The sequence below is a fragment of the Ambystoma mexicanum genome, chromosome 6p (assembly GCF_040938575.1).
Source record: "Ambystoma mexicanum isolate Mex_15411 chromosome 6p, UKY_AmexF1_1, whole genome shotgun sequence".
Lineage (NCBI taxonomy): Eukaryota > Metazoa > Chordata > Amphibia > Caudata > Ambystomatidae > Ambystoma > Ambystoma mexicanum.
The window spans coordinates 1,854,343-1,926,431 of record NC_090935.1 but is presented as its reverse complement, the minus strand read 5'-3'; the positions used below and the strand labels follow the sequence as shown (position 1 = coordinate 1,926,431).

Sequence of the window (72,089 nt, the reverse complement as noted above, 5' to 3'; positions counted from 1 at the left end):
GGTGTTCACCTGTATCCAGGATTACCAGAGATCAGAACCAGTATTGGCATGCTTTACACCACCACATCACATAGAGGTAGTGTTCACCTGTATCCAAGATTACCAGAGATCAGAACCAGTGTAGGCATGCTTTCCACCACCGCATGGCACAGAGGTGGTGTTCACCTGTATCCAGGATTACCAGAGATCAGAACCAGTGTAGACATGCTTTCCACCACCGCATGGCACAGAGGTGGTGTTCACCTGTATCCAAGATTACTAGAGATCAGAACCATTGTGGGCATGCCTTCCACCATTGCATGGGATGCAGGTGGTGTTCACATGTATCCAAGATTACCAGAGATCAGAACCAGTGTAGGCATGCTTTCCACCATTGCATTTCACCGAGGTGGTGTTCACCTACATCCAAGATTACCAGAGATCAGAACCAGTGTAGGCATGCTTTCCAGCACCGAATGGCACAGAGGTGGTGTTCACCTGTATCCAAGATTACCAGAGATCAGAACCAGTGTAGGCATGCTTTCCAGTACAGCATGGCACAGAGGTGTTGTTCACCTCTATCCAAGATTACCAGAGATCAGAACCAGTGCAGGCATGCTTTCCACCATTGCATGGTACAGAGGTGGTGCTCAACTGTATCCAAGATTACCAGAGATCAGAACCAGTGTAGGCATGCTTTCAACCATTGCATGGCATAGAGATTGTGTTCACCTGTATCCAGGATTACCAGAGATCAGAACCAGTGTAGGCATGCTTTCAACCATTGCATGGCATAGACGTTGTGTTCACCTGTATCCAAGATTACAAGAGATCAGAACCAGTGTAGGCATGCTTTCCATAATTGCATTGCTCAGAGGTAGTGTTCACCCACCTGTATCCAAGATTACCAGAGATCAAAACCAGTGTAGGCATTCTTTCCACCACTGCATGGAACAAAGGTGGTGTTCATCTGTATCCAAGATTACCAGAGATCAGAACCAGTGTAGGCATGCTTTAGACCATTGCATGGCACAGAGGTGGTGTTCACCTGTATCCAAGATAACCAGAGATCAGAACCAGTGTAGGCATGCTTTCCACCATTGCATGGCTCAGAGGTAGTTTTGACCTGTATCCAAGATTACCAGAGATCAAAACCAGTGTAGGAATGCTTTCCACCACTGCATGGAACAGAGGGGGTGTTCACCTGTATCCAAGATTACCAGAGATCAGAACCAGTGTAGGCATGCTTTCCACCATTGCATGGCACAGAGGTGGTGTTCACCTACATGCAAGATTACCAGAGATCAGAACCAGTGTAGGCATGCTTTCCAGCACCGAATGGCACAGAGGTGGTTTTCACCTGTATGCAAGATTACCAGAGATCAGAACCAGTGTAGGCATGCTTTCCAGCACAGCATGGCACAGAGGTGTTGTTCACCTCTATCCAAGATTACCAGAGATCAGAACCAGGCAGGCATGCTTTCCACCACTGCATGGCACAGAGGTGGTGTTCACCTGTATCCAAGATTACCAGAGATCAGAACCAGTGTAGGCATGCTTTCATCCATTGCATGGTACAGAGGTGGTGTTCACCTGTATCCAAGATTACCAGAGATCAGAACCAGTGTAGTCATGCTTTCCACCACTGCATGGCACAGAGGTGGTGTTCACCTGTATCCAGGATTACCAGAGATCAGAACCAGTGTGGGCATGCTTTCAACCATTGCATGGCATAGAGGTTGTGTTCACCTGTATCCAGGATTACCAGAGATCAGAACCAGTGTAGGCATGCTTTCCACCACCGCATGGCACAGAGTTGGTGTTCACCCGTATCCAAGATAACCAGAGATCAGAACCAGTGTAGGCATGCTTTCCACCACCGCATGGCACAGAGGTAGTGTTCACCTGTATCCAAGATAACCAGAGATCAGAACCAGTGTAGGCATGCTTTCCACCACTGCATGGCACAGAGGTGGTGTTCACCTGTATCCAGGATTACCAGAGATCAGAACCAGTGTAGGCATGCTTTCCACCACCGCATGGCACAGAGTTGGTGTTCACCTGTATCCAAGATAACCAGAGATCAGAACCAGTGTGGGCATGCCTTCCACCATTGCATGGGACGCAGGTGGTGTTCACCTGTATCCAAGATTACCAGAGATCAGAACCAGTGTAGGAATTCTTTCCACCACCGCATGGAACAGAGGTGGTGTTCACCTGTATCCAAGATTACCAGAGATCAGAACCAGTGTAGGCATGCTTTCCACCACTGCATGGCACAGAGGTGGTGTTCACCTGTATCCAAGATTACCAGAGATCAGAACCAGTATAGGCATGCTTTCCACCACCACATCGCATAGAGGTAGTGTTCACCTGTATCCAAGATTACCAGAGATCAGAACCAGCGTAGGCATGCTTTCCACCACCGCATGGCACAGAGGTGGTGTTCACCTGTATCCAAGATTACCAGAGATCAGAACCAGTGTATGCATGCTTTCCACCACTGCATGGCACAGAGGTGGTGTTCACCTGTATCCAGGATTACCAGAGATCAGAACCAGTATAGGCATGCTTTCCACCACCACATCGCATAGAGGTAGTGTTCACCTGTATCCAAGATTACCAGAGATCAGAACCAGCGTAGGCATGCTTTCCACCACCGCATGGCACAGAGGTGGTGTTCACCTGTATCCAAGATTACCAGAGATCAGAACCAGTGTAGTCATGCTTTCCACCACTGCATGGCACAGAGGTGGTGTTCACCTGTATCCAGGATTACCAGAGATCAGAACCAGTGTAGGCATGCTTTCAACCATTGCATGGCATAGAGGTTGTGTTCACCTGTATCCAGGATTACCAGAGATCAGAACCAGTGTAGGCATGCTTTCCACCACCGCATGGCACAGAGTTGGTGTTCACCTGTATCCAAGATAACCAGAGATCAGAACCAGTGTAGGCATGCTTTCCACCACCGCATGGCACAGAGGTAGTGTTCACCTGTATCCAAGATAACCAGAGATCAGAACCAGTGTAGGCATGCTTTCCACCACTGCATGGCACAGAGGTGGTGTTCACCTGTATCCAGGATTATCAGAGATCAGAACCAGTGTAGGCATGCTTTCCACCACCGCATGGCACAGAGTTGGTGTTCACCTGTATCCAAGATAACCAGAGATCAGAACCAGTGTGGGCATGCCTTCCACCATTGCATGGGACGCAGGTGGTGTTCACCTGTATCCAAGATTACCAGAGATCAGAACCAGTGTAGGCATGCTTTAAACCATTGCATGGCACAGAGGTGGTGTTCACCTGTATCCAAGATTACCAGAGATCAGAACCAGTGTAGGCATGCTTTCCACCATTGCATGTCACAGAGGTGGTGTTCACCTACATCCAAGATTACCAGAGATCAGAACCAGTGTAGGCATGCTTTCCAGCACCGAATGGCACAGAGGTGGTGTTCACCTGTATCCAAGATTACCAGAGATCAGAACCAGTGTAGGCATGCTTTCAACCATTGCATGGCATAGAGATTGTGTTCACCTGTATCCAGGATTACCAGAGATCAGAACCAGTGTAGGCATGCTTTCAACCATTGCATGGCATAGACGTTGTGTTCACCTGTATCCAAGATTACCAGAGATCAGAACCAGTGTAGGCATGCTTTCCATCATTGCATGGCTCAGAGGTAGTGTTCACCTGTATCCAAGATTACCAGAGATCAAAACCAGTGTAGGCATTCTTTCCACCACTGCATGGAACAAAGGTGGTGTTCACCTGTATCCAAGATTACCAGAGATCAGAACCAGTGTAGGCATGCTTTAAACCATTGCATGGCACAGAGGTGGTGTTCACCTGTATCCAAGATAACCAGAGATCAGAACCAGTGTAGGCATGCTTTCCACCATTGCATGGATCAGAGGTAGTTTTGACCTGTATCCAGGATTACCAGAGATCAAAACCAGTGTAGGAATGCTTTCCACCACTGCATGGAACAGAGGTGGTGTTCACCTGTATCCAAGATTACCAGAGATCAGAACCAGTGTAGGCATGCTTTCCACCATTGCATGGCACAGAGGTGGTGTTCACCTACATCCAAGATTACCAGAGATCAGAACCAGTGTAGGCATGCTTTCCAGCACCGAATGGCACAGAGGTGGTGTTCACCTGTATGCAAGATTACCAGAGATCAGAACCAGTGTAGGCATGCTTTCCAGCACAGCATGGCACAGAGGTGTTGTTCACCTCTATCCAAGATTTCCACAGATCAGAACCAGTGCAGGCATGCTTTCCACCACTGCATGGCACAGAGGTGGTGTTCACCTGTATCCAAGATTACCAGAGATCAGAACCAGTGTAGGCATGCTTTCATCCATTGCATGGTACAGAGGTGGTGTTCACCTCTATCCAAGATTACCAGAGATCAGAACCAGTGCAGGCATGCTTTCCACCACTGCATGGCACAGAGGTGGTGTTCACCTGTATCCAAGATGACCAGAGATCAGAACCAGTGCAGGCATGCTTTCCACCACTGCATGGCACAGAGGTGGTGTTCACCTGTATCCAAGATTACCAGAGATCAGAACCAGTGTATGCATGCTTTCCACCACTGCATGGCACAGAGGTGGTGTTCACCTGTATCCAGGATTACCAGAGATCAGAACCAGTATAGGCATGCTTTCCACCACCACAACGCATAGAGGTAGTGTTCACCTGTATCCAAGATTACCAGAGATCAGAACCAGTGTAGGCATGCTTTCCACCACCGCATGGCACAGAGGTGGTGTTCACCTGTATCCAGGATTACCAGAGATCAGAACCAGTGTAGACATGCTTTCCACCACCGCATGGCACAGAGGTGGTGTTCACCTGTATCCAAGATTACTAGAGATCAGAACCAGTGTGGGCATGCCTTCCACCATTGCATGGGATGCAGGTGGTGTTCACCTGTATCCAAGATTACCAGAGATCAGAACCAGTGTAGGCATGCTTTCCACCATTGCATGTCACAGAGGTGGTGTTCACCTACATCTAAGATTACCAGAGATCAGAACCAGTGTAGGCATGCTTTCCAGCACCGAATGGCACAGAGGTGGTGTTCACCTGTATCCAAGATTACCAGAGATCAGAACCAGTGTAGGCATGCTTTCCAGTACAGCATGGCACAGAGGTGTTGTTCACCTCTATCCAAGATTACCAGAGATCAGAACCAGTGTAGGCATGCTTTCCACCATTGCATGGTACAGAGGTGGTGCTCAACTGTATCCAAGATTACCAGAGATCAGAACCAGTGTAGGCATGCTTTCAACCATTGCATGGCATAGAGATTGTGTTCACCTGTATCCAGGATTACCAGAGATCAGAACCAGTGTAGGCATGCTTTCAACCATTGCATGGCATAGACGTTGTGTTCACCTGTATCCAAGATTACCAGAGATCAGAACCAGTGTAGGCATGCTTTCCATCATTGCATGGCTCAGAGGTAGTGTTCACCTGTATCCAAGATTACCAGAGATCAAAACCAGTGTAGGCATTCTTTCCACCACTGCATGAAACAAAGGTGGTGTTCATCTGTATCCAAGATTACCAGAGATCAGAACCAGTGTAGGCATGCTTTAAACCATTGCATGGCACAGAGGTGGTGTTCACCTGTATCCAAGATTACCAGAGATCAGAACCAGTGTAGGCATGCTTTCCATCATTGCATGGCTCAGAGGTAGTGTTCACCTGTATCCAAGATTACCAGAGATCAAAACCAGTGTAGGCATTCTTTCCACCACTGCATGAAACAAAGGTGGTGTTCATCTGTATCCAAGATAACCAGAGATCAGAACCAGTGTAGGCATGCTTTCCACCATTGCATGGCTCAGAGGTAGTTTTTACCTGTATCCAAGATTACCAGAGATCAGAACCAGTGTAGGCATGCTTTCCACCATTGCATGGCACAGAGGTGGTGTTCACCTGTATGCAAGATTACCAGATATCAGAACCAGTGTAGGCATGCTTTCCAGCACAGCATGGCACAGAGGTGTTGTTCACCTCTATCCAAGATTACCAGAGATCAGAACCAGTGTAGGCATGCTTTCCACCACTGCATGGCACAGAGCTGGTGTTCACCTGTATCCAGGATTACCAGAGATCAGAACCAGTGTAGGCATGCTTTCCACCACCGCATGGCACAGAGGTGGTGTTCACCTGTATCCAAGATAACCAGAGATCAGAACCAGTGCAGGCATGCTTTCCACCACCGCATGGCACAGAGGTGGTGTTCACCTGTATCCAAGATAACCAAAGATCAGAACCAGTTTAGGCATGCTTTCCACCATTGCATGGCTCAGAGGTAGTGTTGACCTATATCCAAGATTACCAGAGATCAAAACCAGTGTAGGAATGCTTTCCACCACCGCATGGAACAGAGGTGGTGTTCACCTGTATGCAAGATTACCAGAGATCAGAACCAGTGTAGGCATGCTTTAAACCATTGCATGGCACAGAGGTGGTGTTCACCTGTATCCAAGATTACCAGAGATCAGAACCAGTGTAGGCATGCTTTCCACCATTGCATGGCACAGAGATGGTGTTCACCTACATCCAAGATTACCAGAGATCAGAACCAGTGTAGGCATGCTTTCCACCACCGCATGGAACAGAGGTGGTGTTCACCTGTATGCAAGATTACCAGAGATCAGTACCAGTGTAGGCATGCTTTCCAGCACAGCATGGCACAGAGGTGTTGTTCACCTCTATCCAAGATTACCAGAGATCAGAACCAGTGTAGGCATGCTTTCAACCATTGCATGGCATAGAGATTGTGTTCACCTGTATCCAGGATTACCAGAGATCAGAACCAGTGTAGGCATGCTTTCAACCATTGCATGGCATAGACGTTGTGTTCACCTGTATCCAAGATTACCAGAGATCAGAACCAGTGTAGGCATGCTTTCCATCATTGCATGGCTCAGAGGTAGTGTTCACCTGTATCCAAGATTACCAGAGATCAAAACCAGTGTAGGCATTCTTTCCACCACTGCATGAAACAAAGGTGGTGTTCATCTGTATCCAAGATTACCAGAGATCAGAACCAGTGTAGGCATGCTTTAAACCATTGCATGGCACAGAGGTGGTGTTCACCTGTATCCAAGATTACCAGAGATCAGAACCAGTGTAGGCATGCTTTCCATCATTGCATGGCTCAGAGGTAGTGTTCACCTGTATCCAAGATTACCAGAGATCAAAACCAGTGTAGGCATTCTTTCCACCACTGCATGAAACAAAGGTGGTGTTCATCTGTATCCAAGATAACCAGAGATCAGAACCAGTGTAGGCATGCTTTCCACCATTGCATGGCTCAGAGGTAGTTTTTACCTGTATCCAAGATTACCAGAGATCAGAACCAGTGTAGGCATGCTTTCCACCATTGCATGGCACAGAGGTGGTGTTCACCTGTATGCAAGATTACCAGATATCAGAACCAGTGTAGGCATGCTTTCCAGCACAGCATGGCACAGAGGTGTTGTTCACCTCTATCCAAGATTACCAGAGATCAGAACCAGTGTAGGCATGCTTTCCACCACTGCATGGCACAGAGCTGGTGTTCACCTGTATCCAGGATTACCAGAGATCAGAACCAGTGTAGGCATGCTTTCCACCACCGCATGGCACAGAGGTGGTGTTCACCTGTATCCAAGATAACCAGAGATCAGAACCAGTGCAGGCATGCTTTCCACCACCGCATGGCACAGAGGTGGTGTTCACCTGTATCCAAGATAACCAAAGATCAGAACCAGTTTAGGCATGCTTTCCACCATTGCATGGCTCAGAGGTAGTGTTGACCTATATCCAAGATTACCAGAGATCAAAACCAGTGTAGGAATGCTTTCCACCACCGCATGGAACAGAGGTGGTGTTCACCTGTATGCAAGATTACCAGAGATCAGAACCAGTGTAGGCATGCTTTAAACCATTGCATGGCACAGAGGTGGTGTTCACCTGTATCCAAGATTACCAGAGATCAGAACCAGTGTAGGCATGCTTTCCACCATTGCATGGCACAGAGATGGTGTTCACCTACATCCAAGATTACCAGAGATCAGAACCAGTGTAGGCATGCTTTCCACCACCGCATGGAACAGAGGTGGTGTTCACCTGTATGCAAGATTACCAGAGATCAGTACCAGTGTAGGCATGCTTTCCAGCACAGCATGGCACAGAGGTGTTGTTCACCTCTATCCAAGATTACCAGAGATCAGAACCAGTGTAGGCATGCTTTCCACCACTGCATGGCACAGAGCTGGTGTTCACCTGTATCCAGGATTACCAGAGATCAGAACCAGTGTAGGCATGCTTTCCACCACCGCATGGCACGGAGGTGGTGTTCACCTGTATCCAAGATAAACAGAGATCAGAACCAGTGTAGGCATGCTTTCCATCATTGCATGGCTCAGAGGTAGTGTTCACCTGTATCCAAGATTACCAGAGATCAGAACCAGTGCAGGCATGCTTTCCACCACCGCATGGCACAGAGGTGGTGTTCACCTGTATCCAAGATAACCAGAGATCAGAACCAGTGTAGGCATGCTTTCCGCCATTGCATGGCTCAGAGGTATTGTTGACCTGTGTCCAAGATTACCAGAGATCAAACCCAGTGTAGGAATTCTTTCCACCACCGCATGGAACAGAGGTGGTGTTCACCTGTATCCAAGATTACCAGAGATCAGAACCAGTGTAGGCATGCTTTAAACCATTGCATGGCACAGAGGTGGTGTTCACCTGTATTCAAGATTACCAGAGATCAGAACCAGTGAATGCATGCTTTCCACCACTGCATGGCACAGAGGTGGTGTTCACCTGTATCCAGGATTACCAGAGATCAGAACCAGTATAGGCATGCTTTCCACCACCACATCGCATAGAGGTAGTGTTCACCTGTATCCAAGATTACCAGAGATCAGAACCAGTGTAGTCATGCTTTCCACCACCGCATGGCACAGAGGTGGTGTTCACCTGTATCCAGGATTACCAGAGATCAGAACCAGTGTAGGCATGCTTTCAACCATTGCATGGCATAGAGGTTGTGTTCACCTGTATCCAGGATTACCAGAGATCAGAACCAGTGTAGGCATGCTTTCCACCACCGCATGGCACAGAGTTGGTGTTCACCTGTATCCAAGATAACCAGAGATCAGAACCAGTGTAGGCATGCTTTCCACCACCGCATGGCACAGAGGTAGTGTTCACCTGTATCCAAGATTACCAGAGATCAGAACCAGTGTAGGCATGCTTTCCACCATTGCATGGCACAGAGATGGTGTTCACCTACATCCAAGATTACCAGAGATCAGAACCAGTGTAGGCATGCTTTCCACCACCGCATGGAACAGAGGTGGTGTTCACCTGTATGCAAGATTACCAGAGATCAGTACCAGTGTAGGCATGCTTTCCAGCATAGCATGGCACAGAGGTGTTGTTCACCTCTATCCAAGATTACCAGAGATCAGAACCAGTGTAGGCATGCTTTCCACCACTGCATGGCACAGAGCTGGTGTTCACCTGTATCCAGGATTACCAGAGATCAGAACCAGTGTAGGCATGCTTTCCACCACCGCATGGCACGGAGGTGGTGTTCACCTGTATCCAAGATAACCAGAGATCAGAACCAGTGTAGGCATGCTTTCCATCATTGCATGGCTCAGAGGTAGTGTTCACCTGTATCCAAGATTACCAGAGATCAGAACCAGTGCAGGCATGCTTTCCACCACCGCATGGCACAGAGGTGGTGTTCACCTGTATCCAAGATAACCAGAGATCAGAACCAGTGTAGGCATGCTTTCCGCCATTGCATGGCTCAGAGGTATTGTTGACCTGTGTCCAAGATTACCAGAGATCAAACCCAGTGTAGGAATTCTTTCCACCACCGCATGGAACAGAGGTGGTGTTCACCTGTATCCAAGATTACCAGAGATCAGAACCAGTGTAGGCATGCTTTAAACCATTGCATGGCACAGAGGTGGTGTTCACCTGTATTCAAGATTACCAGAGATCAGAACCAGTGTATGCATGCTTTCCACCACTGCATGGCACAGAGGTGGTGTTCACCTGTATCCAGGATTACCAGAGATCAGAACCAGTATAGGCATGCTTTCCACCACCACATCGCATAGAGGTAGTGTTCACCTGTATCCAAGATTACCAGAGATCAGAACCAGCGTAGGCATGCTTTCCACCACCGCATGGCACAGAGGTGGTGATCACCTGTATCCAAGATTACCAGAGATCAGAACCAGTGTAGTCATGCTTTCCACCACTGCATGGCACAGAGGTGGTGTTCACCTGTATCCAGGATTACCAGAGATCAGAACCAGTGTAGGCATGCTTTCAACCATTGCATGGCATAGAGGTTGTGTTCACCTGTATCCAGGATTACCAGAGATCAGAACCAGTGTAGGCATGCTTTCCACCACCGCATGGCACAGAGTTGGTGTTCACCTGTATCCAAGATAACCAGAGATCAGAACCAGTGTAGGCATGCTTTCCACCACCGCATGGCACAGAGGTAGTGTTCACCTGTATCCAAGATAACCAGAGATCAAACCCAGTGTAGGAATTCTTTCCACCACCGCATGGAACAGAGGTGGTGTTCACCTGTATCCAAGATTACCAGAGATCAGAACCAGTGTAGGCATGCTTTAAACCATTGCATGGCACAGAGGTGGTGTTCACCTGTATCCAAGATTACCAGAGATCAGAACCAGTGTATGCATGCTTTCCACCACTGCATGGCACAGAGGTGGTGTTCACCTGTATCCAGGATTACCAGAGATCAGAACCAGTATAGGCATGCTTTCCACCACCACATCACATAGAGGTAGTGTTCACCTGTATCCAAGATTACCAGAGATCAGAACCAGCGTAGGCATGCTTTCCACCACCGCATGGCACAGAGGTGGTGTTCACCTGTATCCAGGATTACCAGAGATCAGAACCAGTGTAGGCATGCTTTCAACCATTGCATGGCATAGAGGTTGTGTTCACCTGTATCCAGGATTACCAGAGATCAGAACCAGTGTAGGCATGCTTTCCACCACCGCATGGCACAGAGTTGGTGTTCACCTGTATCCAAGATAACCAGAGATCAGAACCAGTGTAGGCATGCTTTCCACCACCGCATGGCACAGAGGTAGTGTTCACCTGTATCCAAGATAACCAGAGATCAGAACCAGTGTAGGCATGCTTTCCACCACTGCATGGCACAGAGGTGGTGTTCACCTGTATCCAGGATTATCAGAGATCAGAACCAGTGTAGGCATGCTTTCCACCACCGCATGGCACAGAGTTGGTGTTCACCTGTATCCAAGATAACCAGAGATCAGAACCAGTGTGGGCATGCCTTCCACCATTGCATGGGACGCAGGTGGTGTTCACCTGTATCCAAGATTACCAGAGATCAGAACCAGTGTAGGCATGCTTTAAACCATTGCATGGCACAGAGGTGGTGTTCACCTGTATCCAAGATTACCAGAGATCAGAACCAGTGTAGGCATGCTTTCCACCATTGCATGTCACAGAGGTGGTGTTCACCTACATCCAAGATTACCAGAGATCAGAACCAGTGTAGGCATGCTTTCCAGCACCGAATGGCACAGAGGTGGTGTTCACCTGTATCCAAGATTACCAGAGATCAGAACCAGTGTAGGCATGCTTTCCAGCACAGCATGGCACAGAGGTGTTGTTCACCTCTATCCAAGATTACCAGAGATCAGAACCAGTGTAGGCATGCTTTCCACCATTGCATGGTACAGAGGTGGTGCTTAACTGTATCCAAGATTACCAGAGATCAGAACCAGTGTAGGCATGCTTTCAACCATTGCATGGCATAGAGATTGTGTTCACCTATATCCAGGATTACCAGAGATCAGAACCAGTGTAGGCATGCGTTCAACCATTGCATGGCATAGACGTTGTGTTCACCTGTATCCAAGATTACCAGAGATCAGAACCAGTGTAGGCATGCTTTCCATCATTGCATGGCTCAGAGGTAGTGTTCACCTGTATCCAAGATTACCAGAGATCAAAACCAGTGTAGGCATTCTTTCCACCACTGCATGGAACAAAGGTGGTGTTCACCTGTATCCAAGATTACCACAGATCAGAACCAGTGTAGGCATGCTTTAAACCATTGCATGGCACAGAGGTGGTGTTCACCTGTCTCCAAGATAACCAGAGATCAGAACCAGTGTAGGCATGCTTTCCACCATTGCATGGCTCAGAGGTAGTTTTGACCTGTATCCAAGATTACCAGAGATCAAAACCAGTGTAGGAATGCTTTCCACCACTGCATGGAACAGAGGTGGTGTTCACCTGTATCCAAGATTACCAGAGATCATAACCAGTGTAGGCATGCTTTCCACCATTGCATGGCACAGAGGTGGTGTTCACCTACATCCAAGATTACCAGAGATCAGAACCAGTGTAGGCATGCTTTCCAGCACCGAATGGCACAGAGGTGGTGTTCACCTGTATGCAAGATTACCAGAGATCAGAACCAGTGTAGGCATGCTTTCCAGCACAGCATGGCACAGAGGTGTTGTTCACCTCTATCCAAGATTACCAGAGATCAGAACCGGTGCAGGCATGCTTTCCACCACTGCATGGCACAGAGGTGGTGTTCACCTGTATCCAAGATTACCAGAGATCAGAACCAGTGTAGGCATGCTTTCCACCACCGCATGGCACAGAGGTGGTGTTCACCTGTATCCAAGATAACCAGAGATCAGAACCAGTGCAGGCATGCTTTCCACCACCGCATGGCACAGAGGTGGTGTTCACCTGTATCCAAGATAACCAAAGATCAGAACCAGTGTAGGCATGCTTTCCACCATTGCATGGCTCAGAGGTAGTGTTGACCTATATCCAAGATTACCAGAGATCAAAACCAGTGTAGGAATGCTTTCCACCACCGCATGGAACAGAGGTGGTGTTCACCTGTATCCAAGATTACCAGAGATCAGAACCAATGTAGGCATGCTTTAAACCATTGCATGGCACAGAGGTGGTGTTCACCTGTATCCAAGATTACCAGAGATCAGAACCAGTGTAGGCATGCTTTCCACCATTGCATGGCACAGAGGTGGTGTTCACCTACATCCAAGATTACCAGAGATCAGAACCAGTGTAGGCATGCTTTCCACCACCGCATGGAACAGAGGTGGTGTTCACCTGTATGCAAGATTACCAGTGATCAGAACCAGTGTAGGCATGCTTTCCAGCACAGCATGGCACAGAGGTGTTGTTCACCTCTATCCAAGATTACCAGAGATCAGAACCAGTGTAGGCATGCTTTCCACCACTGCATGGCACAGAGCTGGTGTTCACCTGTATCCAGGATTACCAGAGATCAGAACCAGTGTAGGCATGCTTTCCACCACCGCATGGCACAGAGGTGGTGTTCACCTGTATCCAAGATAACCAGAGATCAGAACCAGTGTAGGCATGCTTTCAAACATTGCATGGCATAGAGGTTGTGTTCCCCTGTATCCAAGATTACCAGAGATCAGAACCAGTGTAGGCATGCTTTCCATCATTGCATGGCTCAGAGGTAGTGTTCACCTGTATCCAAGATTACCAGAGATCAAAACCAGTGTAGGCATGCTTTCCACCACTGCATGGAACAAAGGTGGTGTTCACCTGTATCCAAGATTACCAGAGATCAGAACCAGTGTAGGCATGCTTTAAACCATTGCATGGCACAGAGGCGGTGTTCAACTGTATCCAAGATTACCAGAGATTAGAACCAGTGCAGGCATGCTTTCCACCACTGCATGGCACAGAGGTGGTGTTGACCTGTGTCCAAGATTACCAGAGATCAAAACCAGTGTAGGAATCCTTTCCACCACCGCATGGAACAGAGGTGGTGTTCACCTGTATCCAAGATTACCAGAGATCAGAACCAGTGTAGGCATGCTTTAAACCATTGCATGGCACAGAGGTGGTGTTCACCTGTATCCAAGATTACCAGAGATCAGAACCAGTGTATGCATGCTTTCCACCACTGCATGGCACAGAGGTGGTGTTCACCTGTATCCAGGATTACCAGAGATCAGAACCAGTATAGGCATGCTTTCCACCACCACATCGCATAGAGGTAGTGTTCACCTGTATCCAAGATTACCAGAGATCAGAACCAGCGTAGGCATGCTTTCCACCACCGCATGGCACAGAGGTGGTGTTCACCTGTATCCAAGATTACCAGAGATCAGAACCAGTGTAGTCATGCTTTCCACCACTGCATGGCACAGAGGTGGTGTTCACCTGTATCCAGGATTACCAGAGATCAGAACCAGTGTAGGCATGCTTTCAACCATTGCATGGCATAGAGGTTGTGTTCACCTGTATCCAGGATTACCAGAGATCAGAACCAGTGTAGGCATGCTTTCCACCACCGCATGGCACAGAGTTGGTGTTCACCTGTATCCAAGATAACCAGAGATCAGAACCAGTGTAGGCATGCTTTCCACCACCGCATGGCACAGAGGTAGTGTTCACCTGTATCCAAGATAACCAGAGATCAGAACCAGTGTAGGCATGCTTTCCACCACTGCATGGCACAGAGGTGGTGTTCACCTGTATCCAGGATTACCAGAGATCAGAACCAGTGTAGGCATGCTTTCCACCACCGCATGGCACAGAGTTGGTGTTCACCTGTATCCAAGATAATCAGAGATCAGAACCAGTGTAGGCATGCTTTCCACCACCGCATGGCACAGAGGTAGTGTTCACCTGTATCCAAGATTACCAGAGATCAGAACCAGTGTAGGCATGCTTTCCACCACCGCATGGCACAGAGGTGGTGTTCACCTGTATCCAAGATAACCAGAGATAAGAACCAGTGTAGGCATGCTTTCTACCACTGCATGGCACAGAGGTGGTGTTCACCTGTATCCAAGATAACCAGAGATCAGAACCAGTGTAGGCATGCTTTCCACCACTGCATGGCACAGAGGTGGTGTTCACCTGTATCCAGGATTACCAGAGATCAGAACCAGTGTAGTCATGCTTTCCACCACCGCATGGCACCGAGTTGGTGTTCACCTGTATACAAGATAACCAGAGATCAGAACCAGTGTAGGCATGCTTTCCACCACCGCATGGCACAGAGGTGGTGTTCACCTGTATCCAAGATTACCAGAGATCAGAACCAGTGTAGGCATGCTTTCCACCACCGCATGGCACAGAGGTGGTGATCACCTGTATCCAAGATAACCAGAGATAAGAACCAGTGTAGGCATGCTTTCTACCACTGCATGGCACAGAGGTGGTATTCACCTGTATCCAAGATAACCAGAGATCAGAACCAGTGTAGGCATGCTTTCCACCACCGCATGGCACAGAGGTAGTGTTCACCTGTATCCAAGATTACCAGAGATCAGAACCAGTTTAGGCATGCCAGTGTAGGCATGCTTTCTACCACCACATGGCACAGAGGTGGCGTTCACCTGTATCCAAGGAGATCAGAGACTACAACCAGTGTAGCAGGTTTTCAACCATTGTATGGTACAGAGGTGGTGGCTTATGTGGAGGGTTTGAAGAAGGAGGCAGACAAAAAGGAGGGATTTTACCCAAAGCTTTATGGAAGAAAAGGACTATCTTTCCCTATACAAGATGGACTCCAATTGGATGTGCCTAAACGGAAAAAAAACGTAACTCTTGATTTTCGGCTCATCCTCTGCTAGTGCTAAGCTACCCTCATCCTACACATCCTTCCACATTAAAGATACCCCCATTCCGGTCCTAAGCAAGGTTAAAACCCTAGGTATGCTGCTAGAAGCATCGTTGGGTGCGGACGCCCAAGTACAGTTCATCAAAAAAAACGGTGCCTACCACCTCCGTCTAATAAAAGCCATCAGACCTTTCATATCCGAGGAAAATTGTGCGACCATAGCAAGAGCCACCATCTTATCGCGCCTTGACTATGGCAACGCTCTAGTCCTGGGTGCCTCCAAGCAATGCCTACAAAGCTACCAAATTGTACAGAACAACGCGGTAAGAATTGTCAAGCTCAAAACTAAAACAGAACATATCAGCAACTCCAGAAGGGAGCTTCATTGGCTGAAAATCGAAGATAGGGTGCATTTCAAAACCTTAACCATCGTTCACAGATGCATCTACGGAAAGGCACCAACCTACTTAAAAACTAGGATCAAACCATACGTTCCTAATAGAACACTGAGATCATCCCAACTTGTTAAAATTGCTACGTCACCTCACAAACTCAAAAGTGGCTTAGGTAGAGCCTTTCCAACCCTTGCAGCCAACCTTTGGAACAACCTACCAGACCACCTTAGACTGGAAACCAACTACTCGTGTTTTCGCAAACAGGTAAAAACCCATATCTTCAAATAAACGGCCATCACGGCATATACCTCAGTTAGCTTAAGTCTATGTGACTGTCCCGTCTGCTCTGTCTAATCACTATCTGTTCCGTCCGTTCTCGTGTCCTTGTTTCTGCACCCGAGGCTCGCGAGCTACCGGCGCAATATAAATATTAAATAAATAAATACATAAAGATGGAGTGCCACTGCCTAACAGAACTCTAACTGTGGTGCTCGTTGTCAGTGAATGTCCCTGCCTAACAGAACTCTAACTATGGGGCTCTTCGTCAAGAGGCAGTTTTCCTGCCTAGCAGAACTCTAACTATGGTGCTCGTCATCAGTGAGTGTCCCGGCCTTGCAGAACTCTATCTATGGTGCTCTTCGTCAGTGAGTGTCCCGACCTAACAGAACTCTAACTATGGTGCTCGTAATCAGTGAGTGTCTTGGCCTAATAGAACTCTAACTATGGGGCTCCTCGTCAAGATGAAGTGTCCCTGCCCAACAGAACTCTAACTATGGGGCTCATCATCAGTCATATTGTCCAAATAAAACTCGCACATCCTGCATTGAAAAACAAACCTACACTGATCCTACCACTAAAGACAAGGTTCAGCAAGGTTTCCAGAAGAATGAGTCCCTTCTCCTGGCCAGGCTTGCTCAGCCTTAGTAGCTTCTCTTCATATAGTTCCTTATGGTGCTTTAAATGAACCCCATGTAGTTCCTTAGGGGGCTTTTCTAGTCTCTCCTAAGTGTCCAGTGATTCTTCAGTCTCAATATTCTGTGTTTAACTTTATTTATTCTTTTATTGGACATTTGAAAGGTGCCTGTACACAAGTGTTTCCAGGCGCCACAAGACACATTGGGGACGGGCGGAGCATGGGAAAAGAAAACAGTGAAACAACAAAAATGGTTATATTGGCCGTGTGACAATCCTACCATGAAAGTGCATGACAAGGTGGTAAGTAAGCTTTTAAAAATACTGTTATTACTTTGTGGCAAACTTAGCAATTGATTGCTTTTATTTCATTTGAACTGCTGATACATTTGAAACGTTTAACCGGCTTTTAAAACCATTTTAGTAGTTAGCATTTTGTGTGCCTAACATTAGTAAGATTCGATTGGTAACTGGGCATTACGCCTTTCGCCTTGTTAAGCAAACACATTTACTTTTGCCCGTTGCCACGTTCTGGATAGGACTACAGTTTCCTTGAGCGCTCTAGTTCTGCCACTTATACTTATTTGCATACCAGGTGCGTGAGCGCCGGCGCATGAGGAACAAGCCGGTTAGGGCCGGTGTGTGTCCGCTCTGCTCTACCGTCTGATTTTTGACGGCGAGAGGTATTTACATTGCTGCAACAGGATGTCTTCCATACCTGAGACACTAGTCGCATTACATTGCGCCGTCTCTTCCGTGTATATCCACGAGAACGCCTCATACCAGAGAAGGCTCGCAGATATAAAAGGCAAATCTGGTATAACACCCGTGGCAGCGCACAAGGACGTGCCTCCTACCCCCAGAGTTTTCTTTGCTAGAGATGCTGCAATTTTAATCACTAAACAGACCTCGGACACTGGATCCTCAGCAAAAGCTGCATTGATCCGTAAACCGGCTCATGCCATAGATGTCCTTTCCATACCCGGCCCCATAGAGCCGACTAAAGTCACCTTAGACCCCAAGAGTGCTAACGTAGGAAGCATTATCGCCCAAGCTTCACATAGGCCATCCTGCGCAATAGCTTCCCCACCGACCTCTCAACAAAACATTTCCACACTTAACTACAATAATATGCATACCACTCTACGTGTCTCCCTTTTAAATACACAGGGCCTCATTACACGGAAGGCGGTATTAGCACATGGACCAAGGTGCTATTAGCACCTTGGTCCATGGCGGTAAAATACCGGTACCGCCTTGCCGGAAAGGGGATTTACCGCCCCATTCCAAGGTTGGCGGGGCGGTAAATCCCCCTTCCGCCATTGCCCTTCCCCATTCCCATTTCTGCCCCATAGGGCTCTATGGGAATGGGGAAGGCGCTAATTACGGCACCGCAATTTTGCGGTGCCGTAATTAGCTCCGAGGTCCCTTAGCGGGTTGGTATTTAACGCCTGCAAAAAGCAGGCGTTAAAACACCAACCCGCTAAGGGACCTCGTAGTAAGGCGGTAATGGTTAACGGCCACCGTTACCATTAACGGTGGCCGTTAACCATTACCGCCTTCCGTGTAATGAGGCCCACAGTCTCTCCTCAAACATGGTACTGAGGTGTGTGACCACATTATTGAGGCAAAATCTGACCTTATGGCCATTACAGAATCATGGCTCAGTCCTGATACACCTTCCACCACCTTCCCAGCCACCTTCCCTTGGTTTCACCATTTGGAGAGCGGACCGCACTAAACATAGAAGTGGTGGAGTGGTGGCCATTATAACCAACCGCTTTTCCTTGCACGATATTGCTAACACTCCCCATGGATGGTTGTGAGAGCCTCTTATTTAAAATTAAGATAACAGAGAATAACTCCTTAACAACTTTATCATATACCGCCCTCCTTTAGACATGTTATACTATGAATATGCTCACGTCTTTCACTAAAGCCAATACACCTGTCATTGCCCTGGGTGACTTTATTATATACCGCCCTCCTTTAGACATGTTACACTATGAATATGCTCAAGTCTTTCACTAAAGCCAATACACCCGTCATTGTCCTGGGTGACTTTATTATATACCGCCCTCCTTTAGACATGTTATACTATGAATATGCTCACGTCTTTCACTAAAGCCAATACACCTGTCATTGTCCTGGGTGACTTTATTATATACCGCCCTCCTTTAGACATGTTATACGATGAATATGCTCAGGTCTTTCACTAAAGCCAATACACCTGTCATTGTCCTGGGTGACTTTATCATATACCACCCTCCTTTAGACATGTTATACTATGAATATGCTCACGTCTTTCACTAAAGCCAATACACCTGTCATTGTCCTGGGTGACTTTATTATATAGTGCCCTCCTTTAGACACGTTATACTATGAATATGCTCCCGTCTTTCACTAAAGCCAATACACCCGTCATTGTCCTGGGTGACTTTATTATATACTGCCCTTCTTTAGACATGTTACACTATGAATATGCTCACGTCTTTCACTAAAGCCAATACACCCGTCATTGTCCTGGGTGACTTTATTATATACTGCCCTTCTTTAGACTTGTTACACTATGAATATGCTCACGTCTTTCACTAAAGCCAATACACCTGTCATTGTCCTGGGTGACTTTATTATATACCGCCCTCCTTTAGACACGTTATACTATGAATATGCTCAGGTCTTTCACTAAAGCCAATACACCTGTCATTGTCCTGGGTGACTTTATTATATACCACCCTCCTTTAGACATGTTATACTATGAATATGCTCACGTCTTTCACTAAAACCAATACACCTGTCATTGTCCTGGGTGACTTTATTATATACCGCCCTCCTTTAGACATGTTATACTATGAATATGCTCAGGTCTTTCACTAAAGCCAATACACCCGTCATTGTCCTGGGTGACTTTATTATATAGCGCCCTCCTTTAGACACGTTATACTATGAATATGCTCACGTCTTTCACTAAAACCAATACACCTGTCATTGTCCTGGGTGACTTTATTATATACCGCCCTCCTTTAGACATGTTATACTATGAATATGCTCAGGTCTTTCACTAAAGCCAATACACCCGTCATTGTCCTGGGTGACTTTATTATATAGCGCCCTCCTTTAGACACGTTATACTATGAATATGCTCACTTCTTTCACTAAAGCCAATACACCCGTCATTGTCCTGGGTGACTTTATTATATACTGCCCTCCTTTAGACATGTTATACTATGAATATGCTCATGTCTTTCACTAAAGCCAATACACCTATCAGGGTCCTGGGTGAATTTATTATATAGCGCCCTCCTTTAGGTATGTTATACTATGAATATGCTCACGTCTTTCACTAAAGCCAATACACCTGTCATTGTCCTGGGTGACTTTATCATATACCCCCCTCCTTTAGACATGTTACACTATGAATATGCTCACGTCTTTCACTAAAGCCAATACACCCGTCATTGTCCTGGGTGACTTCATTATATAATGCCCTCCTTTAGACATGTTATACTATGAATATGCTCACGTCTTTCACTAAAGCCAATACACCTGTCATTGTCCTGGGTGACTTAATTATATAGCGCCCTCCTTTAGACATGTTACACTATGAATATGCTCACGTCTTTCACTAAAGCCAATACACCTGTCATTGTCCTGGGTGACTTAATTATATAGCGCCCTCCTTTAGACATGTTACACTATGAATATGCTCACGTCTTTCACTAAAGCCAATACACCTGTCATTGTCCTGGGTGACTTTATTATATACCGCCCTCCTTTAGACATGTTATACTATGAATATGCTCACGTCTTTCACTAAAGCCAATACACCTGTCATTGTCCTGGGTGACTTAATTATATAGCGCCCTCCTTTAGACATGTTATACTATGAATATGCTCACGTCTTTCACTAAAGCCAATACACCTGTCATTGTCCTGGGTGACTTAATTATATAGCGCCCTCCTTTAGACATGTTATACTATGAATATGCTCACGTCTTTCACTAAAGCCAATACACCTATCAGGGTCCTGGGTGACTTTATTATATAACGCCCTCCTTTAGACATGTTATACTATGAATATGCTCACGTCTTTCACTAAAGCCAATACACCTGTCATTGTCCTGGGTGACTTTATTATATACCGCCCTCCTTTAGACATGTTATACTATGAATATGCTCACGTCTTTCACTAAAGCCAATACACCTGTCATTGTCCTGGGTGACTTAATTATATAGCGCCCTCCTTTAGACATGTTATACTATGAATATGCTCACGTCTTTCACTAAAGCCAATACACCTGTCATTGTCCTGGGTGACTTTATTATATACCGCCCTCCTTTAGACATGTTATACTATGAATATGCTCACGTCTTTCACTAAAGCCAATACACCTATCAGGGTCCTGGGTGACTTTATTATATAACGCCCTCCTTTAGACATGTTATACTATGAATATGCTCACGTCTTTCACTAAAGCCAATACACCTGTCATTGTCCTGGGTGACTTTATTATATAGCGCCCTCCTTTAGACACGTTACACTATGAATATGCTCACGTCTTTCACTAAAGCCAATACACCTGTCATTGTCCTGGGTGACTTTATTATATAGTGCCCTCCTTTAGACACGTTATGCTATGTATATGCTCACGTCTTTCACTAAAGCCAATACACCTGTCATTGTCCTGGGTGACTTTATTATATAGCGCCCTCCTTTAGACATGTTATACTATGAATATGCTCACGTCTTTCACTAAAGCCAATACACCTGTCATTGTCCTGGGTGACTTTATTATATAGCGCCCTCCTTTAGACATGTTACACTATGAATATGCTCACGTCTTTCACTAAAGCCAATACACCTGTCATTGTCCTGGGTGACTTCATTATATAACGCCCTCCTTTAGACATGTTATACTATGAATATGCTCACGTCTTTCACTAAAGCCAATACACCTGTCATTGTCCTGGGTGACTTTATTATATACCGCCCTCCTTTAGACATGTTATACTATGAATATGCTCACGTCTTTCACTAAAGCCAATACACCTGTCATTGTGCTCATGTCTTTCACTAAAGCCAATACACCTGTCATTGTCCTGGGTGACTTAATTATATAGCGCCCTCCTTTAGACAGTTATACTATGAATATGCTCACGTCTTTCACTAAAGCCAATACACCTGTCATTGTCCTGGGTGACTTCATTATATAACGCCCTCCTTTAGACATGTTATACTATGAATATGCTCACGTCTTTCACTAAAGCCAATACACCTGTCATTGTCCTGGGTGACTTTATTATATACCGCCCTCCTTTAGACATGTTATACTATGAATATGCTCAGGTCTTTCACTAAAGCCAATACACCTGTCATTGTCCTGGGTGACTTTATTATATAGCGCCCTCCTTTAGACACGTTACACTATGAATATGCTCACGTCTTTCACTAAAGCCAATACACCTGTCATTGTCCTGGGTGACTTTATTATATAGTGCCCTCCTTTAGACACGTTATACTATGAATATGCTCCCGTCTTTCACTAAAGCCAATACACCTGTCATTGTCCTGGGTGACTTTATTATATACAGCCCTCCTTTAGACACGTTATGCTATGTATATGCTCACGTCTTTCACTAAAGCCAATACACCTGTCATTGTCCTGGGTGACTTTATTATATAGCGCCCTCCTTTAGACATGTTACACTATGAATATGCTCACGTCTTTCACTAAAGCCAATACACCCGTCATTGTCCTGGGTGACTTTATTATATAGTGCCCTCCTTTAGACATGTTATACTATGAATATGCTCAAGTCTTTCACTAAAGCCAATACACCTGTCATTGTCCTGGGTGACTTAATTATATAGCGCCCTCCTTTAGACATGTTATACTATGAATATGCTCACGTCTTTCACTAAAGCCAATACACCTGTCATTGTCCTGGGTGACTTTATTATATAGCGGCCTCCTTTATGTATGTTATACTATGAATATGCTCACGTCTTTCACTAAAGCCAATACACCTGTCATTGTCCTGGGAGACTTTATCATATACCGCCCTCCTTTAGACACGTTATACTATGAATATGCTAACGTCTTTCACTAAAGCCAATACACCTGTCATTGTCCTGGGTGACTTTATTATATACCGCCCTCCTTTAGACATGTTATACTATGAATATGCTCACGTCTTTCACTAAAGCCAATACACCTGTCATTGTCCTGGGTGACTTTATTATATAGCGGCCTCCTTTATGTATGTTATACTATGAATATGCTCACGTCTTTCACTAAAGCCAATACACCTGTCATTGTCCTGGGTGACTTTATTATATAGCGGCCTCCTTTATGTATGTTATACTATGAATATGCTCACGTCTTTCACTAAAGCCAATACACCTGTCATTGTCCTGGGTGACTTTATTATATAGCGCCCTCCTTTAGACATGTGACACTATGAATATGCTCACGTCTTTCACTAAAGCCAATACACCTGTCATTGTCCTGGGTGACTTTATTATATACCACCCTCCTTTAGACATGTTATACTATGAATATGCTCAAGTCTTTCACTAAAGCCAATACACCTGTCATTGTCCTGGGTGACTTAATTATATAGCGCCCTCCTTTAGACATGTTATACTATGAATATGCTCACGTCTTTCACTAAAGCCAATACACCTGTCATTGTCCTGGGTGACTTTATTATATAGCGGCCTCCTTTATGTATGTTATACTATGAATATGCTCACGTCTTTCACTAAAGCCAATACACCTGTCATTGTCCTGGGAGACTTTATCATATACCGCCCTCCTTTAGACATGTTATACTATGAATATGCTCACGTCTTTCACTAAAGCCAATACACCTGTCATTGTCCTGGGTGACTTTATTATATAGCGGCCTCCTTTATGTATGTTATACTATGAATATGCTCACGTCTTTCACTAAAGCCAATACACCTGTCATTGTCCTGGGTGACTTTATTATATAGCGGCCTCCTTTATGTATGTTATACTATGAATATGCTCACGTCTTTCACTAAAGCCAATACACCTGTCATTGTCCTGGGTGACTTTATTATATAGCGCCCTCCTTTAGACATGTGACACTATGAATATGCTCACGTCTTTCACTAAAGCCAATACACCTGTCATTGTCCTGGGTGACTTTATTATATACCACCCTCCTTTAGACATGTTATACTATGAATATGCTCACGTCTTTCACTAAAGCCAATACACCTGTCATTGTCCTGGGTGACTTTATTATATACTGCCTTCCTTTAGACACGTTATACTATGAATATGCTCACGTCTTTCACTAAAGCCAATACACCCGTCATTTTCCTGGGTGACTTCATTATATAATGCCCTCCTTTAGACATGTTATACTATGAATATGCTCAGGTCTTTCACTAAAGCCAATACACCTGTCATTGTCCTGGGTGACTTTATTATATACTGCCTTCCTTTAGACACGTTATACTATGAATATGCTCACGTCTTTCACTAAAGCCAATACACCCGTCATTGTCCTGGGTGACTTCATTATATAATGCCCTCCTTTAGACATGTTATACTATGAATATGCTCACGTCTTTCACTAAAGCCAATACACCTGTCATTGTCCTGGGTGACTTAATTATATAGCGGCCCTCCTTTAGACATGTTATACTATGAATATGCTCACGTCTTTCACTAAAGCCAATACACCTGTCATTGTCCTGGGTGACTTCATTATATAGGGCTCTCCTTTAGACATGTTATACTATGAATATGCTCACGTCTTTCACTAAAGCCAATACACCCGTCATTGTCCTTGGTGACTTTAATCTTTGGGCTAATGATCCCATGGATAAAAAAACTACCTCCCTTCTGCTAGCACTGTGCTCTATTGGATTCCCTGCCCTCACCCATAAGGCAGGACACATTTTAAATTTGGTTTTGACACACTGGGCTTCATTCCGAGTCCGGCGGTACCCTGCCGGTGCTACCGACGTGTTTCCGCCAGACTCTGAATAAATTACTGGCGTCTGACCTCCCCGTGCCACCGGCTCATTCCAAGTCATGTGGCCCAAGTTCAAGCAGCTTGTGGATACACTATTAAACTGCTCAACTATATTCATCCATACATTTCTCCAAACAACAGTGCCCTTCCGGCTACAGCTCTGATTTACTCCCATCTTGATCATGGTAATAGTCTTCTTGCAGGAACCTCCAAAGCTAACCTCAATGTGCTTCAAGTTGGTCAGAATCGAGCCGTAAGAGCCATTTTCGGTCTCTTCAAAAAGATCATGTAACTGAGGCCAAACGGGAACTCCATTGGCTGCCAGTTAAACATCTGGTCATGCACAAGATTCTATCATTGACCTATAAATGTTCTAACAAGCACTCTGCACAACATCTATGCGATCGGCTGACTCCTCTTATGTCCAGCCATCCCCAATGCTCATTTAATACTACAAAACGTACACAGCCAAGATTCAAGCTTACGAGATTTGGTGGTACAACATTTGATGTTCAAGCACAAGCAGCCTGGAACAAGTTAACCCTTCATCGCGGGCAGGAAAATTCACTCACCTCCTTTAAAAAGGGTGTTAAGACCTTTGTCTTCAATTTGGCTCCTTATTAAAGCTTAGGTTGGCCTTTCCTCCATGCCGATCCTTCTCTTTATGTCTTAAGTCTTGTACATAACTATCTGCGCTTTGAGGCCCACAGGCAATTTTGCATGCTACAAAAACTATAAATAAATCAAATAAATAAATAAATATGTGCAGGAGGTGGAGTGGAAGAAGTGCAGGAGTGGGGTGCTCAAAGGGAGGGGGTGAGCAAGTGCTGGGGGGGGCAAGACCACAAGTTCAAGGGGAGATAGTGGGGAATGGAGTATGAGTGCAGTGGACAAGGTGGACCAGGTTAGGGCAGTCTAGGGAAGGGTGCCCAAGGGCAAGTGCTGGCAAAGATTGCTGGGAGGAATGGTAGGTGGGTGGTCTGGCCCCTGAATGACTTTGAAGGGACCAGGCCACAGTAGCAGCGGCAGAGGGACATTTGCACAGGAAGGGGAGAGGGAAGGAAGCAGAAAAAAGGAAAGTCTTGAAATGTTTCCAGAACTTAAGTATATCCGGCTCAACTCTGAGAGGGGCAGGGAGGTTGTTACAGAGGGAAGTACCAGCTGAGGAAAGGGATCTACCTTTCAATCTCTGCTTGGTGAAACGTTTGACCTGCAGAGAGTTGGAGCTAGAGGACCGAAGTACTCTAGCTGGGAGGTATTTAGGGAAAAAGGCTCGATGTAGAGAGGTCCCAGGCCCCAGACAGCCTTGTGGATGATGCAAAGGGTCTTGAATTGGATCCATGTCGTCACCAGGAGCCAGTGGGGAGATTTTAGGGCTGGAGAGATGCGGTCCCTGGGCTTGAGGCCAAGGATAAATCTTGCAGTCCTATTATGGATTAGTTGAAGGGGACGAAGCGAGAAAAGGGGCAGATTGAGGAAGAGGCTGTTGCAGTAGTGCAGCCTAGAGAGAATCAGGGCTCTGGAGATGTTGAGCTTCTGGGGGAAGGTGAGGAAAGGTAGAATGCCTCTGAGATGGTGAAGCTAAAAGTTGGACTTCTTGGCAAGGTCCGTGACGTGTGGAAAGAGTTTTTGCCTCACAGGTGGTTGAGGGGAGAGGGCCCAAAGGAGGGTTGGCCAAGAGTGGGGGAGGGTGGGGCAAGGAGCAGGACCTCCCAATTAGAAGGATCGCTGTCTTACTGGCATTAAGGCAGAGATCATTGACAGAGAACCATGCCTGAATAGCAGGCAGGAAGTCAGGTATGAGAAAGGAGAGGATGCAGAGGGTGGCAGATTAAAGGAGAGCTATGTGCCGTCTACATAACACATAACACTGGAAATGAGGGGAGAAGGTCGGGATCAAGTGTAGGCTAGGTAGAGGTTGAAGACCCATGGCGATAGTAGAGAGCCCTGAGGGACGCAACAGGTAGAGAGTGAGGTGGAACAGAGAAAAAGAGCCATTGGCACTTGGGATGGTCTGTCTGAAAGGAAGGAGGTCAGCCACGCCAGTGTCCTGTCCGTGATGCCTAAGGTATCAGGGAGATGATTTATGAGGATGTAGTTGTTGACTGTGTCAAAGGCAGAAGAAAGATCGAGCAGGATAAGAACAGAGGGAGTGCTGGAGTCCAAGTTAGAAAGTAGGTCGTCAAAGGTGTTCAGGAGAGCAGTTTCCGTACCTCTGGATGACCTGAAACTGGATTTGCGGTCACGGAGGCAGTCAGCCCTTTTTGTGTGGAGGGTTTGTTGGGGGATAACCAGATTCTCCATGAGTTTGCCCAAAAAAGGGGTGCGATAGGGCGATAGTTAGCCGGGCAAGAAGCGTCAGCAGATTACTTTTTTAGGAGAGGGCGCACAAGAGATGGTCACACCAGAGCTGTCTCATTCTGCACTGTTATCCACACTGGATAAAGGGGGAATTCTTTCCAATGGTGATATTTCGTTAAGTTTACGATGGATAAATACAAGTATTACATGACATTGCAGATAAAGGGTCTGTTTTCAGCGATTTTCATTTAGGGTGGCCAACCATCCCGTATTTTGCGGGACTGTGACAATTTAGTGAGATGGGTCCTGCGTTTCGCACAGAGCCTGCCCGGGGCTGTTAAAGGTCCCCACTTACCTCCTCTGCAGAAGGATGCGTTCTCTTAATCCTTCCCAGCTGAACTTCACACTGTTTCTTGTGATAGTTCACCCCTGTGGGAAGCACAGCCGCTCCCCCTGAGGTTTGCTTTGTGTTATCAAAGCATGACAGAAAGAGCTAGTAAAGGTTGCTGGTCCAGGCACCCTGTGCCTGGGGAAGGACTGTTGTCCCCTAGGATGTGCAAATGCTGGCTGATGATAGGAGGGCCACATAAGACTGCACGCTGCGTGGAATAATGCCCCCTGCCAATGACGCCCTCACACTGCAGTGCCTTTTATTTCACTCTGGATACAGGTTTAAAATCCCAATGAGGTTGTTTAGATTCACGTTTGTGTCCAGGCTGCTACTGGAATTTGCCACTTAGCAGGAAGACAATCACAGCTATAATCACACTCTTTTGCTCTCGCATGTTTTTATGACAACCTATGGTTTGCCTCTTAAGTCATGTGATGATGTAAATACAGATGCAGAATATGGGGGTGCAGGGCTCTTGCTGTGCACAGAGCCTTGATGATTCTAATCTAACACTTCAGTTCCCTGTGTGCAGAACAGTCCTGCAGGCTGGGAAGTTTAGTTACGTGTGGCAAGCATGCACGTGTGTGAGCGTGCATGTGCAGAACAGTCCTGCAGCATACTTGCCAACCCTACCGATTTAGGCAGTAGGATACCGCTTTTTAAGCAGTCCTACCACCTACCGATTTTTTTAGTTAAAAAAAAAAATTGATCTTTTTTTTAAAATATTTTTTTTTTGTCCACGCCAGCTCGGGGGAGTCTTTCAAGGGCTCCCCCGAGCTGGCGTAGTGGGAGAAGGCACAGCATGCAGGCTTTTGATGTAAAAGGCGCCCACGGCGGTGGGCTAAGGGCGCCCCTCCGCCGCGGGTGCCTTTGACAAAAGACGCCATTAGCCCCCCACCACGCTAGCTTGGGGGAGTCTTTCAAGGGCTCCCCCGAGCTGGCGTGGTGGCAGAAGGCGTGGCAGGTGCCTCATTGTCATTGAATGCACCGTGGCGGCGGGCTCATTCAATGACAATGGGCTGCTGACGCGCCCTATTCCTATCATTACCTCCTCGCCTGACTATTTTTGAAACTTTAAGATTCCTACAGATTTTTGGTCACAGAATGTTGGCATGTATGCAGAGCAGGCTGGGAAGTTTAGTTATGTGTGGCACGCATGCACGTGTGTGTGCGTGCAGAACAGTCCTGCAGGCTGGGGAGTTTAGTTACGTGTGGCAAGCATGCACGTGTGTGTGTCCACAATGCCTTCAGCACTAATGTTATCATAAAGGTGGAAATGGGGGGGAACCCACGTGCGCAAAGTACGCTGCATGGAACCAGGCAAAGTGCTAAATGCTCGGGATCCACTTCCTGTAAACTAATGTGTGTTGTTGGCCCCCCCATAAATCATCCATTGCTTTATTGATTGCAGGGAACCTCGCACCATGCGCTCCCACCACCTGAAATGCGGGGGGCGGGGGGGGGGGGGGAGAGGAGTAAAATGTTAATAAACGTGACGTCATTGAATGTGCGATTGAGTGAACCCCGGTGTATGACACGTCCTGATTGGTCATTACTGAGGGACGGGCTCGCGCAAGAAAGCAGACGCATGCGCAGAGTGGATAGACTCGGCTCACGGGGAAGAGCATGCGCAGAATGAATCACGCGACAGTGATAGGCTAGGAGCATGCGCAGAATAGAGATAGGTTTAACTATTAGGCTAGGAGAATGCGCAGAGTAGAGATAGGTTTCCTGATAGGCTAGGAGCATGCGCAGAGTAGAGATACATTTCTGTTAAACTAGGAGCATGCGCAAAGTAGAGATGGTCCCTGTTATACTAGGAGCATGCGCAGAGTAGAGATAATTTTTCTTGATAGGCTAGAAGCAAGCGCAGAGTAGAGATACCTTTAACTATTAGGCTAGGAGCATGCGCAGAGTTGAGATACTTTCCTGATAAGCTAGGAGCATGCGCAGAGTAGAGATAAGGTTCCTGATAAACTAGGAGAATGCGCAGAGTAGAGATAGTTTTCCTGATAGGCTACGAGCATGCGCAAAGTACGATAAGTTCCTGATAGGCTAGGAGCATGCGTTAAGTTGAGTCGGCCCTATGATAGGATAAGAGCATGCGCAGGGTGGAGCCGCGGCATTTCATAGTCTGAGAGCATGCGCAGGAACATGTGTGCACCTTCTGAGCATGCGCATTGTAGAGACACCGTCCATGCACTGCGGGTGGGTCAGAGGCCCGTGGTCACCTTCTCCGGAAGTGGGAGGTGAGATTTTTATTATTCCCCCCCAGACCATTCTAGCGTTTATTCTGAGTTCTGGGCTAATATATCCCCTTCCCGGTCCCCCACGTTTAGGACAGAGGGTGTCTGCCCCGCAATCCTCTTCCACATATGTTCACACTCCTGCTCCCCCCCCACCACTACTGCACCCCCTAGCCACTCCAGCCCCCCCAACCACTCCTGCCCCCTGGCCACTCCTGACCTTCCCTAGCCGCTCCTGACCCCCAGCCACTCCTGCTCTGCCCTAGCCACTCCTGTCCCCCCTAGCCACTCCTGTCCCCCTAGCCACTCCTGTCCCCCCTAGCCACTCCTGTCCCCCCTAGCCAGTCCCCCCTAGCCACTCCTGTCCCCCCTAGCCACTCCTGTCCCCCCTAGCCACTCCTGTCCCCCCTAGCCACTCCTGCCCCCCCTAGCCACTCCTGCCCCCCCTAGCCACTCCTGCCCCCCCAAGCCACTCCTGACCCCCCCAGCCACTCCTGCTCTCCCTGGCCACTCCTGCTCTCCCTGGCCACTCCTGACCCTCCCCCACCCACTCCTGTCCCCCCACTGGCCGCTCCAGCTTCCCCTGGCCGCTCCCCCTTTCCTCTGGTTGCTCATGCTCACCCCTCTAACCACTCCTGCTCTCCCACTCTGACCGCTCCTGCTCTCTTCCCCCCCCTCACCGTCTGTCTACTCCTGCTCTTCTACCCCCGCCCTCTGGCTGCTCCTGGTCTCTCCCCATCCCCTGACCGCTCCTGCTCTCTTTCCCCCCTCTGGCCGCTCATGCTCTCTTGCCCCACCCCCACTTGCAGGTTGCTCCTGTTCTCTCCCCCACCATTGCAGGCCGCTCCTGCTCTCTCCCCCCCACCCTCTTACTGCTCCTGCTCTTTCACTCCCCCCCTGCCTGCCCGCCCTCTGGCCAGACACCTGCTCTTTCTCTCCCCCCCTGCCTGCCCGCCCTCTGGCCAGACACCTGCTCTTTCTCTCCCCCCCTGCCTGCCCGCCCTCTGGCCAGACACCTGCTCTTTCTCTCCCCCTCTGCCCGCCCGCCCGCCCTGTGGCCGGCCACCTGCTCTTTCTCTCCCCGTCTGGCCGGACACCTGCTCTTTCTCTCCCCCGCTGCCCGCCCGTCCGCGCCCTCTGGCCAGACACCAGCTTTTTCTTGCCCCCCCGCCTGCCCGTCCGCGCCCTCTGGTCGGACACCTGTTCTTTCTCGCCCCCCTTACCCACCCACCCTCTGGCCGGACACCTGCTCTTTCTCTCCTCCCCCTGCCCGCCCATCCTCTGGCTGGACACCTGCTCTTTCTCTTCCCCCCCATCTGCCCGCCCACCCTCTGGCCGGACACCTGCTCTTTCTCTCCCCCGCTGCCCGCCCGTCCGCGCCCTCTGGCCGGACACCAGCTTTTTCTCCCCCCCCCCTGCCCGCCTGTCCGCGCCCTCTGGCCGGACACCAGCTTTTTCTCTCCCCCCGCCCGCCTGTCCGCGCCCTCTGGCCGGACACCTGCTCTTTCTCTCGCCGGCCCGTCGGCGCCCTCTGGCCGGACACCTGCTTTTTCTCTCCCCCCCTGTCCGCCCGTCCATGCCCTCTGGCCGGACACCTGCTCTTTCTATCCCCCCCTGTCCGCCCACCCTCTGGCCGGAGACCTGCTCTTTCTCTTCCCCCCATCTGCCCGCCCACCCTCTGGCTGGACACCTGCTCTTTCTCTCCCCCCCCCCACCCGCCCGCCCTCTGGCCAGACACCTGCTCTTTCTCTCCCCCCCCTGCCCGCCCGCCCTCTGGCTGGACACCTGCTCTTTGTCTCCCCCCTCTGCCCTCCGCCCTCTGGCCAGTCACCTGCTCTTTGTCTCCCCCCCGCCCGCCCACCCTCTGGCCGGACACCTGCTCTTTCTCTCCCCTCCCATCTGCCCGCCCACCCTCTGGCCGGACCTGCTCTTTCTCTCCCCCCATCTGCCCGCCCGCCCCCTGGCAGGACACCTGCTCTTTCTCTACCCCCCGCCCGCCCACCCTCTGGCCGGACACCTGCTCTTTCTCTCCCCCCCCTGCCCAAACGCCCTCTGGCCGGACCTGCTCTTCTTTCCTCTGGCTACTCCTGCCCCCCCTCTTGCAGACCGCTCCTGCTCTCTACCCCCCTCCTGCTCTCCCCCCGCCCGCCTACCACCTGGCCACACCTGCTCTTCTCCCCCCTCCCCACAACATCTGGCTACTCCTGCTCTCTTCCCCCCATCTGGCTGCTCCTGCCCCCCCTCTTGCAGACCGCTCCTGCTCTCCCACCCAGCCCGCCTACCACCTGGACACACCTGCTCTTCTCCCCCCTCCCCACAACATCTGGCCACTCCTCCTTTTCGCCCGCCCTCTGCCCGCCCACACTCTGGCCGCTCCTCCGTTTTGCCCACCCTCTGGCCGCACCTGCTCTTATTTCCCCCGCTCTCTGGCTACTCCTGCTCTCTCCCCCCCCTTTGGCTGCTCCTGCTCCCCCCTCCTGCAGACCGTGTCTGCTTTCTCCCCCCCCACCCTGGCCGCTCCTGCTTTCTCCCCCCCCCCGGCTGCTCCTGCTCTCCCCCACCCTGCACTCCCGTCCTCTGGCTGCATCTGCTCTTCTCCCCCCACCCCACTCCCTCTGGCCGCACTTGCTTTTCGCCCGCCCTCTGGCCGCACCTGCTCTTCTTTCCCCCGCACTCTGGCTATTCCTGCTCTCCCCCCCCCTTTGGCTGCTCCCCCCTCCTGCAGACCGCTCCTGCTCTCCCCCCGCCATCTGGCCACTCCTGCTCTTCTCCCCCCCCTGCCCGCCTGCCATCTGGCCGGACACCAGCTCTTTCTCTCACCCCCTGCCCGCCCGCCCTCTGGCCGGACACCTGCTCTTTCTATCCCCCCCCCTGCCCGTCTGCCCTCTGGCTGCTCCTGCTTTTCGCCCGCCCTCTGGCCGCACCTGCTCTTCTTTCCCCTGCCCTCTGGCTACTCCTGCTCTCTCCCCCCCTCTGACCGCTCCTGCTCTCTCCCCCCCCCCTGGCTGCTCCTGCTGTCCCTGCCCTCTGGCCGCACCTGATCTTCTTCCCCCCATGTTGTTATACTTAGCATGACATTTTAGACCATCTAATAATCTCGCCAGACCTATGGGCGTCTGGTCTATTATTAGTAAGTCATTAGCATAGAGTAAATATTGAACCACTATTTGATTTAATCGCGGTGGGAAAGCCCTGACCTTTTCAAAATAGTCTGGTATGTCATGAATATAAAAATTAAAAAGTGTTGAAGCCAGCAAACATCCCTGTCTAAGGCCTACATTCGTTTTTATTGGAGCTGTTAGCAGGCCCTCCCTGTTCAATTTGACTCTTAAAGATGTACCTGTATAAAACTGTAGAATTTTGTTTAGTAATAAAGCTGGACATCGCTGTTAACTTATCCCACAAGGCTAGCTTATCAACTGAATCAAATGCTTGCTTATAGTCCACAAATAGCATATATAAGGGTTTTTTTATGAGCTCGCGCTTGATGCTTTAAGTCTTGTAGGATGTGAAGGTTAAGTAGGGTGCCTATACCTGCTGTAAAACCTGCTTGTTTAGTATCTAATACCTTGTTCATTCTGTGCCATTTATTACATTTTGATAGTAATATTCTAGCATAGATCTTCGCCGCTGAGTCCATCAAGGTCAGTGGACGATAGTTTTGAGGATTGAGACGATCATCTTTTTTGAAAACTGGCAGAATAATTGACTCTTTCCAAGAGTCGGGTATCATGCCAGTCTTCCCTATTCTGTAGTATATCTGTTGTAGTATTCCAGACCACTTGCCCAAATTCCTTTGGATGGTGGCATTAGCAATGCCATCAGAGCCCAAGGCTCTGGAATTGCTACATTTTTAAATGATGTCTTTGAATTCATCTTTATCTATTACAAAATAAGATTGATCTTTTATAGGCACAATTGATTGGTCATATGATTCCAGCTTATTATAGAGCAAATCAGAAAAGTATTTTGTCCATGTCTGCTCGTCAATAGGGTTAATCGAATGAGACAATGTCGTCATCCCTTCACATTCGTGCAACAAATCCCAAATACGAGCACTGGATTTGGTCGCTAAGGCTCGTATCATATTTTCATTTTGTTCTTGTTTTTGTGCCGTATATGTTGTGTAACAAAATGTGTGTATTTGTTTTTTATCCATCGTACAGCAGCTGTATAATCAACAGGTTTGGCAAACTTGAATATTATTTGTGGCTTTAGGCATTTTCCTTTTTTCATCTATGATAATTTTATCATAGCTATAAGTCATTTTATCTCTTAATCGTCCATTATTTTTGTTTGTTGATTTAAAACAGTGCAATACGTCAACGTAATGTTTATTAGGGTTATGTTGCAACTCAGTTAACTACTTATTACGTTTATTCTCCTTCCATTTAATGCGATTTAGACCTGGACTACTGTCTGTAGCGTATGTATTGTAAGTACTAGAAGGTTGCTTAGATATTTTTACTGTTATAACTAATATGTTATGGTCACTTAGGTTAGTAGGGACAACCGTAACATTTGTTATGTCAAGAGATTTGCTAGATATGAAGGCGTAATCAATAATGCTTTGCATTGATTCTCTCTTCCAGGTGTAATGAGGTGGGACATCACCTTTGATGCAACCATTTAACGTCGTCATGTTACAGTGTTTCATGTATTTTATCCATGCCCCTCGCTCAAGGAGATAGATTTCTTTTTTAGCCCACCTCTATGCACTGTATATTAAGATCCACAACGAGCAATATTTGGGTAATTCTATTTCTTCAAAAATATCCCCAATTTTAGTCATAAAATCTGTCTATTATGTCTTTTGAATTCCAATAGACATTGATGATAGCCATCGAATTTAAACATTGTGTCCAGCCATATTTTAGCAACTGTAATCCAGCACAGGAAGAGTTCCATGTCGATAGCTTACCGGGAGAGTCTATTTTTAAGGCTGTCAATAGGCCCATTGATGGTCGCCCCATTGATTTTTTTTCTTTTTTTTTTTTTACTCCAATCTGACACTGGAGCAATACTTATTCTCTTTCCTCCTGATTTAATTTAGTAATTAAAATATATGCAATAATCTTGCTGGTAATGTCAAAAAGTGCTTCCAGGTGGTATATTGCCCGGGTCAGCCACTCTCCCTTTCCTTGTATAGGGGCTTGTATACTCTCTCGCTATCAGATGTTCCATTGCATGGTTCAGCCACTCTCCCTTTTCTTGTATAGGGACTTGTATACTCTCTCGCTATCAGATGATACATTGCATGGGTCAGCCACTCTCCTTTTTCTTGTATAGGGACTTGTATACTCTCTCGCTATCGGACGTTACATTTCATGGGTCAGCCACTCCCACTTTTCTTGTATGGGGACTTGTATACTCTCTCGCTATCAGATGGAAGTTTGCAGGGTTGAGCCACTCTCCCTTTTCTTGTATAGGGGCTTGTATACTCTCTCACTATCAGATGGTAGTATACAGGGTTGAGCCACTCTCCCTTTTCTTGTATAGGGACTTGTATACTCTCTCGCTATCAGATGGTAGTTTGCAGGGTTGAGCCACTCCCCGTTTTCTTGTATAGGGACATGTATACTCTCTCGCTATCAGATGGTAGTACGCAGGGTTGAGCTGCTCGCCCTTTTCTTGTATAGGGACTTGTATACTCTCTCGCTGTCAGATGGTAGTTTGCAGGGTTGAGCTGCTCGCCCTTTTCTTGTATAGGGACCTGTATACTCTCTCGCTATGAAATGGTAGTTTACAGGGTTGAGCCGCTGTCCCTTTTCTTGTATAGGGACTTGCATACTCTCTCACTATCAGATGGTAGTTTGCAGGGTTGAGCTGCTCTGCCTTTTCTTGTATAGGGACTTTTATGCTCTCTCGCTATGAGATGGTAGTTTGCAGGGTTCAGCCGCTCTCCCTTTTCTTGTATAGGGTCTTGTATATTCTCTCGCTATCAGATGGTGCAATGCATGGTTCAGCTGCTCTCCCTTTTCTTGTATAGGGACTTGTATACTCTCTCGCTATCAGATGGTGCAATGCATGGGTCAGCCACTCTCCCTTTTCTTGTATAGGGACTTGTATGCTCTCTTGCTATCAAATGGTAGTTTGCAGGGTTGAGCCGCTCTCCCTTTTCTTGTATAGGGACTTGTATACTCTCTCGCTATCAGATGGTAGTTTGCAGGGTTGAGCCGCTCTCCCTTTTCTTGTATAGGGACTTGTATACTCTCTCGCTATCAGGTGGTAGTTTTCAGGGTTGAGCCGCTCTCCCCTTTCTTGTGTAAGGGCTTGTATACTCTCAAGCTATCAGGTGGTAGTTTGCAGGGTTGAGCCACTCTCCCCTTTCTTGTGTAGGGGCTTGTATACTATCTCGCTATCGGATGTTACATTTCATGGGTCAGCCACTCCCCCTTTTCTTGTATAGGGACTTGTATGCTCTCTTGCTATCAAATGGTAGTTTGCAGGGTTCAGCCGCTCTCCCTTTTCTTGTATAGGGACTTGTATACTCTCTCGCTATCAGATGGTAGTTTGCAGGGTTGAGCCGCTCTCCCTTTTCTTGTATAGGGACTTGTATACTCTCTCGCTATCAGGTGGTAGTTTTCAGGGTTGAGCCGCTCTCCCCTTTCTTGTGTAAGGGCTTGTATACTCTCTAGCTATCAGGTGGTAGTTTGCAGGGTTGAGCCACTCTCCCCTTTCTTGTGTAGGGGCTTGTATACTCTCTCGCTATCGGATGTTACATTTCATGGGTCAGCCACTCACCCTTTTCTTGTATAGGGACTTGTATACTCTCTCGCTATCAGATGGTAGATTGCAGGGTTGAGCCGCTCTCCCTTTTCTTGCATAGGGACTTGTATCCTCTCTCGCTATCAGATAGTAGTTTGCATTGTTCCACCGCTCTACCCTTTCTTGTATTCTTTTTGCGGCTCTGGACTCCATGGGTGTCATCTACACCAACTTCGCAGATGACACCCAGATCCTTATTCCACTAACAGGCAATCACAAGCAAGATTCTCTTCTCATCAATCAAATCTATTCACTCATACAAATCTGGATGGCGAATAATAACCTTTGCCTCGATGATGACAAAACAGAGCTACTCATATTAGGCTCACCCTCTAGAATTGACTCACTACAACATAGCTACAAATCATTCAGCATCGATGGCACCCCAATCCCAGTTCTCAAACAAGTTAAGACAATGGTGGCCTCATTACACGGACGGCGGTGGACCAAGGTGCTATTAGCACCTTGGTCCATGCCGGTAAAATACCGGCACCGCCTTGGAGGAAAGGGGAATTACCGCCCTATTCCAAGGTTGGTGGGGCGGTAATTCCCCCATTGCCCTTCCCCATTCCCATTTTTGCCCCATGGGGCATGATGGGAATGGGGAAGGTGCTAATTACGGCACCGCAAATTGCGGTACCGTAATTAGCTCCCTGGTGCCTTTGCGGTAGACTTTGCAAAAAGCAGGCGTTAAAGTCTACAACCCGCAAAGGGACCTTGTAGTAAGGCGGTAAGGGTTAACGGTCACCGGTACCATTAACGGTGACCGTTAACCCTTACCGCCGTCCGTGTAATGAGGCCCTGGGTGTCTATCTAGACACCTCCTTAACTATGGCCCTCATTCCGAGTATGGTGGTAGCCATGGAGCAATTAGCTCCATGGCTGCCTCCCATACCGGTACCGACTCCGGTTTGGGTAAGTGGGGATTTACCTGTCCATTCCGACCTTGGAGGGACCGGTAAGTCCCCATTGACCAAACTATTCCCCATTCCCATTTGAGCCCCCATAGGGCTAAATGGGAAGGGTGCAAATAACGGGCTTGCGAATGGCAAGCCCGTTATTTGCGCCCTAGTCCCCTAACAGAACCCGTAAGGGACGTTTGGTCGACCAAACGTACCTTACGGGTCCTGTTAGGGGACCTCGGAATCGGGCAGTAGGGGATTACCGGCACTGGTCTCCTTACCGGTGCCCGGTATCCCCTACCGCCCGACTCAGAATGAGGCTCTATGTCAAATCAAGAAAAAACACACTGGGGGGCATTCCGAGTTTGGAGGTAGCCATGGTGCAATTAGCACCATGGCTGCCTCCAAACCCGGGTCCGGGTAGGCGGAATGGGGACTTACCTGGTCATTCCGACTTTGGAGGACCCAGTAAGTCCCCATTCCGAATACCATTCCCATTTGAGCCCCCATAGGGCTCAATGGGAATGGGGAAGGCGCTAATAACGGGCCCGCAAATAGCGGCCCTGTTATTTGCGCCCAGGTCCCCTAACGGGACCTGCTAAGGACGTCTGGTCTGACCAGACGTTTTCAGTGGGTCCCGCTAGGGAACCTCGGAATAGGGCGGTAAGGGTTTACCGGCACCGCCATCCTTTACGGTGCCGGTAAACCCTTACCGCCCAACTCGGAATGACCCCCCCCAATCTTCCTCCACCGCCTATACATCCAAACTCATCTCCCTAAGCCACACATTTCTCTCACCTAACAAATGTGTTACATTAGGCAGAGCACTTATACTATCTAAGCTCGACTACTGTAACATCCTCTTCCTTGGCACTTCCAAAACTAACATAGCCAAACTTCAGCTATTGCAGAACAAAACCCTCCGAGCTGCCCTAGGCATAAAAAAATCCGAACACATTTCATATATCAGGAGAGATAATCACTGGCTCCCAATACAAGCTAGGATACTATTCAAAACCTTAAGCATTACGCATAAATGCCTCATTAACACTGTCAACAAGAAAGCCCAAACCATACTCCTCAGATCCAAAAATAACACTTACCTCGATAGCCCACAGTACAAAAGAGAGAAAGCGGGAGGCAGCAGCTTCAAAATCCTTGTGCCTAGACACTGGAACTCACTACCCACCAACATCAAGGAGGTCATTATGAGGTTGGAGGTAAGGGGTTAATGGTGCCGGTAAAGGTGCCAGTGCCGTTAACCCCTTACCGCCGCATTACGAGGTCCTTTAGCGGGTCCCGCTAAGGGTGGCTGGTTTTACCAGGCACCCTGAGTGGGAGCCGCTAAAGGACCAACATGCTAACAACGGGCCCATTGTTAGCATGGTCCCCATTCCCATTGAGCCCTATGGGGGCTCGAATGGGAATCGGGATGAGTTCCCTGAATGGGGAAATAACAGGTCCTCCAAGGTTGGAATGGCCTGGTAATTCCCCATTCAGGGAACGCGGACTCTGTAAGCGGTAATGGGGTAGCCATGGCGCTAATAGCGTCATGGAGGTGGCTACCTCCAACCTCGTAATGACTGAATCCTCCTTTCCACAATTCAAAAAATCAATGAAAACTTGTTTATTCAACCAATATTAGGCCATCCTAGACCCCCACCTGCATCGACTAGACCAACATAAGACATGGAATCCACCTGTGTACACTCTGCGATTACTTATACCACTGTTTTTTTATGCCTATGTTTTATTTTAAAGATGTATTCAACCACTGTCTGTAACTACGCTGTGATGCCTCCGGGTCTGGGCGTAAAACAAATGTAATAAATAAATAAATAGGGACTTGTACTCTCTCTCGCTATTAGAGGGTAGTTTGCATGGTTCAGCCTCTCTCCCTTTTCTTGTATAGGAGCTTGTATGCTCTCTTGCTATCTGATGGTACATTGCAGGGTTCAGCCGCTCTCCCTTTTCATGTATAGGGGCTTGTATTCTCACTTGCTATCTGATGGTACATTGCATGGTTCAACCGCTCTACCCTTTCTTGTATAGGGACTTGTATTTTTCCTCGCTATTAGATGGTGCATTGCATGGGTCAGTGTTAGGCGGAAACCTGTGCAGTTCCCTCTGGGACCACTGCAAAAGATTTAGGACTACAGGTGTTGCGATGAACCCACTTGGTAGCAGTCTGTACCACACAGATTCAATTGGTAGCTGTGGCTGAGCAGTCAGACTTCTCTCAAGAAAAGTTGGTCAGTATAGGGAGTATACAAGATAGGGCAATTCTTCGCAGCAAAACAAGTAAGCACGCAACAAGGCTTAGTATAAAGATAGTAAGTTATTTATTTATAACAGAACGTCTATGAAAAATACTAAAGCAAATCACGGCAAACAAATCAAAACACAATTACTCTGCGGAATGGAATAAAAGCTCAATCTCCCGGAACACAATATCGACAACTCTAGGTTCTAACGGCACCAATTATTTTCAGACAGAGGTGTATACCTCAACCTAGATGACACTCGAATATTTAGTGAGGAAGGGAGAGAAGAGATAGGCAGGTAATGAAGTCAACACGGTTCGCACTGAAGCGGGTAAAATGCAAGGCAGGAAGGCAATAATCACAATAGGTCATAAAGTTCAGTGGCCAGGCCCACTCGGTGAGAGGCAAGGCACGATGTCCCAGAAAGTCTCTACTGATGATGCACTCAAGTCTTTGTTAGCAAATTGTTTAGCGACAGGTTGAACCAGTTCAGAACAAAGAGTGAATAAAGCTTGGAGGCAACCCAACGGAACGGAGAGGAATCAGATACCTCACATGAACCGATCGAAAAGGGAAGCCAGGCGGTTACGGTACCTTGTTGTGGAGGGCAGCTCCGGCGGGGGCAGTTGTTCCTGGTGGTGGATGCACGATGGGTCTTGGCTAAGAGAAGAGATGCTCTCGTCGTCGAAGAGAAGATAGTCCGGTGCACCACCAGGGAAGAAACCAGCCGCGGAGTGCTCCGTCACAAGGCACCACCTTTCGGTCGCGGTACAGGAGTAGTGGCTATCCGATTGCCGGGTGCTCTGCACGGGCAATTCGACCACTGCGTCCTGGGCGAATAAAAAGCACAAAGAAGAAGACTGGTTGTTCCCACGAGCTAGGGGAAGAGACTCTCCGGCAGGGAGATCTCCTCTGTCGTCGGGAGATTGTGAGACGATTCCGCAGGGCTCCACCGGAGGTGTCGTCGTGCAGGTCGGCTCAGCGTTACCCTCGTCGGATTCTTTAGGTCCTGTGGCGACTTCTGAAGATCCAGTCCCAAAAGCCCTGCTTTTATGCAGACGCCCCCCATTCATTCAGCCTAGCTGTCAATCAACACATGCTAAGTGGTGAGCGGGAAGGCTCACCACCTGGGCCAATCACTCCAGAGTGTGACCTGAGTTGGCAAGGCAACTCGGTCCAGGGTGTCTAAACCCCCTCCCACACACCTGAGGTAACCCAGACAGAATGGCACCACTTTGGAGGGTCTCTGTCCAGAGGCCCGCCAAAAGTGGAACAAAGGGCTCAACCTTTGGTTTATGAGTCACAGAGACGAACACAGACGCCATTTTACAAACCGAGTTCTGGCAGAAAATACCACTCGATAAACCTATTTAAGATAAGTAGATCGGTGGTACGTTGGAGATTAACGAGAAAAAGTATCAATCTCCAACAATGGGACGAATCCCATAGGGTTATGCTCGGGGTCGAACATAACAAGTAGTTTCCACTGCCACCAGCCAAAACTCGACGAGGGGGGACGGGACAGTGCCCCCTCGAGTAACAGATCCAGGAGTAATCGAATTACCCCTACTAGCACGTCCACAATAAGATGGTTGGTACTAGTTCTGTTAGCAAATTTAGGTCTAGTAAAGCCAATGGTGACTTTACATGCCCGGGGAGACAGTAGTCAGTCCCCGGGTATGGAGTCTATGGTGGGGGGACCTGCTAGGGCGCCCCCGTGTCACGACACGTAGGGTGCAGTGTGACACACATAGAAAAACATATGAGACCCTATGGAGTAAAAGACCCCATAGCCCATCGAACACATTGACATATCAAAGGAATTACACACATACATGTCCAAGAGTGAGAGAAAAGGGTCACACTCTTGGCAGGATGGAAAAAACAAACTCCAGAAATCCAGCAAAGCTGCTGGGGGACTCACTAGGTTAGGAAATTCAGCCTAAACAGAGAATTCTCCCTAACACTCGCCCCCCCCAGACTAAGGGACAGGAGGATTTAATCCACTCCTGGATGAATCTCATACCTCTAGTCGATGACATACATCCTAGAGAGACCATCAGCATTTTGGTGGTGACACCCTGACCTGTGCTCATTGGTGAAATCAAACCCTTGCAGGCAGATCGACCATCTCAGTAGTTTCGGGTTTTCCCCTTTCATTTGCATTAACCATCTCAAGGGTTGGTGGTCAGTCTGAATGACAAAAGTAGAACCATACAAGTACGGCCTAAACTTCTTCAGAGCCCACACGATAGCAAAGCACTCTCTTTCGATTGTTGCCCACCTTGTTTCAGGATCCTTCAGCTTGCGGCTGATGTAGCAAACGGGGTGCTCCCTACCTTTCCCATCCAGTTGACTGAGTACGGCACCTATCCCTACATTGGAAGCGTCTGTCTGCACAATGAAGTGTTGGCGGTAATCAGGAGCTCTGAGTACTGGGGCTTGGCAAAGAGCCTTTTTCAGGTTTTCAAAAGCCTGATTGCACTCCTCGTTCCATTTAACCTTTTTAGGAAATTTGGGCGAGGAGATGACATTCAGTGGAGAAGCTATGGTCCCATAGTTCTCTATGAAATTCCTGTAGTACCCGGTGAGGCCTAGGAAGGCTCTCACCTTAGTCTGAGTAGTCGGTGTTGTCCAATTTTGCACAGCTTCGATTTTACTGAGCAAAGACCTTATTTCTCCACCGCCTACCTCATGCCCAAGGTAGACTACCTTACTCTGTCCAATTTGGCATTTACTCGCCTTTATGGTCAGATTGGCTCGTCCAAGAGCCTGCAAAACATCTCTCAGGTGGGTTACATATTCTTCCCAGGAATTGCTGAACACTGCGATGTCATCCAAGTATGCCATGCAGAAGTCCTCCATCCCGGTTAGAACCTGGTTTACCATCCGTTGAAACGTAGCAGGTGCATTTTTTAGTCCGAAAGGCATTACCGTAAACTGGTATAAACCAACGGGGGTAGAAAATGCAGTTTTCTCCTTGGCATGGTTGGTCAGGGCTATTTGCCAATAGCCTGACGTCAAGTCAAATGTGCTGAGGAACTTGGCGGCGCCAAGTTTATCCACCAACTCATCTGTTCTTGGCAAAGGGTGGGCATCAGTCATGGTGACTGCGTTAAGAGCTCTATAATCCACGCAGAATCTAAGTTCTTTAGATCCGGCCTTTGGTACTAACACAACTGGGCTAGACCATGGACTAGTAGAGGGCTCTATTACCCCGAGATCAAGCATCTTGCTGACCTCACCTTTGATGTGGGTTCTTACGTTTTCTGACATGCGGTATCCTCTGCTTTTGACAGGCAGACAGTCACCAGTGAGTATTTCGTGCTGGCCCCAAGGGGTCAAGCCTGGTGAGAGCGAGAACAGAGAGGCAAACTGATTCAACATAGACTTGCACTCTTCTTGTTGCTCGGGTGTCAGATTGGAGGAGAGATTTACTCCTTCAATTTTTTCATCTAAAGGTAAGCCTCGGAGGAGATCCGGAAGAGCTTCACTCTCTTCTTCTTCCTCGGATGATGCTAGAAGCAACGCTCCTACATCAGGTCGTGAGACATACGCTTTAAGTCGGTTGGTGTGAAAGACTGTCGGAGCCTCCTTGGGGTGGCCCAAGTCCACCAGATACTTAACCTCACCGAGCTTACCCACTACTCGGTAGGGTCCCATCCATTTATCTTGCAAGGCCCTCTGCCTTGTGGGGATCATAACGAGAACGAGCTGGTCTTGAGCGAACTCAACCATGTTAGCTTTTTGATCGTGCCAGTGCTTGACCAATGCTTGTCCAGCTTTCAAGTTATCGCTTGCTTCCGTCATCAGGTGCGACATTCTCCTCCGGAGACCTATCACGTAGTCAGTCACTCTGACTGGCTTGGGGGAAGGAGCACTCTCCAACCCCTCCTTAATCAGGGCCAATGGACCTCTGACGGGATGACCATAGAGCAGTTTGAAGGGAGAGTAACCTACTCCCTCCTGAGGGACTTCTCTATAAGCAAAAAGAAGGCATGGCAATAGAAGGTCCCACTTACGCTTAAGGGGTTCTTCTAGAGCACCTATCATGCTCTTCATGGTTCGGTTGAACCGTTCTACCAACCCATTGGTTTGTGGGTGGTAAGCCGATGAGAACTTGTAAGTTACTCCGCAGGTTTTCCACATGGCTTTCATGTTGTGGGACATAAAGTTTGACCCCCTGTCAGAGATTACTTCCTTAGGAAATCCGACCCTAGTAAAAATACCAAGGAGGGCCTTAGCCACAGCCGGAGCTGTAACAGTCCTCATAGGAATTGCCTCAGGATACCTAGTAGCATGGTCTACTACAACAAGTATAAACCTGTTGCCTGAGGAGGTTGGAGGATCAAGGGGACCAACGATATCAATCCCTACTCTCTCAAATGGGACTCCCACAACGGGGAGAGGCACTAACGGTGCCACATTCTTGGACCCAACCTTACCAGAGATCTGGCAGGTATGGCAGCTTCTGCAGTATTTTTCTACTTCGGCCCCCATCTTTGGCCAATAGAAGTAGAGTGAGAGCCTTTCCTTAGTCTTCTTGAAACTCAAGTGACCAGCCAAAGGAATCTCGTGGGCTAACTGCAAGAACTGTGGTCTATTCTCTTGGGGTACTACAAGGCGTTTGTAGTCTCCAGGTGCAGACTCGGTCGGTTCACTATAGAAGAGGCCATCTTCCCAGTGCAACCTATGTTTCCCAGGCTCTTGCCCTTCAGCCTGAGCTTCTGCCTGATGGCGAAGACCTTCCAGAGTTGGACATTCTCTCTGTCCCTTACTGAAGTCTGCCCTGCTGGGTCCACCTTCTGCCAGTAACGACTGCAGCTCAGGATGGTCAACAGGATCCAGATCTCCAATGAGTTCTTGGCCTTCCATTAGCTCTTCCTCAGAGTCTAATTCTACCATACAGGGTTGTACCTCCCTCTCAGCCTCAGCTGGAGGTGGAGTTACGGGTGTGACGTTGGACAACCGCGGGGAAGTTGGAATGCGGGCGGTTGGTTTCGGTTTAGAAGTTTTGGGTTTCCCTTTTGCTTCTGTGTTCCTAGAGACAGCGGCCGCCATTTCCAATGGAGCAGGAGTGATTTCTTTCTTCATCATCTCCCCGAGAGTACCGCGCATGGTCCTCTCTCTTGCAGGTCTGGTTAGCTCCTGTAACCGTTTACTAGGAGGTCTGGGAGTATGCGATACAACTCCGAGAGTTTTCAAATCGTTACCCAACAGTACGCTTCCTGGTACCTCACTCTGTATGCTGACAGGTATCTTTACAGTCATGTCGTTACACTGGATGAGAACTGGTAATTGGGGAAGCATCTGCATAGGCCCTCCAGCTAACTTGGTGAGGCGTTTGGGTGCCTTAGCAACATCCTCAGCCTGAAAAAACGATTTATCCACACAGTTATGCTGGCCCCAGTGTCCCTAATGGCAGGCGTCTCCTGACCATTCACCTGGACACTGTCCTTATAATACTCTTTAGTATTATCGGGGATAGAATTATAGACATCTAAATTCTGTTGTTCCCACAACCCCAGAGATACTAAAGAAACGCTGGCTGAGACTCCAATGGGTTCGTCAGCTAGCAGTAGAAAGTTTCCACTTGCCATTTGGACTTCCTCCTCTGGAGCGAAGGCTAAGGAGACAAGTTGGACCCCTGAAGGTTTACCCTTACATCTGGGATCTCCTTTCACATGATCAGTCGAGCCGCAAACAAAGCATTTCCCGAATGCTTTCTGGAATGGTGGCTTGTTCTGACCTCCTTCCGGTTTGGCACCAGAAGACACACTATTCTGCTGTGGTTTTCCCGGTGGCTTACCCTTCTGGTTTTGTTTGGGGCCCTCTTTGGAATGTGAGTTATTCGAATTCTCCTTTGAGTCTTTTTTAGGCTGTTTTCCCTCGTCCTTTTTCTGAGTTGCCCCAGAATCCTTATGAGTGGCCCTGTTGGCAACCCATAAGTCAGCAGCCTTAGCTAGAGCCCTGGAATCCAATTCCTTCGAATCAGCCAAGTGCTGTCTGAGCTCAGGAGAACAGGCATCATAAATCGACTCCAACATAAAAAGATTTTGCATACCCTCGTAAGTGTCAACTTTGTAACCCTTAATCCATCCCTCTAAGTTTTTCAACCCTTCACTCACCCAGGTAGCCCAAGGGGTACCATCATGCTTTTTGAGGGTTCTAAACCTCTTAAGATACTGGGAAGGGGTCTTCCCGAATCTAGCTATCAAAGCTAGTTTCACACTTTCGTAATCCGTCTTATCCACCTCCCCCAACTCCATTACCACATCAGTCGCAACAGGAGGGAGCCTAGAGAACAACCAGGGAAGCAACGCGTTCCCGGTGATGTCCTGGAGCCCATGATTGTATTCAAACAGTTTCAACCAATCCAACACATCCAATCTCGGTTCGTACATACCCACTAATTCCTTCGGCATCCGGGGTCTTTTGGGACTGGAGCTCCTAGAGGAACCAGAGGAGAGAGAAGCATTTTCCATAGACAACTTTTTCATTTCTAACTCATGATTAAGCTCTATTTCTCTGAGTCTCAACTCAGCTTGTTTCTGCTCAGCCTGGGCATTCATTCGTCTGAACTCGAGCTCTTGGTTTCGTTCAGATTGAGCCAAGAACCGTTTATATTCTTATTCGAGCTTCATTTTTTCAAGTTCAAAATAAGCAGGGTTACTTGTGGGACCTGGTATGGGCCCCGTAGGCACAGTTGGTAAGGCAGGTAGAGGAGCGGGGGAGACAGTTTCGTTAGCCTCGCCGTCCTCGTCAGCCTCTTCATCGCTATCATCAGAATTACGATTCAGATCAACACCATCACTGTTATCTACAGTTGCTGGAGAGTTTGGTTCCTCTGAACCAGTACCCAGACTTTGGTTCGCCAGCAATCTCTCTATCAGTTCTAACTTCTTGCCTTTTACAGAAAGATTCTCTTGTCTACAGAGAGCTCGCAGACTCTCAGTATTTTGACCTGACAAAGACTCTTGGCTGTAAATTTCCATCGTAGACATGTTTTTTGAAAGTTGCTTTGTTTTGTGGTTAGTTGTCCTACAGCGTCGAAAAGCACTCTAAACTGTATACTCGATACTAATCCCACCGCTGTACACCAGTGTTAGGCGGAAACCTGTGCAGTTCCCTCTGGGACCACTGCAAAAGATTTAGGACTACAGGTGTTGCGATGAACCCACTTGGTAGCAGTCTGTACCACACAGATTCAATTGGTAGCTGTGGCTGAGCAGTCAGACTTCTCTCAAGAAAAGTTGGTCAGTATAGGGAGTATACAAGATAGGGCAATTCTTCGCAGCAAAACAAGTAAGCACGCAACAAGGCTTAGTATAAAGATAGTAAGTTATTTATTTATAACAGAACGTCTATGAAAAATACTAAAGCAAATCACGGCAAACAAATCAAAACACAATTACTCTGCGGAATGGAATAAAAGCTCAATCCCCCGGAACACAATATCGACAACTCTGGGTTCTAACGGCACCACTTATTTTCAGACAGAGGTGTATACCTCAACCTAGATGACACTCGAATATTTAGTGAGGAAGGGAGAGAAGAGATAGGCAGGTAATGAAGTCAACACGGTTCGCACTGAAGCGGGTAAAATGCAAGGCAGGAAGGCAATAATCACAATAGGTCATAAAGTTCAGCGGCCAGGCCCACTCGGTGAGAGGCAAGGCACGATGTCCCAGAAAGTCTCTACTGATGATGCACTCAAGTCTTTGTTAGCAAATTGTTTAGCGACAGGTTGAACCAGTTCAGAACAAAGAGTGAATAAAGCTTGGAGGCAACCCAACGGAACGGAGAGGAATCAGATACCTCACACGAACCGATCGAAAAGGGAAGCCAGGCCGTTACGGTACCTTGTTGTGGAGGGCAGCTCCGGCGGGGGCAGTTGTTCCTGGTGGTGGATGCACGATGGGTCTTGGCTAAGAGAAGAGATGCTCTCGTCGTCGAAGAGAAGATAGTCCGGTGCACCACCAGGGAAGAAACCAGCCGCGGAGTGCTCCGTCACAAGGCACCACCTTTCGGTCGCGGTACAGGAGTAGTGGCTATCCGGTTGCCGGGTGCTCTGCACGGGCAATTCGACCACTGCGTCCTGGGCGAATAAAAAGCATAAAGAAGAAGGCTGGTTGTTCCCACCAGCCAGGGGAAGAGACTCTCCGGCAGGGAGATCTCCTCTGTCGTCGGGAGATTGTGAGACGATTCCGCAGGGCTCCACCGGAGGTGTCGTCGTGCAGGTCGGCTCAGCGTTACCCTCGTCGGATTCTTTAGGTCCTGTGGCGACTTCTGAAGATCCAGTCCCAAAAGCCCTGCTTTTATGCAGACGCCCCCCATTCATTCAGCCTAGCTGTCAATCAACACATGCTAAGTGGTGAGCGGGAAGGCTCACCACCTGGGCCAATCACTCCAGAGTGCGACCTGAGTTGGCAAGGCAACTCGGTCCAGGGTGTCTAAACCCCCTCCCACACCCCTGAGGTAACCCAGACAGAATGGCACCACTTTGGAGGGTCTCTGTCCAGAGGCCCGCCAAAAGTGGAACAAAGGGCTCAACCTTTGGTTTAGGAGTCACAGAGACGAACACAGACGCCATTTTACAAACCGAGTTCTGGCAGAAAATACCACTCGATAAACCTATTTAAGATAAGTAGATCGGTGGTACGTTGGAGATTAACGAGAAAAAGTATCAATCTCCAACAATGGGACGAATCCCATAGGGTTATGCTCGGGGTCGAACATAACAAGTAGTTTCCACTGCCACCAGCCAAAACTCGACGAGGGGGGACGGGACAGTGCCCCCTCGAGTAACAGATCCAGGAGTAATCGAATTACCCCTACTAGCACGTCCACAATAAGATGGTTGGTACTAGTTCTGTTAGCAAATTTAGGTCTAGTAAAGCCAATGGTGACTTTACATGCCCGGGGAGACAGTAGTCAGTCCCCGGGTATGGAGTCTATGGTGGGGGGACCTGCTAGGGCGCCCCCGTGTCACGACACGTAGGGTGCAGTGTGACACACATAGAAAAACATATGAGACCCTATGGAGTAAAAGACCCCATAGCCCATCGAACACATTGACATATCAAAGGAATTACACACATACATGTCCAAGAGTGAGAGAAAAGGGTCACACTCTTGGCAGGATGGAAAAAACAAACTCCAGAAATCCAGCAAAGCTGCTGGGGGACTCACTAGGTTAGGAAATTCAGCCTAAACAGAGAATTCTCCCTAACAGTCAGCCACTCTCCCTTTTTCTTGTATAGGGACTTGTATACTCTCTCGACATCAGATGGTAGTTTGCTTTGTTCAGCCGCTCTCCCTTCTCTTGTATAAGGGCTTGTATACTCTCTCGCTATTAGATGGTACATTGCATGGTTCAGCCGCTCTCCCTTTTCTTGTATAGGGACTTGTATACTCTCTGGCTATCAGATGGTACATTGCATGCTTCTGCCACTCTCCCTTTTCTTGTATAGGGGCTTGTATGCTCTCTTGCTATCAGATGGTGTATTGAATGTTTCAGCCGCTCTCCCTTTTCTTGTATAAGGATTTGTATACTCTCTGGTTATCAGATGGTACATTGCATAGTTCAGCCGCTCTCCCTTTTCTTGTATAGGGGCTTGTATACTCTCTCGCTATCAGATGGTACATTGCATGGTTCAGCCACTCTCCCTTGTCTTGTATAGGGGCTTGTATGCTCTCTTGCTATCAGATGGTGCATTGCATGGTTCAGCCGCTCTCCCTTTTCTTGTATAGGGACTTGTATACTATCTCGCTATCAGATGCTGCGTTGCATGGTTCAGCCACTCTCCCTTTTCTTGTACAAGGGCGTGTATACTCTCTCGCTATCAGATTGTACATTGCATGGTTCAGCTGCTCTCCCTTTTATTGTATAGGGACTTGTATACTCTCTCGCTATCCGATGGTAGTTCTAAGGGTTCAGCCGATCCCTTTTCTTTTTTCTTTTAAAGAGACGTGTATACTCTCAGATGGTACATTGCATGGCTCCCTTTTCTTGTATAGGGACTGGTACTCTCTCGCTGTCTGATGGTACATGTGCAACACATGCAATGACCTACCCCATAGGCTAATGTACGCATAGCAGCTCACTTCTGCTGTTCTACAAAGTCTAAAATGTCCTCCACAACCAATGTGTGAAGGTCACCACCTTGGAAGACATGCAGAGTTAAAACCCCATGGCTGCATTATGTTGGGGTGGCTGTGGTGAAGGCCTAGACTGTTGGGTGCATGGCCTACGGCCTATGGCCTTTGGCCATGCACCCAACAGTCTAGGCCTTGCTCACACCCAGCACAACATAACAGAGCCATGCAGGCGAACATGTAGCCAGGTACCAGTATCCACTAACGCAACATAGGCTGCAGAACTTCTACCCAACCGCCGCACCATAATACAGCGATGCATGCAAACATATTCCAGTTACCATAATCCACAGTGTTTGGCACCCCTACCCACTTCCATTCAGATAGCATTGTATTACTGTTAGGGAGAATTCTCATAAATGTGCTAATTTCCCTTACCTTTTGAGACCCCCAGCAACTTTGCTGGATTTCTAGAATTTTAATTTTAACCCGGAAAGTGTGAGCCTTTTTTCCCACTCTATCATGTATTTTGATGTGTGTTTTACTTTTGTGTTCTTTTTATATGGAGTTTTAGACAACTCCATAGGCATATTCTTTTTCTGTGTGTCACACAGCACCTTCAGTGCATTGGCACAGGGATGTCTTTCAGACTTCCCAAGGTTTAAATACCTTCTCTGGGACTGACTACTGTCTCCCAGAACATGTAAAGTTAAATTGACTTTGCTAGTCTTTTTAAATTCATAGACCCAGCACACACTGTCTTCCTATAGAGTGCCGAAGGGATTGCCTAGCATCCCCTGTGTCTAAAGACTCATGTAACAGTCAAATGTTACCCTTTCCTCTCGAAATGGCTGGTGGCAGTGGTTTTAGAACAAACTACCATAATTTTTCCCGACCACGAACACCGGTAGCTAAAAATCGGGTCAGCCATGTTTTTCAATATGGCGCCCAAGTCCCCTCTGTAAAAACAGACTCCGGTCATCTTTTTTTTTACCGTTTCTTTTAGGAAAGGTCCTTCTAGTGTTTGTCTCTGCGCATCAAACCAGGTTTGGTCCCTTTGTTCGATGGCCTTTGGTGGGCTTCAGTGCTGAAGCCCTACTCTGGCACCTGAGTATCTGGGGTGGACAGGATGTGAGGGAGGTGCCCGAAACTCCCTGTGCTTAGTCTCCTAGGAGACCTGAATGCACTCTGGCGTGATTGGCCCGCTGGCTGTCCGGCAAGGAGAGCTCCCTGCTGTGTCAGTGACAGCCAGGCTGAAATGAATGGGGGAAAGCTGTTTAAAAGCAGGCCTCTGGACTTGGAACGCAGAGTCGACCACCGGAATGAAAGAACCAAAGACGAGCTGAAGGAAGACGACTGCTGCAACTCCTGGACGACCGTTGAAGCCCTGCTGCAGGTCCAATTTGCCTGAAACTCCATCGACAGAGAATCCCTTCAAGGTTAACTTCTTCCCTTGAGAGTTTGGTGGGAACAACCAACTCGCAAGCCACCTGGACACAGTCTCTGCTCTGGTCGAATTTTCTTCAGAGTGCTGTTGAAAACTGGATAGCCAGTGAGAAGTATACCAGTTTGTGGTCTTTAACACACTCCCACCTTAAATCGACGTTTTGCCAAGTTCGTGGCCTCCTCCGTGGGCAGTGCAGGAACCTCCCGATGTCCCCCTTCTTGCCCCCACGACTGAAGCTCAGGAACAGCGAGATCTGCAGGAACAACTGCCTCAGCTACAGCTCTTCTTCACTTTAAAGGTACTGTGCAAGTGCGGTCAGGAAATCCTTTCTGCCGCTGTGAAAGTTTGTGCAACTTTCCCAACTTTGAAGGCTTGACCTTCCCTAAACCGACATATAACTTTACGTCTGACCAACTACTTCTAAAAACCGTGGCAAAGACTTAACCATTTACTATCAGAACTGTGTTCACTCATCCAAGACTCTGAACCATTGACTTTGGCCCAGGCCTATTGAATTGAATTGCTGGTTGTAGTGAACTGAAACTATTTGCCCTACCTCTGCAAAGTATTGGTGCTTTAATTCTTTTAACCTTGTCTTTTTACCCCTTTTTAAAGTAACTGAAGTGCCATTTTGCTCCCACTTCAGGGGAGCTGAACTTGATCAGGAACTGATTCGTTATGTATTATTGTGATATTGAGCTGTTCTTGCTAGTGGAATGTTTTACACCTGACTGTGTAAATAAATGTATATTCTTTTACCAAGAAACCTTGAGTGTGTTTTTTAACCACTGTGATTGCTAGCCCTTTGTGTAACCTCTTGTACTGCTCACTTTACTCTTGAGATAAGCCTGGCTGCTCAACCCTGCTACCACAAAACTGTGTAGTAGAGACTTATACCAAAGGTGTGATTGTGCTTACACCTGTAGTCTTACTTGTGTGTAGTGTTCCCAATGGGTACCACATGTGATTCTGCTTAACACTGGTGTACAGTGGTGAGGATCAGGTATAAGTTGTTACATTGAGAGTGTTGCTCTTACCTTTGTTCAAATAATCCTCACAAGGCTAAGCACCACTAGAGAAGCAATTGTTATATCATTCCTGATAGGATAGCTACAGACAGCAGATCCTAGTCACTTTAACAGTTGATCATTTGAGAGAAATGTGTAAAGCTAGGAACCTCACTGTAAAAGGCAAACAGGTTGAAGTGATAGACAAATTGTTAAAATATCAAAGTCTGAGGAGTGGGTCTGAAATACCTACTCCTGCAGCAAATGTGGAAAATGATGAGGAGGATGATAATGTTTCAGAGGGTAACTCAAATGTTATTGATGAGTTAGATGAGACAGAAGAGTCTCAAAATGTAGGCCCTGTTTTACCTCTACCTGCTCATAGGCCTCAAACTTTGGCCACAGGGACCCCATCAGCTCCAACACTAAGGGCCTCATTACACGGTAGGCGGTAAGGGTTTACCGGTACCGGTAAGGGTACCGGTAAACCCTTACCGCCTTACTACGAGGTCCCTTTGCGGGTCCTCCCTTAACGCCTGGTTTTTCCAGGCGTTAAGGACGGGACCCGCAAAGGGACCTCAGAGCTAATTACGGTACCGCAATTTGCGGTACCGTAATTAGCACCTTCCCCATTCCCATTATGCCCTATGGGGCAGAAATGGGAATGGGGAAGGGTAAATGGGGATTGGGGAATTACCGCCCCCGCTCACCTTGGAGTAGGGCGGTAATTCCGCCATCCACCAAGGCGGACTCGGTACGGTACCGGCGGCAACCATGGCGCTAATAGCGCCATGGTTACCGCCTACCGTGTAATGAGGCCCAAAGTCCTGAATTTGTCTCTCTTGAAAGGATGAGATTTTAGTTGCAATTCAAAAGAATCCAAGCCCAAACTGAAAGTAAACATCAAGAACTTAAACTCAGAGAAATGGAGTTGAATTTTGCCCTTGAAATGAAAAGGTTGTCTCTTGGGAATGGTTCTCACCCAGAGTCTTCTAGGTCTTCCAGTCCTAAGAGGCCTCACATGCCCAAAGATGCAGTAAGTATCTAAGAGGTTAAGCTTGGTATTTTGGATTGGCTGGCAACTTTTGAATATAACCATGGGCTTCAGAACATTACAGGGAATCAGTTGATTCCTTGGCTCTTTTCTAGGCTACCCCCTGTTGCATCTGATGTTGTAATGGAGATGGGAGAAGTAGACAGAATGGAGTATGAAAGTGTGAAACTGGCTTTGATAAGCTAGGTTTGGGCAGACCCCTTCCCAGTGTTTTAAGAGGTTTACAACCCTCAAAAAGCATGTTGGTACCCCTTGGGCTACCTGGGTGTGTGAATGTTTGATAAACTTAGGTGGTTGGGTTAAGGGTTACAGAGTAAACACTTAAGAAGGTATGAGAACTCTGTTTGTTAGAGTCTATGTATGACGCCTGCTCTCCTGAGCTGAGACAGCACTTGGCTGACTCTAAGGAAATTGATCCAAACAAGTTAGCCAGGGCTGCTGACTTGTGAGTTGCCAACAGGGCTACTCACAAGGATTCTGGGGCAACTCAGAAGAAGGATGAGGGAAAGCAGTACAAGAAAGATAACAAAGGGAATTCCAATACCTCCAATCCAAAAGAGGGCCCCTAACATAACAAGGGTAATCCACAAGGGAAACTGAATCAGGCTAGTGTACCTCCTGGTGCTAAACCAGAAAAAGGTCAGACCAAACCCCCAATCATAAAGACATTTAGAAAATGTTATGCTTGTGGGTCAACTGACCATGTGAAAGGGGATCCAAGATGGAAGGGTCAACCTTCAGGGATCCACACTGTCTCCTTAGCCTTCTCCCCAGAGGAAGAAGTACCAATGGCAAGTGGAAACTTTCACTTACTGGTTGAGGAACCCATGAACATCTCAGCCAGTGTTTCTTTAGTGTCGCTGGGTCTGTGGGAACAGCAGAACTTAGATGTCTACAATTCCATTCCAGACAATACTAAAGAGTATTACAAAGACAGTGGGCCTCATTACGAGGTTGGAGGTAAGGGATTACCGGCACCGGTAAAGGTGGTGGTGCCGGTAATCCCTTACCTCCATATTCCGAGGTCCCTTAGCGGGAGCCGCTAAGGGATCAGGGAGCTAATAAAGGGCCCGCTATTAGCGGGCCCGTTATTAGCTCCATCCCCATTCCCGTTGAGCCCTATGGGGGCTCGAATGGGAATGGGGAATGGTTCTCAGAATGGGGACTTACCGGGCCCTCCAAGGTTGGAATGACCCGGTACGTCCCTATTTCGAGGACCCGGACCCGGAATGCAGTAAGGGTGTAGCCATGGTGCTAATAGCACCATGGCTACCTCCAACCTCGTAATGAGGCCCAGTGTACTTGTGAATGGTCAGGAGACCCTTGCCATCACAGACACTTGGGCCAGCATTACTGTAGTTGATGAATCATGTTTCAAGGTAGAGGATGTTGCTAAGGCACCCAAATACCTCACTAAGCTTGCTGGAGCCCCTTTCCAAATGTTTCCACAGTTATCAGCTCTTATCCAGTTCAATGACATGACTGTCAAGATACCTATAAATGTGCAGAGTGAAGTACCTGGGATATTCCTGTTGGGGAATGACTTAAAAACTTTTGGAGTTGTATCAAGCACCCCCAGGACTCCCAGCAAAAGGAAACAGGAGCAGACTAGGAATGCCAGAGAGAGTACCTTAAGGGGCTCTCCAGGGTAACTTATAGAAGAAACTATAACCCCCAGTCCACAGGACTTACTGACTGCAATCTCTAACACAAATGAAGGAAAAGGGGAAATCTAAAACCTCCAGGAAGAGATCAGGCAGCACTCCTCTGCTACCAACAAGGACATCCCTGAGAGGACTGTCCAAAGTCACACCTGTGACTCCTCCACCAGCAGAAACTGAGTGTGAGGAACAACCTAGTGTGGTTGAATCAGCTGCTGAGAAATCAGAGCTGAAAGAGGACCTTGCTCCTGTTGGATATCTGGATCCTGTAGAACATTCTGAGCTGCAGTCTTTACTGGCAGAAGGTGGACCCTGTAGGGCAGACTTCAGCAGAGGTCAAAGAGGGTGTCCTAATCTCAAAGGTCTTCGCCAACAGGCAGCTTCCCAGTTGGATGGGCAAGAGCCAGGGAAGCATAGGTTGTACTGGGAAGATGGCCTCCTCTACAGTGAACCGACTGTGTCAATCCCAGGGGACTACAGGAGACTTGTAGTGCCCCTAGAAAGCAGACTCCTGTTCCTACAGTTAGCCCATGAGATACCTTTGGATGGTCACTTGAGTTTCAAGAAAACCAAAGAAAGGCTATCTCTGTATTTCTACTGGCCTAAGTTGTTCTCTGATGTAGATATGTTCTGTAGGAGCTGTCACACTTGCCAAACCTCCGACAAGAGTGGAGCCAAGAATGTGGCACCCTTGGTGCCTCTCCCAGTGGTGAGTCCCTTTTGAGAGGGTAGGAATCGACATTGCTGGTCCCTTAGACCCGCCAACCTCTTCAGGAAAGAGGTTTATCCTGGTTGTAGTAGACCATGCTACTAGGTCTCCTGAAGCAATACCTATGAGAACTGTTACAACTCGGGCTCTGGCTAAGGCCCTACTTGGTATTTTTACTAAAGTAGGTTTTCCTAAGGAAGTCATCTCTGACGGGATCCAATTTTATGTCCCACCACATGCAGGCCATGTGGGAAAACTGTGGTCTAACTTACAAGTTCTCAACTGCCTACCATCCACTGAGAAATATATTGGTGGAGAGGTTCAACCGTACCAGGAAGAGCATGATAGGTGCTTTAGAGTTACCCCTTAGGAGAAAGTGGGACCTTCTACTGCCATGCCTTCTCTTTGCATATAAAGAAGTCCCTCAGGAGGGAGTTGGATTTAGTCCCTTTGAACCTCTTTATGGCCATCCAGTTAGAGGCCCCTTGGAGAGTGTTCCTTCCCCCAAGTCAGTGAGAGTCACTGACTATGTGATAGGTCTCTGGATGAGAATGTCACACATGATGGCAGAAGCATCAGATAACTTGAAAACAGGCCAGGGTCTGGTGAAGCATTGGCATGACCAGAAGGCCAACATGGTTGTGTTTACTCAAGACCAGCTAGTTCTAGTTATGGTACCTACAAGGCAGAGGGCCTTACAGGACAAGTGGATAGGACCCTTCAAGGTTGTGGAAAAACGTGGAGAGCTCAACTATCTGGTGGACTTAGGCAATCCTAAGGAGGCTCCCTGAGTCTTTCACACCAACCGTTTAAAAGCTTATGTCTCAAGACCAGAAGTGGGAGCTTTGCTTCTAGCTTCAGCCCAAGAGGAGGAGGAGAGTGAACCTCAACCTGACTTACTCAGAGGCCAGCCTTTAGAAGAGAATATAGAAGGACTCAATCTCTCTTCTAATTTAACACCTGAAAAACAGGAGGAGTGCAAGTTTCTGTTAAATCAGTTTGCCTACCTGTTTTCACTATCACCAGGCTTGACCCCTAGGGGCCACCATCATATTCTCACTGGTGACTGTTTACCTGTTAAAAGCAGAGGTTACAGGGTGTCAAACCATATAAGAACCCACATAAAGGAGGAGGTCAAAAAGATGCTTGCTTGATCGCGGGGTAATTGAGCCATCTACAAGTCCATGGTCTAGTCCAGTTGTACTAGTGTCAAAGGCAGGATCCAAGGAGTTGAGATTCTGTGTGGACGATAGAGCTCTTAATGCAGTCAATAAGAGTGATGCGCACCCTTTACAAAGGACCGATGAACTGGTGGACAAGCTTGGTTCAGCCAAGTACCTCAGTACATTTGATCTCACTTCAGGCTATAGGCAAATAGCTCTGACAGACCATGCCAAGGAGGAAACTGCATTCTCAACCCCAGCAGGCCTCAACCAATTTAAGGTAATGGCTTTTGAACTAAAGAATGCACCTGCAACATTCCAAAGGCTGGTTAATCAAGTTATGAATGGGATGGAGGACCTCTGCATGGCATACTTGGATGACATTGCAGTGTTCAGCCCTACTTGGAAAGAACATGTTGACCACTTAGGATATGTTTTGCAGGCTCCTGATCAGGCCCATCTGACCATAAAGGCAAGTAAACGTCAAATTAGTCAGAGTAAAGTGGTCTACCTTGGACATGAGGTAGGAGGAGGTGAATTAATTTCAGGACTGCTGCTTAGAGTGTGTTGGCGGTCAGTCTCTCTTCTCCTGCGCGGCTCACAGTGCACAATCCACATTTGTTTCTCCCGGATTCCAAACTGCATTCATTGCACTGCCTGCTGCTAGTACTCCATCGAATTGGCAGGCTCCAAATAGGAATGGCCGTCCAGCAGAAGTAGAATTCTCCTGCCAACCTTAGTGTACATAGACACTAAAACGCCTTAAACCATTGTGCGTTTTTCGGATTTGACTACATTGGATACTTCAGTCACAAGAATATTCCGTCCTGATGAAGTCCTACTACACCACTGCTTCCCAAGTTTAGCTTTAATTGGCCGAAACACTGTCATGTTAACTTGTTGTTTATGTTGTTGTTCAGCTTTTGTTTGTTTTCACACAACTGAGCTGATGACCTGACTATTACCTCACTGAGTTCTCAAGTTTCCTCCCCAAGGGACCTGTAGAGAATGTAAAAGCAAGAAAATTTGATATTTCAAATATTTGTAATTTGATTTGTATAATTCAGGCACTACTCCATGTATGTTTTAATGTTGAATATCCTATGCCTCATAGATTCAAGCGTATCTTTACACTTACTGCACACAAATTAAATAAGAACTGCAGTATACAGACTTGTTCAACAAACCTGTGTCCACCAAGTCCTTGTCTGAAAAACTCAGGATTCAGTATTTCTATCTCAGCAGTTAGACCTCCATGACCTTGCTAAATTGTGTTGTTTATATAAGTGTACCTACCTGGGCTGAGCAAGGCAGCAACCAGGACCCCGTCCAATATTTATTCCTACTGGACATCTGCAAGGATTCTATGTGGTGGTCGATGTCAGCTAAGCAGTGCTGCGCAACCTGTTCGTTTGAAGGTGAGCCTGGTGAGGAGGAAAGAGATTGCTTCGGTTGAGCCTGTTGCCACCTCCCGTGGTTGTGCATGTGTGTACTGCTATGTATTCTCTTATTCATGAGCATGTGAATCCATGCCAGACCCCATGCTGGAGAAGGAACAAGTTACTTATCTGTAACTGTTGTTCTCCAGCATGGGTCTGGCATGGATTCACATGCGAACCCTCCCGCCTACCCCTCTGCGGCTCTTCAGGTCATACTGCCACTTTATGTGCTGCCAAATCTGAAGATGGCTGCCTGAGGAGGGGCGTAGGTAGAGGGCAGGCATTGGCTACGGCAGTATGACCCAGATCTTAGTGATTGGTTGTTAGGAGAAAGACAGTTCAGAAATGAAACTGAAACCTATGTATTTCTTTACCGAGGATTCCCAGTCTGATGACGGTGAATATTCATGAGCATGTGAATCCATGCCAGACCCATGCTGGAGAACAACCGTTACAGGTAAGTAACTTGTTCCTTAGACATTTTTGCAGGAGTCATAGACCCGGACTTTGGAGGAGATATAAAAGTTTTTTTTAAAAACCATGGGAAAAATAAGACCTGGAGATGCAATATCCCAGGGAATTCTTGAAATGGCTTTGTTTCCCCACTTTGAAGAGGAGAGGGAAGTTAAGGAAACAGAGAGAGGTGGTCAGTGTGTTGGAGAGGCCGAAAAGCTAACAGACATCAGTCCCCCCTGAATGATGAGGCAACTATCCTCCCTGATTTAGCATTTTCCCAGCGAAAAATAAATCCCATACTGGCTGAGGCCTTCTTACAGGTAACAACTGAGGGTGAAGGCCTAAGAAAAGGCAGCCCCTTTTTTTCTTTTTGAAACAAGGTCTCCTTAATGGAGAGAAACAGGAAGGTTTGACTGAAACTCAGCTGGTGATACCCAAGACACACAGGAAGATAGTGCTGGAAATTGCACACTCACATTTGACCGGAGGGGGAGAGGGGGGACACTTGGGGCAGTCTAAGACGCAAGCCTACATTAGTGGCAAGTTCTGTTGGCCCTGTTCACCTGTGGATATAAAGAACATTATCCAAAAGTGTAATACATCAGAAACCGGCTCACATATTACTTAAATGGCACCCTTGAACCCACTACCCATAAACGAAGTCCCCTTTTCCCAAATAGGCATGGACATCATAGGTCCCTTAGAAACCTCGAAATTGCGGAATACATTAATCCGCCAGATACCCCGAAGCCGTCCCCATGAGAAACGGCACTACCCAACAGATTTTAAAACATCTGTGCACTTCTTTTCTCGAGTAGGCTTTCCCAGGGAGATTCAAACAGACCAGGGAAAGAACTTTATGAGCAAACTGATCACAGAGATAAAATAAATATTATTTATCGCCACTCTGAGAACCTCAATTTACCACCCCCAGACAGACTGATAAGTGGAGAGATTTAATAAAACACAGTAAGAAAGTGCTCAAGCATCTACCAGATTCTCTCAGATTGAATTACTCTACTGTAGGGAGCCCCGAGATGTATTAGATATGCTCATAGAATCCTGGGAAGAAAGAGAAGAAGCACTAGTACCTCTGTCCCAGGCTGCCACCTGACTAAGAGATCATATGGCCCTAGTTAGAACCTTGGCACAAGCACATATGGAGAAAGCCCAGACCGAACAAGACTATGATAAAAAGGTGAATCTCTGCGCTTTCTCTATGGGTCAGAAAGTGTTGGTCCTCTTACCCACCTCTGAGAATAAACTAGTCTCAGTGGCACGGACCCTATGAGATAATAGCACGCACAGGTGCATGTACTTATAGAGCAGCCCAACCAGACCAAAGACCCATCACTATCATATTATCCTGCTAAAGGAATGGAAGGAAAATCCAACATCCTCCATACTAGCCTGTTTGGTACCGGAGGAAGTAACACAGACCTTATTCCACAGAATCTCCCAAACGGGAAACAGAGAGATATGGACGATCTTGTTAGTTCTTTCCCAGATGTATTTTGCCGAAAGCCAGGTAGAGTTCAGGGCTCGTGCCACCCCAAAGGGAAAGGTAGACCATCTAAAACCCTATTGACTCCCAGAATCTAGGAAAAAGATAGTAATTGAAATGGAAACTATGTAAAGAGCCAACATTATAGAGCCTTCTTCTAGTCCCTGGCCCTCCCTGATAGTTTTGGTACCAAAACCCAACCACTCCTGGTGGTTTTGTATCAACTTCTGACAGGTTAACACAATGTCTGCTTTTGACGCCTACCCCATGCCATGGATCGACGATTTAATCAATAAACTGGGTAGTGCAGTGTTCCTATCTACTTTACACTTGACAAAACCAGCCATGACCGACTGACAGGTTGTCCCTTCAGTGACCACACGTCACCACATTGTATTAATCCTGGCTGTGGGCTAGTGGTGCACACCGTTATTAATTTATGTGCTATGTGATGTGGGAATGGTCAATGTGTCACTTGGTTCTTGATTTCTGTGTTAACCCTTTCCATGATGTTGAGGGCTCCTTACTCTATTCATTTAACTCAGTGTCCATAAGACATTCAGTAGAAGTTCAGGATTTTATGAGCTGAAAAGTGCCTTTTTGCTTGTTCACATTTTCTATTTAAAACAAGAAATATGTATCTATCTCTTACGCAACGCTAATCCTGATTTTCCTTTTCTTTCAAACAGGGAAACAAAGCAGGAAGCATGGAAAACAGTGAAATGATTTTAAAAGTGTTTGTTTGTTAAAAAAAAGGTTTCCTCTGATAGCTGGGTCTTGGAAACATTTTCTTGCTCACGACAGTCACTACCAGCCTCGAGTCTCTTACTGTGGGAAAATATTTTACAGACTGAAGAGATTTCGCAGCAACTAAAGGTGTAATATTAATGATCTTGGAGAAAACATCTGGTTCCTATGTCCAGTCAGTACCAATCAATAGAGAGGTCACCTGTGTCGACTACACTGATGAGAGGCTTATAGGAATGGCTGCCACTTTAAAGTAGAGGCAGGGCATTTTCATGCAATGCACCACATTGAGTAAGAGAAAGGTGCTCAACACCAGCTTTGGACTTGATGCTTCAGAATCAATGGTGCCCCTGCTGTGGTGCTGCTGTTCCAGTGGAAGCTGCTAGGGATTAAAACCCAAAAGCACGAAAACTACAAGTCTAGAAACTGCTCTGGACATAGAAAGGTTGCAAGCACAAGCTTTTTATTTCGAGACTTGCCTCTTCTGGGCGAAGATTGAGGTTCTTTCTTGACATTCATGCGTACAAAAATGCACCTGACTTGGTGAGACCTCCCGAGAGATTACGATCATTGTGAAACTATTTTGAATTGGACAAGGAACTCCTTACACAGAAATCGCTATTTAAAAATGAACACCATCACAATGGAGATCCCCTTTGAATTTTCTGAATGTGAAACAACTTTCAATGAAACTGGTTATTTATGGCAACATCAGAGATTTCTCACTGAAGCGAAAGAACATACATATTTTGAAAGCTGCAAGGCTTTTACAGAAACAAATAATCTATTGATAAATCAGAGAATTCACACTGGGGCGAAACCATATGCGTGTCCTGAATGTGATAAGGCTTTCACAAACAAGAGTGACCTATTGAGACACCAGAGAAATCACACAGGGATGAAACCATATGCATGTTCTGAATGTGATAAGTCTTTCAGGCAAAGGGGTCATCTATTGATTCATCAGAGAAATCACACTGGGGTGAAACCATACACATGCTCTGAATGTGATAAGGCTTTCAAGCAAAGTGGTCATCTATTGAATCATCAGAGAAATCACACAGGATTAAAACCATATGCATGTTCTGAATGTGATAAGTCTTTCAAGCAAAAGAGTGAACTAGTGAGACACCAGAGAAATCACACTGGTGTGAAACCATATGCATGTCCTGAATGTGATAAGGCTTTCACGAACAAGAGTAAACTATTGATTCACCAGAGAAATCACACTGGGGAGAAACCATACAAATGCTCTGAATGTGATAAGGCTTTCAAGCAAAGTGTTCATCTATTGATTCATCAGAGAAATCACACAGGGATGAAACCATATGCATGTTCTGAATGTGATAAGTCTTTCAAGCAAAAGAGTGAACTAGTGAGACACCAGAGAAATCACACTGGGGTCAAACCATATGCATGTCCTGAATGTGATAAGGCCTTCACAGACAAGAGTAATCTATTGAGACATCAGAGAAATCACACTGGGGAGAAACCATATACATGTTCTGAATGTGATAAGTCTTTCAGGCAAAGAGGTCATCTATTGACACACCAGAGAAATCACACAGGGATGAAACCATATGTGTGCTCTGAATGTGGTATGGCTTTCAAGCAAAAGAGTGAACTATTGAGTCATCGGAGAATTCACACTGGGGAGAAAGCATATACATGTTCCGAATGTGATAAGGCTTTCAAGCTAAAGAGTGAACTATTGATTCATCAGAGAAATCACACTGGGGAGAAACCATATGCATGTTCTGAATGTGATAAGGCTTTCAAGCAAAGGGGTCATCTATTGATTCATCAGAGAAATCACACTGGGGAGAAACCATATGCATGTTCTAAATGTGATAAGGCTTTCAAGCAAAGGGGTCATCTATTGAGTCATCAGAAAATTCACACTGGGGGAGAAACTATATACATGTTCTGAATGTGATAAGGCTTTCAAGTGAAAGAGTGAACTATTGAGTCAGCAGAGAATTCACACTGGGGGGAAACCATACACATGTTCTGAATGTGATAAGGCTTTGAAGCAAAATAATCACTTTGTGATGTATCCTAGAAATCACACTGATGACAAACCGTAAACATGTTCTGAATGCAATGTCTTTCAAGCAATAAGGGAAACTAGGGCTGCACCAGAGAAATCACACTTATATGTTCTCACTGTGATGAAGCTTACAAGCGTAATGAGAAACCTGTGATACATCAGAGAAATTACACTAGGGGTTTGTAGCGAAGCCTGACCTATTCCTACATCACAAGAAATCACACGGGGGCCACATGCATGTTCTAAATGAAGATGCTCAAGGAAATCCGTGTCCTGTGGCGACATTGGAAATTCATAAAAGGTGTTGAAATGGACTACTCGGATGCCGAAAACATCCACTACTTACACAGTCTCTTGGGCCCTGTTGTTTTTGGAGAAAAAAGTTACTAAACCATATTATCAAACAGGCACTTTGTGAAGTATTATTTATGTATAGAATTAAAGGAAAGTGTCTTGTTATTTGGATTCCTGAATAATTGATAACTTGCCAATGAAGTGATTTCTCAAAATGTGTTTTAAGCAGATCATATTATCTCACTGTAAGATCAAACTTCTAGTTATTACACACAATTCATGAAAGACTAAAACAGAAGCAAGCCTACATGTGCGTAGGTTTCACACTTCACGTATATACTCGGGGGGGTATATTACATTGTGCAAAATACTATTAAATACTTTTTAACCTGTCACTCGCAACAGGGAAAGTACCGCGATCATTCAAATTGGTGCCCATCAAACCACTACTCAAGGACACGGGAGGAGGCGTGGAAGACCTCTCCAACTACAGACCGATTTCAAACATTTCCTACCCAGCAAAACTAGTAGACACCTACGTCTACAAAGTAACACAAGAACACAGAAAAACACCTGCTGCTGGACCAGCCGCAAGTTGGCTTTAGCCCCACGAGGGGAGCAAGACCAGCATCTGCGATGACCTAAAGACAAATGCAGACACTGGCACACACTCTGCCCTTATTCTACAAGACCTCTTTGCAGCTTTTGACTCAGTCAACCATGACATCCTCTTCAAGAGAATAGAAGAAATAAGAATAACAGACGTAGCCCTACTCTGGATTAAATCATTCCTAGCAAATAGAAGGGAAACGGTCTGGATAAAACCCTTCAAATCCGCTCCATAGGACACTGACTGTGGAGTTGTGAAAAGAGATTGCTCGAGCACTCCAAGGTTTATGTGTAAACGTTTTCAGTCTAAGCTTCTATCTTTGATTACCAGTTTAAGGTGCAGGGGAGGAAAAGTGGACCTGGCACAAGCCCACTAGTACATATAAGCAACCAAGAAAAGAGGATCCAAAACAGGAACCCTCCCGTCCTCTGCACGCTATTGTTATACCGCCATCAGACGGTTATCAATACTTTTATACTTCAAACAATGGTATCTATTTCAAATTTCAACAATTGTCAATGTCAAACACTACACTGAAGATTTATTTCATAAAGGGTGATAGTTAATTTAAACAAAAGTTGTTCTCCTTTGTAGTGCATATACAAAGTCCCAAATAAACGGCTTGTGTGAGCCATTCCCACATTGCATGTGTAAAGTTCAAGTTATACGGCTGACGCGTTTCGAGTTTATCAATTCTTCTTCTTGATCTAAAGTTGAACTGTAAGGTGACAATATAGAGAAAAAGTCTATATGCGTTTTGCCTGACCATCAGTAAATAATCAACAATTTCCTTCAGAAGGCACAATCAAGTCTCTGGTGATACAGGTGAAACACATTCAAGGAAGTGTAGCATATTTGACACAAATATTACATAGGATCGATGGGAGGGGTGCAATGGTTTTAAGTATTATGTAGCATCGTGATTATTATAGTATCAAGAATGCTTGATTATGCAGGGTACCATCTGTCTAGTCTATTTACATCTAATGTGGGTAAGTGTACTCCCCTTGGAGGTACTAGTATCTCAGTACTCAGATTCTAATTTCACTTGTCTCAGTGTTATGCTGTTACCCTATATCTAAACAGCCATGGTAAAATATTTCACTATGATTAAGGCATACCTTAATGTGAGTGCCTGTGAATCTTCTTGTGGGAGTGTTCAAATCTTGTAATGTAGGTGCTATGCTTCGTCAGACTGGACAAATATCCTGTCTTGGAACACAGAACCTCTTATGTGTGAAACAACATTGAGTATGTTAAAAAGGAAAGCTATTGTATATAATGATCCTTCATGCATCTGGGATTAACCAAATAGGTCTCACCGGTTCTAAAAATACGCAATGTTCTATTTCCAGGAATGCCTTTATTCAAGGCTGCTTATGGCTATGGCCTTCATCCCAGTTCCTAGGTCTCCCTACTGGCAACAGATGCAGTGCGTCTGTGATCTGTTGGAAAAAATAATGATGTATCTTACCATGTCTCCTTACGCATATAATTCATCGAGATGCACTATGAGGTGCGTCAAGACCTTTAGGCAATTTAGCGATAATCTATAAAACATGGGCTCAACTCTGTTTCAATTGGGAGAGTTGAAAAAAATTCCACTGCGCTAAAACGCCCTTCTTATTACTAGTCTTTATGTTGTTTTCCCGTCTTGGGTGCTGGCACAGCCCATGTGTACAGGTGCAGTCTAAAAAGAAATGTTTTACCAGTACATGGTCACTAAATCTCATACTGTTTAATGAACAATCTCATTTTCGGAGTCTATGTCCACGTCTCCTCTGTTCTTACCTATGCAGCTGGATGCCTTTCCTGGATGATGCAGCGTCCGGAGTTCACTGTTTCCTACGATCGCGCTGTGGCAGTGATGCGCATGCTCTAATGATAGGGAGCCGCGAACCTCGCACGCTCCCTGGTGAGTTTTCTATGTAGTCACGGAAACCCCTCTGGACGCTAGTAAACGGTGTGTGTTTCTGTCCCCCATATGCTGAGTCTCAGTCACAGAAAGTGAAAAGGGACTCAACTGAATCTACGTCATGATGTCTACGGCTTGTGACACGGTCATGCTGAGTATTGCCTGGGCGTCATCTATGTGTCCTAATGGGTGTATTTATATTATAACTTAGTGCCTGTATATTATATTCCAGAGCTTAAGTGCAGCTCATTCTTGATGCTGCAACAACCACGACTATTGCCCACATACTGGACATCTGATCCAAGTGATGAGCAGAGAAAAGAAAATATTTTACACATTTGAAATACTGATCATAATAAAAGATGCTAAAAAAAGAAGATGATAAGACAATGATCGTGATGAGCAATGAACACTGGCTAATATTACATCGGTGTTATTCAATCCTAAGTGTGCTATTACCTCTAGGGCATTCCAATGTAAACAATAATCAGAATTCTAAATCAATGTTTTTCATCTATGCTCTTGTGATGGACAATCCATTCAGTTTAACATTACAGGTGGGCGGGTGAACATTATCCGGACTGGCGCTAATTTAACAGGTGTTCCACCCTTGTATATAGTTATATATCATGTACAGTGCTCTCTGATTCCTAGTTCATCGATCTTCTTATTCGGAATTATCCCTTAGACTGTGCCCCTTTTTGCTGTCTATATGTCATGGTTGAAGTCATCATCAAATGAAGCATTTGAGGGAAAACTCTTCATTGAGTCCCTTTGGGTTTAAGGTGTCTAGGAGGTGTATCCAGAACCTCTTCCTACGTGAAAGGATGGATTGGTAGTCTCCACCTCTGTAGGGTTTCTTGACAACTTCCGAAACTTGGAATTTAACCTGGGCTACTGTATGATGATTTTCAGTGAAGTGTCTAGTTAATGGAGATTTTATGTTTTTGCATCTGATGTTCGATTTGTGTTCAGTGATCCTGTCCTTTACTGATCTTGTAGTCTGGCCCACATATAATTTGCCAGAAGGGCATTTTATCACATAGATGACTCCTGTTGAGATGCATGTAGCAAAGTCTCTCAATTTGAATGTCTTCCCTGTTTGGGGATGTGCAATGGTTTCTCCTTTCAGTACATTATTGCAATGCTTACACCCTAGACAGGGATAAGTGCCCTTCTTTCGTGTCTTTAGCAGAAATTGTTTCTCCTTTGGAGGTTTCTCCACTCTGAATAATTTTTCCCTTAAATTGCAGCCTCTCTTGAGAGCCATCTTTGGTGACTTTGGAAAACGTTTATGGAGGAGTAGATGACTCTGTAGAATACCCCAATGTTTCTTGATAGTTTTCCCCACTTGGAAACTCTGTCTTGAATATTTGGATATGTAGAGCAGTGGAGTCTCTTTGTCCTTTACTCTTGAAGTGAGCAGATGTTCTTGACTAACACTTGTTGAGCTATCTTTGGCCTCCTCTAGGACCAAAAGTGGATAACCTCTCCTACCGAATTTGTCCAATCATTTTGTGCATTCAACATCAAGTCCCGCTGGATCTGAAATGATCCTCTTGAGTCTCAAGATTTGACTGTATGGTAGGCTCCCCAGCATGCATTTAGGGTGGAAGCTTGTGAAATGCAGGAGATTGTTCACATCTGTGGGTTTGTGGTAGACGTTGGTCCTGATCTGGTTGTTTTTGATATCTAGGGAGACATTGAGGAGGTTCACGGATGGTGTTCCAATTTCCATAGTGAATTTAATGCTCTGATGCACTGAGTTCAGATAATTAAAAAAGGTGGTCAATTCTTCCATTGTTCCACACCAGATACCGAAAATGTCATATATGAATCACTTCCATAGGAGTATCTTGTTCGACCATTCTGGATTCTCTAGTACATATATGTGCTCAAACCTGTACATAAAGTTGTTCGCGTACAACACAGCCATTGATGAATCCATTGAAGTTCCTGTCGCCTGGAGGTAGAAATTTTCCTGGAATTTTAGGTAAGTGTTGTTCAGTATAAAATCAAGAGTTTCTTAATGAACTGTGGATCTCCTCTGGTTGCTGGTGAAGTAAAAGCCATTCTACTGCTTGAACTCCTTCCTCATGTGGAATGGATGTGTACAAGCTATAGACATCCATGCTGAATAATATACATTCTGAGCTTAATGCTGTAATTTCCTGAATACAATTGAGGAAATCAGTAGTGTCTTTGAGGTACGTCGGGATGTTCTGAACCACTTGTTGTAGTAGGCGGTCGATGTATATTGACAAGGGATCAAATACACTGTCAGTGCCGGCCAAAATGGGTCTTAGTTGTGGGTCCATTTGGTTCTTCTGTATTTTAGGCAAACCATAAAATACTGGCGTAATGGGATGTAGATTAATTAGGAATTCACACGTTTTACTGCTGATCCATTCGTTTTCAAATGCTTCATCTACTGTCTTTTCAATGAGTGCTCTTCTCCTCATGATTGGATCCCCATCCAGTTTGATATATGTGTCTATTTCATTGAGTAATTCCAGACATTTTCTTGTGTAGTTCTCTGTATCCATAACTACGATGGCCTCTCCTTTGTCCGCTGGTTTGATGGTAAGGTCTTCATCTTTCACTAGTGCCTCGATCTGGTCCAGTTGGCATTTCTTCACATTGAATGGTGTAGTAATCTGGTAATTAATTCTCTTTAAATCCGCCAATGCATATCTCTCAAAGAGATTGAGGTTAGGGTACTGTACATTTGGATCAAAGTTACTTCTTGGTCGAATTTCTAGCATTTCACCATTGGAGTGTAAGGTTTCAAGATCTGCAGATTCAAATAAGATTTTTAACCTGAGTTTTCTTAGTAGTCTATGCAGGCAGATTTTCTCATCAAACAGTGTTGTGTTGTTGGTGGGGACAAAGGACAATCCACGGTTCAGCATTTCTAGTGGCCACTCGTGAGGATCTTTTTAGAAATATTGACGACCAAGTTCTCACTCATTTGTTCTTTCTTTTTTGTGCTGCCTTTCCCTCGCCTCGGTTTTCTCTTTGTTTGTCTCTGAGTCCTAAAAAAGCACGGGTACCATTTGGTCTAGGTGATGTAGAGGGTGATCTGGTTTCTGTGAGATTTGTTGGTCGCAATTCTTCTTCTACCGGTGCTCTTCTTTCTGTGTCAGTGGTCGGGCCTGGGGGTCCTGGTTGTATTGTGTCTCCTACACTGCTTGCGCTGCTGTCGTTGCCTGAGTTTGAAGAATCTGGATTTCTCAGTTTTGTTTTATTTAAGTTACAATGGTAACAATATTCTTGGCAGCTATATACAATATCATTCTGATAATCAAAAGTGTCTCTTGAATTTTCTGAGTTTCCTTTGTTCAATGTCTGACTTGTATGTTGCTAGTTTTTCATTGATGTCTGACAGTAATTGTGTTTATTCTTCAGATGACTTGAATTTACTCAGTTCTGTTTTGTGGGTAATGATCTGTGTGTCTATTGAGGTTAGGGATTTAGATAATTCTTCTATTGTCAAAAGAATAAAATCTAAAGAACACTTATTCAGTATACAATCCCATTTTCCACAAAAGACTTGCTCTCACTGCATAGTGTTGGTCTTGGGCCTCATCGTGAGTCTGGCAGTAACCTTTAAATGTGGCGGTAGCGCTATTACCGCCGCATTTAAGGGTCCGCCAGATCATGGCTTTGGCGGATTTCCCCCCAGCTCTGAGCTTGGGGGAAATCCGCAGCAAAATTGCTGATTTTCGGCGCTATTACCACCAGCGGGAAATCCACCGTCGGTAATAGCGCACATTTTCCCCATTGGGCCCAATGGGGAATGAGGAATTCACAAATGGGCCCAATGGGGAATGGGAAATAACCCTTCCCGCCAAACCCGTGATCCGGCGCTAATAGCGCCGGGGGTTTGGCGGTAGGGCTATTAGCACCGGCACTAATAGCGCTGGCGTTACCGCCCAACTCGTGATGAGGCACAGACTCTTAATCCCCACAGAATCTTTTTGGATTTGAAGTATTCCACTATTATTCCAACCAAAATGAATCTGGTACCTCCAAACCGCCTCGCTCAGGCTAAATCCACGGGATGGGACTGCTGCTAGAGATGAAGAAGGATTAAATACTAACACCCAACAGGAAAGGGAGCACTTAGAACTCATAGGGAGGGGACAACCCCCTAGGAACAAAGGGAGACGATGCTGTACAGAGCACTCTCATGACCAAGAAATAACTGATAACCGTAGCAATCTCAAACCTGGGTGGGGGAGACCCTCACCTCCTGTACCCCCCACGGAGTACTAGACAGTCTAAGAAATAGGCTGCTGCCTTGCACAGAGCCGGGCTAATGAAACACAGGGGAATGCTCCAACTGACAGCAAGACCATAGAAAGAAACACAAGACAGATGCCCGGAAGGATGAGATAACCCCACTAACCCGACTGCTAAAACCTCAACTCTTGGCACACACCTCTCAAACGCTAAACAAACACAACCACTCTCCTGCACCCCAAACCGCAAGCACTTCACAGAACTGCAAAAAAACAAACCACACATACCGCAGAACGGCACATAGGAGCCCACTGATCCGAAAACCGCACCTATGCTCTGTGAATGGCGCTAACCGAACTGAAGCTGTCAACAGAACACCACTAATATCGCTCTACCTTTATCCTGCTACACCCACCAACTGATCCTACCCTCTTAACTTTCAGATCCGCCAGAGGACCAGGCAACACTCCGATTTTGATAGTGCACAGTATAAATATCCTAAAACATAACATAAAATTGAGCCCGATTATGCCAGATAGGCTTACTGTACCAGATAGCCTGATTGTGCAAGTTAGCACCATTTCACATTTAGCCAGATTGTGCCAGCTAGCCTGATTGTGCCAGATAGCATTTCAGAGTCAGCCATATTTAGCCTGATTGTACCAGATAGCGGGATTTCACATCTAGCTGTATTGTGCCATAAGGCAGCACTACACATTTAGCCTGATTGTGCCAGACAGCAGCATTGCGCATTTACCCTGTTTGTGCCAGATAGACTGATTATGCCAGATCACTCACATCAAGATATCAGCGAGCAATATCTCACAACTAGGCAGACTTTACTCTGTGCTAGCTAGTCCACATAAAATTGCAGATATGTGCCAGCGTCACAATTCGAACAAATTTTGAAGATTAGCATTATCTTGTATCTAGTCTGAATTGTGATGCTTAGCTTGCGTCATATGTAGAAAGAACCGCAATACTAGCGGGCGTCAATTCTAGATAGAATTGTGAAGATTAACTAGCATCATATCTAGACAAAACTATAATACCAGCTAGCATCAAACCTAGACAGATTTGGGAATGTCAGCTTGCACCACAACTAGATAGGATTGTAAATATTAGCTGGCGCCGCAGCTAGTCAGACTTGGGAATCTCAGCTTGCACCGCATCTAGACAGAATTACAAAGATTAGCATTGCGTCATATCTAGACAGAACTGTAATAGTAGCCTTATTCAAACCCAGACAGAATGATTAGCCTCCGTCACATCGAAAGAAAATTGTAATAATAGCTCACATCACATCTAGACAGAATTGTGAAGATCAGCATTGCGTCACTTCTAGACAGAATTGTGAAGAACAGCATTGCGTCACAGCTGGACACAATTGTGAAGATTAGCAGTGCGTCACCTCTAGACAGAACTGTCAAGATTAGCACTGCTTCACACATCAAGAGAGAATTGTCAAGATTAGCCCTACATCACATCTAGACAGAATTGTAATACTTGTTTGCATCATATCGAGACAGAATTGTGAAGATAAGTCTGAATCACATCTAGACAGAATTTTAAAGATTAGCATAGCATCACATCTAGACAGGTTTGTAATATTAGCTCGCGTCACATCTAGAAAGAATTGCAAAGATTAGCATTGCGCCACATCTAGATAGAATTCTGAAGAAGAGCATGCGTCGCCTCTAAATAGCAATGCCACTAACCAATCTCACTGTTAGGCAGAAACCTGTGCAGTTCCCTCTGGGACCACTGCAACAGATTTAAGACTACAGGTGGTTGGCAGTCA

General features: G+C 46.6%; 1 protein-coding gene across 1 annotated transcript; it reads left to right on the top strand.

Moving 5' to 3' along the window:
- The first annotated feature begins 29,830 nt into the window (after positions 1-29,830).
- Positions 29,831-64,768, top strand: LOC138511108 (zinc finger protein 84-like). Its single transcript, XM_069626591.1, has 2 exons — positions 29,831-29,958; positions 61,117-64,768. Exon 2 carries the CDS (start codon positions 61,803-61,805, stop codon positions 63,102-63,104), a length of 1,302 nt encoding a protein of 433 aa, XP_069482692.1. The 5' UTR covers positions 29,831-29,958; positions 61,117-61,802; the 3' UTR covers positions 63,105-64,768.
- Positions 64,769-72,089: the final 7,321 nt, after the last annotated feature.

Bases quoted from the DNA above. Each gene is read 5' to 3' on its own strand.
- LOC138511108 (XM_069626591.1), top strand. From the start codon at position 61,803: ATGAACACCATCACAATGGAGATCCCCTTTGAATTTTCTGAATGTGAA.